Source organism: Heteronotia binoei, chromosome 17 (assembly GCF_032191835.1).
Source record: "Heteronotia binoei isolate CCM8104 ecotype False Entrance Well chromosome 17, APGP_CSIRO_Hbin_v1, whole genome shotgun sequence".
Lineage (NCBI taxonomy): Eukaryota > Metazoa > Chordata > Lepidosauria > Squamata > Gekkonidae > Heteronotia > Heteronotia binoei.
In genome coordinates this window covers 41,612,295-41,673,242 of record NC_083239.1, presented here as the reverse complement: position 1 = coordinate 41,673,242, position 60,948 = coordinate 41,612,295, and the positions used below count along the sequence as shown (strand labels likewise).

The 60,948-nt window shown below is 47.3% G+C and overlaps 1 protein-coding gene across 1 annotated transcript; it reads left to right on the top strand.

Moving 5' to 3' along the window:
* The first annotated feature begins 21,036 nt into the window (after window positions 1-21,036).
* LOC132586087 (phospholipase A2 inhibitor and Ly6/PLAUR domain-containing protein-like) lies at window positions 21,037-47,686 on the top strand. Its single transcript, XM_060258033.1, has 4 exons — window positions 21,037-21,469; window positions 34,666-34,809; window positions 44,736-44,852; window positions 46,744-47,686. Exons 2-4 carry the CDS (start codon window positions 34,761-34,763, stop codon window positions 46,938-46,940), a joined length of 363 nt encoding a protein of 120 aa, XP_060114016.1. The 5' UTR covers window positions 21,037-21,469; window positions 34,666-34,760; the 3' UTR covers window positions 46,941-47,686.
* Window positions 47,687-60,948: the final 13,262 nt, after the last annotated feature.

The following is a 60,948-nucleotide window of genomic DNA, read 5'->3' as shown; positions in this document are numbered from 1 at the left end:
GGGTGGTGTAGTAATCCCACACAGAAATGCAGAGTCTGTTCTTCATTTTAAGGGCCCCCGGGACTAGGGTTGCCAGTTCCAATTCAACAAATATCTGGGGACTTTGGGGGTGGAGCGAGAAGACCTTGGGGTGGAGCCAGGAGCAAATATTTGCTTCTGGGCTCCATCGTTCAAATTCCCTGTGAGAGTTTTGCTGAACTGTTAAGATTTGACAAACTTTCTAATATTTCCCCCCCACAAAAAATGGGGAAATAATCAAAACATAGAAAGCAGACAAATGGAAATCTTCATCATGCCAATATGGCCACATAGGAGAATGTAATTTAAAAAGTATGATGGGAGTAAGGTGGGGTCCTTTTGCAGAAAAGTAGGTGGTGGAGCTCATCAGCATAACTCATTAGCATATGATGCCCCTCCACCAGCCAAAAGCAACCCGATAAAAGACAGGAGGGCCCCAGGTGAGCGAGGCCTGCTTGGGCTGGCTGGATCTCTGGATTGCTCACTTGGGGCTCTCCTTGGCCACCCCCCCTCCCACAGTCAAAAGGCCAGCGAGCCACCTGCTGCCCAAAATCACATAAGAAGCAGAGAAAGGGTGGCGCGGGCTTCTCCAGGGGTTAATGAAGGCTGCTGGGGATGTGGCAAAGCTCCTGTGGCTGGCTGGCTGTCTGCTCTCCTAAGCCAGGAATTGCTGTGCAGCTGTGCCTACTCTTCAGTGGACAAGGTAGGTGGGGAGGAGGAGGGGGAACCCTCAGAAAGGTTCAGGAGCTGTGCTCCTTTGTGCTCCTGCTGAATTCAAGGCTTGGGAGTAAGGTTTTATGATGACAATTATAATTCAAGAAGCATTTTAAGGCAGATGCTGGGCTGATATAGTACACCCTGATGTCAGGGGTGTGTGGCATATGCAAATAAGTCATGCAGATGAGTTGTGCTAATGAGCTCCAGCACCTCTTTTTCTATGGAATAACCCCTGATAAATGGTACCTCACAGTGTGTGTGTGAAGGGGAGTAAAATAGAAATAACAGTTTAAAAACTGACACAAAGCCAGTGTTTGATTTTTTTTTTTTAAAAAAACAACCCTGGTGGACTGTGATGAGATTTTAAAAAATGCATCCTTTGTCAAGCATTGAAATGCTGTGGTATTTGCACAACGATGACAAATAACCTTTTCCTTTTCTTTTAAAGTTCTCAAGAAACATTTGGAAATCCCAAAGACTGCCACTCCCCATCTTTTTTTCTGCTTACCAAATCCTTTTTCAAGATTTCAAAATCTGTTAAGAAGACACTTAAAGAGGAATCTGAAATATAACAAAACAGCACAACAGTACCTGATCCCCTCGTCTGATGAAGTGTGCTTAGAGAGCACACGAAAACTTACGTTCTAAATAAAACTTGGTTTGTCTTCAAGGTGCGAATTGACTCCTGCTTTCTCTCTCTCTCTCTCAGAAACACATTTGTTTTTATATTATAGAAGCGATAAGTAACTGTTTGAACAAAGAATAAACAAAGAATAAACACTTAGGTACCAGTGAGATTTTTCTTTAAAGACAGACTACATGGAAGTCGTGACAGACTTCACATTCCTGGGATCCAAGATCACTGCAGATGGTGACTGTAGCCATGAAATTAAAATACATTTGCTCCTTGGGAGGACAGCTGTGGCAAACCTAAGCAGTATAATAACAAGTAGAGAGACATCACCCTGCCAACAAAAGTCCGTGTAGTCAAAGCGATGGTATTCCCAGTAGTAACGTATGGCTGTGAGAGCTGGACCATAAGGAAGACTGAGCGCAGAAGAATAGATACTTTCGAGCTGTGGTGCTGGAAAAGACTCTTGAGAGTCCTAAGGGAAAATCAACCCAGACTGTTCCCTGGAAGGTCAGATGCTGAAGCTGAAGCTCAAATACTTTGGCCACCAAATGAGAAGGGAGCACTCACTGGAGAAGATCCTGATGCTGGGAAAGACAGAAGGCAAAAGAAGAAGGGGACAGCAGAAGATGCGATGGCTGGACAGTGTTACTGATATAACTAATATGAATTTGAACAGACTTTGGAGGATGGTGGAAGACGGGAGGGCCTGGCATGACTTGGTCCATGGGAACTCAAAGAGTCGGATTCGACTGTGCGACTGAACAACAACAGAGTCTTGGATTGCTGCTAAGCACTGTGGTGAGATGAGAGGCGGGGGGTGGGGGGTGGCAGGAGATACTCTGACTGTTATAGTGATGGATTGGTGGGTAGCCATGTTGGTCTGAAGCAACAGAACAAAGTTTTGAGTCCCATGGCACTAGGGTTGCCAGGTCTGTGTTGGAAAATCTTGGTCTTGGAGAGGGTGGAGTTTAGGGAGGGGAGGGGCCTCGGCATGGTACAGTGACATACAGCTAGGCTTCCCAACCCACCCCCCTGCCCTGGCAGGGGACCCCCGAAATTGCATCCTCCTCCCCCGCTCTCAAAAAATCTGGGGGCGGGGGGGGGGAGAGAACATACCTTTAGGCATCATGTTGTAGAGCTTCTGATCCGTTTTAAAATGTGTCCCTTTAAGGCTGCACAGGAAACAGGAAGGGCTTCATGGGAAAGTAACAGTCTCCATGGAGAACAGCCCCTCCCTTTCTTTTCCTGTGGAGCCTTGCTTTCATTTTCCCAGCAAGCACATTCTGCTGGAAGAAGACCAAGTACGGCAAGTGTTTGTGTGTGTGTGTGAGAGAGGGAGGGGGCAGGGAGGGGGGATTCCCTGGTATGGAGGCCCTCCCCCCCTTTAGAAAGTGTGTGTGGGGGGGAGGGAAATGTCTACTAGGCACTCTATTATTCCCTATGGAGAACGATTCCCAAAGGAATAATAGGGAATTGATCCGTGGGTATTGGGGGCTCTGGGGGGGTATTTTTTGAGGTAGAGGCACCAGATTTTTAGTATAGCATCTAGTGCCTCTCCTCAAAATACCCCCCAAGTTTCAAAACGATTGGACCAGTGGGTCCAATTCTATGAGCCCCAAAAGATGGTGCCCCTATCCTTTATTATTTCCTATGGAAGAAAGGCATTTAAAAAGGTGTGCTGTCCCTTTATATATGATGGCCAGAACTCCCTTGGAGTTCAATTATGCTTGTCACATCCTTGTTCCTGGCTTCACCCCCAAAGTCTCCTGGCTCCGCCCCCAAAGTCCCCAGATTTTTCTTTAATTGGACTTGGCAACCCTACATACAGCCCACCCTTCAAAGCAGCCATTTTCTCCAGAGGAGCTGCTCTCTGCCAGCTAGAGATCAATTGTAAAAGCGGGAGATCTCCAGGCCCCACCTGAAGGCTGGCAACCCTATGTGGCACCTTTAAGACTGCAAAGTTTCAATCTGGGTATAAACAAGAACTGAGTGCCGTATCTCTCTACACATACTGACAGTGACTTAGCATGTGTAGTGAAACCTTATCTCTCCACACATATTGACAGAGTGACTTAGCATATGTCGTGAGAGACCATATCTCACTGCACATACTGATTTACTCAATTCTTCCTTATACACAGCAGGACATTTTTCGCAGCAGGAACTCCTCTGCATATTAGGCCACACACCCTTGATGTAGCCGATCCTCCAAGAGCTTACAGTAGGCCCTGTACGAAGAGCCCTGTAAGCTCTTGAAGGATAGGCTGCATGAGAGGGCTGTGGCCAAATATGAAAAGGAGCTCCTGCTACAAAAAAAGCCCTGATACCCAGAATTAAACTTTGCTCATCTTAAATGTCACTGGACTCAACCTTCGTTCTCACCTTTGATTGTTAACTCTTTTATCATCTGTATGCTAACTTTCTTGCTATTCACAGGTATAACCAACTGCTTTAATCCAATCTTACCTGTACTTATCACACAGTGATTTACGCATCTTTTTTCAAGCTTTTTTTCTGGCAACTAACTCCCCATCCTATAGGTAATGGTTGAGGAAGACTCTTTTCAATGTATCTGAAGAAGTGTGCATGCTCATGAAAACTTATACCCAGAATTAAACTTTGTTGGTCTTAAAGGCGCCATCGGACTCAAACCTTGTTCTGTTCGAGTGATGGAATGCAATCCAGGCATTTCCATGGTTAGGAAGAAAGGGGAAAGATATTCCTTTGTGGACACGTAGGCCAATTTTGCCAACTAGACCTTTAATCCTGGTTCAGCCCTGTCCCCATGTGGACACATAGGCCAACTAGACCTTTAATCCTGGTTCAGCGCTGTCCCCAGACTGACATTCTACACTTGAATCATGGAATCATAGAAACCAACTCTATGAGCTTTATGATTCTAGTGTAGAAAATCAGTTTAGGGACAGGGCTGAACCAGGATTAAAGGCATAGTGCAGAATTGGCCATTGTCTGCGATCACACGCACTAAATAATCCACTTTCAATGCACTTTCCAACTGGATTTTAGTGTGCAAATTGGCACAATCCAGTTGGAAAGTGCATTGAAAATGGATCGAAAGTGCATTATTTAGTGTGTGTGATCGTAGCCAGAGTGTCTTTTCCAGCTGGGAAGGATAGCATGCCAGCCCTCTGATATGTTACCACTTCTTGATTGGAGAGGGCAAGTTTGGCAGGCTGGAGCCCTGATTCTTGGCACCCCGATTGGCTGAAATCTCCAAAGCACACACAGAGCGGGGTCTAAAAAGAGCAGCTGTCCCTTTGTTTGTGGCTCCAGTGCTGGATTAAACCCTGTGGAGGCCCCTAGGCAGTCAAAATCTCAGTGGCTCCCTTGCAATTATCTCCTAATATTTCCTGCAGGCACCTTCTCAAAAGCCCCTTTGACAAAGCTGCAAGGGAGAGACAGAGAGAGGCAAACCAGCCCGGGGACCCTAAAGGTGTAGGGGCCCATAGGTAGGCTTCCCAATCCCCAGGTCCCAGAGGGGGATCTCCCGGTTTTACAGGCTTCCCCCCTCCCCCAGCCAGCTGGCCGGCGGGGGAAGCCCCACCCCCACAGCCATCATGCACCTCCATGAACTATTCCCATAGGGAATGATGGGGAATTCATCCGCGGGTATCAGGGGCTCTGGGGGGGGCTGTTTTTTGAGATAGAGGCACCAAATTTTCAGTATAGCATCTAGTGCCTCTCCCCAAAACACCTCCCAAGTTTCAAAAAGATTGGACCAGGGGGTCCAATTCTATGAACCCCAAAAGAAGGTGCCCCTATCCTTCATTATTTCCTATGGAAGGAAGGCATTTAAAAAGATGTGCAGTCTCTTTAAATGTGATGGCCAGAACTCCCTTGAAGTTCAATTATGCTTGTCACACCCTTGCTTTTGGCTCCTCCCCCAAAGTCTCCTGGCTCCACCCCCAAAGTCCCCAGATATTTCTTGAATTGGGCTTGGCAACCCTACCCATAGGCCGGCCCTGTTTGACTTCTTCTTGGTTCGAGCTCTTAGAGCCAGGGGGAGAATCCCTTGCTGGGAACTCCTTGGAATGGAGGGATGACATGAGGGGAATGATGAGGGATGACAGAGGGGAATGATGAGGGATGACAGAGGGGGATGATGAGGGATGACAGAGGGGAATGATGAGGGATGACAGAGGGGGATGATGAGGGATGACAGAGGGGGATGATGAGGGATGACAGAGGGGGATGATGAGGGATGACAGAGGGGGATGATGAGGGATGACAGAGGGGGATGATGAGGGATGACATGAGGGGGATGATGAGGGATGACAGAGGGGGATGATGAGGGATGACAGAGGGGAATGATGAGGGATGACAGAGGGGGATGATGAGGGATGACAGAGGGGAATGATGAGGGATGACAGAGGGGGATGATGCACACGCACGAGGGACCGGCACTTTCCACATCTACCCCAAATCAGATCTAACAGAGATTGCAAGTACTTCAGTTAGATCCATAGATCCTGTCCTTGTGCCTTGTAGAAATAAAGTCCGATTCCACAGTTGGCGTTTGCCTCCCATTCGCTGTGGGGTTGTTCCCTGCGGGTCTGTTGTTCCGATTCCGCAGTAGAGGATTTCTGCCGGAGCAGCTTTCGATCTGCTCTGCGTCTTCTGACTCCGCTTTCCTGTTTTTCGAGGAGTTTCCCCAACAGTCAGTGCTAGCAGGGCTTTTTTTTTTTTTTTTTTAGCAGGAACGCACAGGAACTCAGTTCCGGCTGGCTTGGTGCCAGGGTGTGTGGCCTAATATGCAAATAAGCTCCTGGTGGACTTTTTCTACCCAAAGTCCTATGCAAATTAGTTCCTGAGTGCTAGTCTCACCTCCCTCCTTTCCCCCCCTTCCCCCCCCATGCATGCGTGTTTGCGTTACAACATGATCAGCAATTTCCGGCACACTCAATGAATATTAATGAATGTGACCACCATTGGTATCACTGCTGCATCTCGATTGGGTACTCGTCCATGCTATGTGCAGGGAACTTTAATGTACCTTGTCCCCCCTCTTTTTTTAAAAAAAAACCCGTGTGCTTGTTCGCGTTATACTGCAATCATTGAAGCCAGGGACCACGGAATCCGGCCCAACTCATTAATGCAAAGGGAGTGGCAGTCACGTGTGTCTCTGTTGACCAGCCATTGGCTGTTTATCCACACACTGGGAATTCAAACTTTCTGGCTGCCATTTGCCTTTCAAGCTTTGCAAACAGCTGTTTGCGTTCATAATGGATAGGGCTGCCAATCCCCAGATGGGGGCAGGGGATCCCTTGGCTTGGAGGCCCTCTCCCTCCTTCAGGGTCATCAGAAAGCAGGGGTGGGGGAGGGAAATGCCTGCTACACACTCCATTATTTGCTATGAAGACCAATTCCCATAGGGAATAATGGAGAATAGATCTGCGAGTATCTGGGGCTCCAGGGGGGCTGCTTTTTGAGGTAGAGGCACCAAATTTGCAGCATAGCATCCTGTGCCTCTCTTCAAAACTTCCTCCAAGTTTCAAGAGGATTGGACCAGGGAATCCAATTCTATGAGCCCCAAAAGGAGGAGAGCCCCTATCCTTCACTATTTCTAATGGAGGGTAGGCATTTAAAAGGTGTGTTGTCCTTTTAAATGTGATGGGCAGAACTCCCTTTGGAGTTCAATTATGCTTGTCACAACCTAGCTCCTGGCTCCACCCCAAAGTTTCCTGGCTCCGCTCGCAAAGTCTCCTGGCGCCACCCCCAAAGTCTCCTGGCTTCACCCCAAAGTCTCCTGACTCCGCCCCCAAAGTCCCCAGATATTTCTTAAATTGGACTTGGCAACCCTAATAATGGATGATTGCTATCCCAAATCAGCACAGTGCTCCGATTGATACTTCTATCCCTGAATTCTGCAACTAGTGCCCTGGCAGCATATTCCACCCGTTCACGAACTAGATGGCTCCATCTCCGCCATCTCTGTCCTTCATCATCATCATCACTCCCTATCACATTTCTTGGCCACCATACAGTCCATTTTAATGGGTGCGCAAGCACATGATCAACAAGAGGCACGTTGATTGTAAAACACACAATTATCCCTTGAAAACAGTATTGAATCACAAACTGCAACAGGAATGCAATTGTTTTGGGGTGGGTGGGGTGGGGTTCAGTTGACGGAGGAGAGGAGACGCTTTTCCCAAGGAACAAAGCAAAACCTAAAAGCCATAAAAGCACGGGGGAATGTACTATCGAAAGCGGTGGTCGGAGAACTGTGAAAAGGACAAAGCCTTGCGTTAGGTTGCTATGTACCGTGTTGCGTTGTAACGCAAATTGGAGTTCCTTTAAAAAAAAAATCATTGCCAGGCGTGATTGCAAAGGGAAGGGGGCAAAAGTGATGCACCAGTGAATGATGCAATAACAGGGCGGAATCGTGGGCATGGAATGATGTGGGTGCGTTCTAATGCTGTGGGAACTTGTCTGCGAATTTGCAAGAGTTCCGCACAGGAATCGAGAACCCCTAGCGCAGGGCAACCAGAAACTTCTGGGGAAAATGAGGATCCCTTTGGTGTGGTGCAAAGGAGGGTGAGAAGCAGGTCGAACTGCTGCACTGGATCAAATAGTGAAGAATCCAGCAGTAGCCCCAGGGAAAATACAGCCACGCTGGGGCAAACGCTACTGCGGAATTGGCCAGTTTTGTTTAATTTTGCTGCCACATGCACATACATATACGCCCAGACACAGGCACATACACCCAGACAACACAATCACTGGATAAAACAACAACAAATGCACTATCACAGGCTCCTTCATATGCTCATCTTCTAATATTGTATGCACCATTCAATGCCAGCAATGTCCTTTGGCTCTCTACATAGGACAAACAGGTCAAACGCGACACAAATCAGACATCAAGAATCACAAGGCTGAGAAACCTGTAGGAGAACACTTTAGCCTTCCAGGACCTTCAGCTGGTGACCTCAAAGTAGTTGTTTGATTGCAAAGGAACTTCAGGAACGGGAAAGGGAAACTGCTGGATCACGAGTTATTACAACACTTTCCCCCCCCTCCCTAGGGTTGCCAAGTCCAATTAAAGAGAAATCTGGGTGCTTTGGGGGTGGAGCCAGGAGACTTTGGGAGTGGAGCCAGGAGACATTGGGGGTGGAGCCAAGAACAAGGATGTGACAAGCATAATTGAACTCCAAGGGAGTTCTGGCCATCACATTTAAAGAGACAGCACATCTTTTAAAATGCCTTTCTTCCATAGGAAATAATTAAGGATAGGGGCATCATATTTTGGGGCTCATAGAATTGGACCTTCTGGTCCAATCATTTTGAAACTTGGGGGGTATTTTGGGGAGAGGCACTAGATGCTATACTAAAAATTTGGTGCATCTACCTCAAAAAATAGCCCCCCCAGAGCCCCCAATACCCACGGATCAATTTCCTATTATTCCCTATGGGAATCGTTCTCCATAGGGAATAATAGAGTGCCTAGTAGACATTTCCCACACCCAACGCTTTCTAAAGGGGGGAGGGCCTCCAAACTAGGGAATCCCATGCCCCCTCCCTCTCTCACACACACACACTTACCAGATCTTCCTCCGGACAACTCTACTTCCTGTGAAAATGAAAGCAAAAGAAAGGGAGGGGCCGTTCTCAGAAGCCCTTTCTGCTTCCTGCTTCCTGCGCAGCCTTAAAGGGGCAGACATTTTGCAAAGGGCTCAGGACAGGAGCTCTACAACATGAAGCCTAAAGGTATGTACTCCCCCCCTCCACCCCCCACCCCCGCTTCCAGAGTTTTGAAGAGCGGGAGATGAGGCTGCGAACCCTGAAGTCTCCCGCCAGAGCGGGAGGGTTGGGAAGCCTACCCCTCCTGCAAAGAAAAATCTAGCCTATTTAAAAGGGTTCCCTGTTCCTCCTTCTCAGTTCCTGCTTCAGCCATTTCTACATCCCAGTTCTTACTTTAACAGGGGCGCCATCCAAGCGCTTACAAATATGCAGGTCCATTTCCCCTGAGCGGTGGGAGCCCCAGCCATTTATGGGAATGTTGTCCCAGGCACACAGAGGAAGCTGGGAATGCACGGAGGCCCCCTTGTCCTATCTCTCGATTTATAAATAAACATGGTGTGTGTGTGTGTGTGTGTGTGGGGTGGGGGGAGCCAGCTAGCCACACAAAAGGTCATGGATTGTCTCCACCTCCCAGCCAAAGCAAGAACAACAAACACCCTGGGACATTTTGCAACTGAGATATTCCCCTGGCTTGTTTCTCCGTCACATGCAAATCTAAAATGCAGCTCTAGTTAGGGTTGCCAATCCCCAGGTGGGGGCAGAGGATCCCCCCGGTTTGGAGGTCCTCCCCCTGCTTCAGGGTCATCAGAAAGCAGGGGGCGGGAGGGAAATGTCTGCTGGGTGCTCCATTATTCCCTATGGAGACCCATCCATAAGGTATAATGGAGACTTGATCTGTGGTTATCTGGGGAGGCTGTTCTTTGAAGTAGAGGCACCAGGTTTTCAGCATAGCATCTGGTGCCTCTCCTCAAAACAACCCTCCCCCCCAGATTTCAAAATGATTGGGCCGGGGGTCCAATTCTATTAGCCCAGAAGAAGGTGCCTCTGTCCTTTATTATTCCAAATGGAGGGAAGGCATTTAAAAGGAGCATGGCCCCTTTAAATGTGATGGCCAGAATTCCCTTTGGAGTGCCATTATGCTTGTCACAACCTTGGCTCCACCCCCAATGTCTCCTGGCTCCACCCCCCAAAAATCTCCTGACTCCACCCCCAAAGTCCCCAAATATTTCTTGTATTGGACTTGGCAACCGTAGCCCTAATCTTTGATGTGTGAAGTGCAGGGCATTTTTTGGGTAGCAAGAACTCCTTTGCATATTAGGCCACGCACTCCTGATGTAGCCAATCCTCCAAGAGCTTACAGGGCTCTTAGTACAGGGCCTACTGTAAGCTCCAGGAGGACTGGCTGCATCAGGAGAGTGTGGCCTAATAGAAAGAGTTCCTGCTACAAAAAAAAAAAAACCCTGGTGAACTGTAAACTTAGCAAGATTGCTCCCATCCCAGGCCTGAGCTCTGAGCTCAGAGCACCCGCCATCCATCAAAAGCAAGACAAGCTGGCACTGATGTTGCTATTCTTCTGCTTTGCGCTGGCATTGGAGAAAGAGAAGGGGCCAAGTCTGTGGCAATTCAGGTGCCACCCCCAGCTGTGACCGGCCGTTCCGGCTCTATAACCATCTCAGCCTCTGCCTAGAGCTGCTAATATTTCTTCCCTTGGGCATCTTTAAGCTGTACGTGCTCAGCAGGTTTCCTGAGAGGAAGAAAGCTCGCAAGAGTTCTGGAAACTCCACGGGGACCTGCTTCGCTTGCCCTGGCTGTCTAGGGCGTCTGTGGAAACCATTAGGGTGGAGGGTTTCCTGTCAATGGTCATTCCAAATCACCTGATACGCTTGAAGTTATATTATATTGAATTAGACCAGGGATGGCCAAACTTGCTGAATGTAGCAGCCGCGTAGAAGAAATGTCAGATGTTTTTGTTTTCAAAAAAACCCCAAGCTTTATTGAGCGTCAGAAGTATTACAGAGTTACATGAAAGACAACATGTATCTTCGTGTCTTGTGAGTGCTAGAAATTACAGAGTCAAAAGCAATCAACTAAAAACCAAATTACCAAATCTTAATAAATCAAAAGTATATCAGTTTATGAGATTGGGGGGTTTCCGGTTCCTGGCGGAGCGACGCGGCAGCGTTTCTGAGGGCTCTCAGAAACAAAGTCGGACAAAGGCTTAACGGGGGGCTTCCAAAGCCTGCATAAGACTCCAGTTGTGGAGCATATGCATAAAAGGTGCACGGGAAGTAACCAACGGCGCGGTTGTTTCTCATACCTTTATCCCAAGGCCAGCGACGTCGATAGACGACTCAGCTCCAGCCTGCCGGACGAAGGGGTTGAATGTGGTTGGCGATTTACAAAGTGTGTCTGAATGAGTTTCCTCCAGTGAGACATTGAACCCAAGGGCTGAAGACTGAGACTGGGAAGGGAAACGCTGAAGAACGGAGACGGTGGAGGGGCGACGCCCTGTTTGTGAAGCGCCGACGATTAGGACTCTGTTCTTCGACACCAGTTAATGAGGTCGCCACAGAAGGCTTTTTTCCTCTCGCTTTGCCTTCCTTCCGTTTGTTGTCTTGTTTATTTTGCTCTCCTGTTTGTTTTCTCTCAGTTGCCTCTCATCGTTACCCTCTGGAGGATGTTGTGTAGTGTTTTGGTTCCTGGTTGTTTTGATAAGATCACGGAGTTAAAGTGAAACTGCCGTCTTGCCTCCCCAACGTTGAAAGAGGCTGCAGAGAGAGGAGACGAGGCGTTGACACTGTGAAGGCCATAAATGGTCTGCATGCCCTTATAAGGGTAAGAGATTGAGACTGAGATTTGCTTTTGTGACTGAATAGCCTGGAACGCCCGGAGCTTTGTTAAAGTGGGACGAGAGAGGAGTGACTTCAGGAGTGAGGGGTGAAGTGACGAGACAACGGAAGGACTCAACAGGAAGACAACGGAGAGAAAACAACAGAGAGAAGAAAAGATAGGAGAGGGGGGAGAGAGGGGGAAGGAGAAGGAGGGGGAAGAAAAGAAAAGAAAAGTAGGAGGGACTAAGAAACATCTTACCTTACTTAAGAGGACTTAAGAGGACTGAGTTATATATCATTTGCTTACTTCAAGGTGGAGGTGGATAAGGATAATATTATTTATTCAGAGCTGATTTAAAATTATGCAAAACAATTTGTAGCGGACGCTTCTGATGCTAGACAAATTAATGTTAAAGTAGACTTCTTTCTTTGCGCACGGTTGTGTGGTATACTAGCAATCTGGTTAGTGTTATTGATAACTCTTAGTGTTTAGTATTAACATTGCTGCTGGGTATTATTAATAGCACTATATTAGTATTGTTATTTCTACTAAGAAAGTAGTTAGTAAGATGTCACAACCTCCTAAAACTAAATTTTCGCCCGGTCAGCCCAAGGCTGTGGGAACGACACTGTCCCAAGACGATATGAAAGAACTAAAGCACTCATTTATGGAAGCATTGGGTCAAGTGCGGAAAACATTGAGTGGGCAAATGGAAGGGATAGCTGATAAGCTGACAGGGTTGGAAACGCAATTTAAGGATACTAAGAATGAAATTATGGAGTTAATCCAAGTCACAAAAGCTATAGAAAGCAATCAGAAGGTAATGGACTCTAGGGTACAGGAGATTGAGATGAAACAGATGGGCCTGGATAAAAAGTTGGCAACATTAGAAATGGAAAAAGCAGAATATATTTTGAGATTTGTGAATATACCCGAGGAAAGAAATGAAAATTTACATGATAGTGTGGCAGAAGCGTTAGCAGATATACTTGATATGAGAAAGGAAGAAGTGGAATCAGAATTGGACTATATACACAGAGTTAATTCACTTTATGCAAAAAAAAATGATTTACCAAGGGAGACACATATTAAATTTGTGAGGAAAAGAATTAAAGAGAAGGTGTGGTTGGCTGCTCGCGATCAGCCAATTATAATCAAAGAAACTAAGATAAAGATTATGCGGGAGGTTCCCTGGGTGATAAGGAATAAAAGAAGAGAGTATAAAAAGCTAGTCACATTCCTGCAAGAAAAGGAGGTAACATACAGATGGCTGAACCCAGAGGGATTACTGTTCAACATCACAAACACAAGATACAAGATAGATTCAATTTTTAAGATGGAAGAGTTTCTTAGAAATCAAAAGATAGATTGTTTGAAGAAATCAGAGCGAAGGAACACTAAGGATAACGGAAATAAAGTAGTTCAGTCAGAAGTTGAGGACAAAGACCGGAATGAGCGAGAGGAGGGGGAATTGTGTTCGGGAAATGGCCAAGGGCCAAGAGAGACTAGACAACAAAAGAAAAAAAGAACACAACAAATAGATACAAAGGATTGGTAAATACAATTATGTCCTCTCAACTAAAAATACTATCGGTAAATGTTAATGGGCTCAACTCCCCACAGAAAAGGAAAAGAGTTTTTTTACAATTAAAAAGAATGAAGGCGGATATTATCTGTCTTCAAGAAACACACATAAAGAAAAAAGATGAAGCTCTGATTTCCAAAGTGGGGCTTGGTAAGGCCATAATCTCATCTGAAAAAGATAAAAAAAAAAGAGGTTTGGTGACATATATAAAGGAAAATATTCAGGCGGAATTAGCTTTTGAAGATGAGGATGCGAGATATCAAGGCATCCAAATTGTAAAAGGGCAAAAGAAATTTTTACTTATTAATATATATGCACCTAATAATAAGCAGGGAAACTTCTATAAAGATTTACAGCGAAGGGTTAACAAGTATACATCAGATAATGTATGTATAATAGGTGATTTTAATGCAGTGACTTGCCCCAAATTAGATAAGGGGTTCGAAAAAGAAAATAAGAAAAATAAACTTGTTAAGTGTAAAATCCTCCCAGATATATTTTTTCACATGGTAAATGAACTTGTCTTAGTGGATGTATGGAGAACTCTAAATCCGGATAAGAAAGACTTTACATTTTACTCCAACAGACATTCCTCGTGGTCTAGAATTGATATGTGTTGGGCGTCAGTCACATTAATGAAAGAGGTTGAAGAGGTGGAAATTCACCCCAGAACAATTGCAGATCATAGCCCACTCATGATAAGTATTAAGGGAGATAGGAGGAGACAGGGTTGGAGAATGAACCCCTCGTTAATGAACAATAAGAAATTTATAAAGTATATAGAAGAAGAAATGAAAGATTTTTTTTATTGGAATACAAGGGGAGACTCGTCAGCCAGGTTGGTCTGGGATACCAGTAAAGCTTTTTTTCGAGGTTTAGTAACAAAATTTAATGTACAAAAGAAAAGGGAAGAAAATAAGAAGTTAAATGAGATAATGGAGGTAATAAGAGATAAAGAAAAACGAATGAAAGAAAATCCCAAGATACAAAACATAAAGGATGAAATTAAAATACTTCAACATAAGATCCACTTACTTTTTCTGGAAGAAATGGAAAAAAAGATACGTTTTGCGAGGCAAAATTTCTTTGAGAATGCCAATAAACCTGGAAGATGGCTCGCATACAAAATTAGGAAAGAACAGAATAATAAAATAATTAAAATGTTGAGAGATAAAGAAGGAAATCCTCAGTACACACAAATGGGAATGAAGGCAATAGTTAAGGATTATTACACACAACTTTATGAAGCAAAAGAGTTGGATAAAACCAAACAAGAAGTTTATTTGACAAATAAATTAATGGCAAAATTAACGCTAGAACAAAAGGAAGGACTGAATAGTCCTATAACAACATATGAAATAGAAGAAGCCTGGAGCCATCTGAAAAAAAATAAAGCCGCAGGACCAGATGGTATACCTGCGGAATACTACATTACGTTTAAAGAAATTTTAGTTAATCATTTTAAAGATGTCTTGGAAGAGGTTTGGTCGAAAGCTGAGATATTGGAGTCATGGAGACAGGCTAATATAGTGCTTATTCCTAAAACAGCCCAAGGGTCAGACGAGATTAGGGATTATAGACCAATCTCGTTACTCAATGTGGACTACAAGATCTATTCAGCCATTATGGCTAACAGACTAAAGAAGGTGCTAAATAAGGTAATTCACACAGATCAGACAGGATTTCTTCCAAAACGGCAAATGAGTTATAACTTAAGAACCATATTAAATGTACTGGAGTATTATGAAATCTCTGGGAAGAAACAGCTGGCTTTATTTTTTATAGACGCGGAGAAGGCATTTGATAATTTAAACTGGAATTTTTTGTTTTGTCAGTTAAAGATGATGGATTTTGGAGAAAATTTTATTCAGAATGTCAAAGCTATCTACAAGGATCAAAGAGCTAGGATAATAGTGAATGGAGAATTAACAGAAGAAATTAATTTAAAGAAAGGCACCAGGCAGGGATGTCCACTTTCTCCTTTATTATTTGTGCTATCCTTAGAAGTTTTTTTGGAATCTTTAAGAAATAATAATGAAATAAAAGGCTTAGAGATTAGGGATGAAATATATAAAGTGCTGGCGTACGCTGACGATATGGTTTTAATTGTACAAGACCCGTTAGAGTCAATTGACGAAATATTGGAAGAATTAAAACAATATGAACAAGTTGCAGGATTAAAGGTGAATTATAAAAAGTCTAAGATTATTACAAAAAATATTTCGAGTCTGGAAGGTAGTGTGATAGAAGAGAGAACAGGTTTTAAAAGAGAAACTAAAGTAAGATACCTAGGAATAATATTAAGTAGTAAATGTAGTAAGATATATGAATATAACTATGAACCCCTTTTAAAGGAATTAGAACTTAAGTTAAAAAAATGGCGTACCCTGCAACTTTCATTTATGGGCAGAATAGCGGTGGTCAAGATGTATGTTTTACCCAAGGTTTTATTTTTGTTCCAAATGGTTAATTTTGCAGCCAAAAAAATCTTTATTACAAAATTGGAGCAGATGATTAGAAATTTTATTTGGTTAGACAGAAAACCGAGAGTTAAATGGAAAATATTAACGGATGCTAAAGAAAATGGAGGGTTAGGTTTGCCCGATTGGGAAAATTATCATGTGGCGTGTGGTGTGAGTTGGTTACGTGACTGGATCAGACTTGAAAACAAGAGAATATTAACGATAGAAGGGTTTGATCTGCAAAAAGGTTGGCATTTTAATCTATGGTACGCAGAGAAAGCACAAAAGTACTTTATTAATCATTTGATTCGTAAAGGAATAAATAATGTCTGGATGAAATTTAAAAAGAAAATATACAATAGAGTACCAAGATGGATATCTCCTAGTGAAGCTTCAATACAACCCCAATTAAGGGATTATTCAAATATAATAAGATATCAAGATCTTTTGGATGAAAAAGACAGACTTAATACTAAAGAGACAATGGAAAGGGAAGACATAAAAATAGACTGGTGGACTATGACTCTGATTTTAACAAAATTTAATAAGGATAAAATGACTGGATTCACAAAACCTAATTTTGATTTTGACAAACTCCTTGTAAACAACGTGGAGAAAACAATAAAAAAAATTTATAATTACATGATGACGATAAAATTAGAAGATGAAGTAGTTAAGGAAGTGATGTTGAAATGGTCCAAAAATTTATCTAAAAATGTAGACTTAGAAACATGGTCAGCATATTGGAAAATGAATTATAAAATTATCAAGCCAATTAACTTTAGAGAAAACTGTTTCAAATTATTCCATAGGTGGCATATCACCCCCATTCAAATAAACAAGATAAATTCGAATGCATCTCTAAAATGTTGGAAATGCGGGACCATGGCAGGTTCCTATTTTCACATGTGGTGGACATGTAAAGTGGCAAAAAGTTTTTGGATTAAAATTCATGAAATGGTGAAAGCAATATTAAAGATAAATTGGCAGTTCAAACCGGAGATTATGTTACTCTCTATGGTAAGGAAGGAAATCCCACAAAAGGATGAATATCTGATAATATATGTTTTGACGGCGGCAAGAATTGTTTATGCAAGTCATTGGAAGGAAAAAAGGTGTCCAGAATTAGGGGAAGTGATTGATAAAATTCTGCAGGCGGCAGAGATGGACATTCTGTCTAAAATGTTAAAAGGAACACCCAAAGAGGAAGCAATGGATAAATGGGGAAAATTCTATAGTTGGTTACAAAAGAAGTAAGGAGGATACTTACACAATGCAATCAATTGGTAATATAAATATGATCCCGGGATAAAAGAAGTTAAGATTATGTATAAGAATACATTCAGCCTCTCCTAGAGAAGTAAGAACAGGAGACAAATATTGACGGGAGAAGAATAGGTTGTACATATATATGTATACGTAAATATATTTGTTTTTTAGGTGTAATGAGTATGTGTTAATAACTTTGTATTTGGAGTGTTTGGATATTGGTTATGGAAAAGTTATGATATGGAAATAAACTCAAGATATTGGGAAAAAAAAAAAAAAAAAAAAAAAGTATATCAGTTTATAATAGGGAGGGTTAGAAGGAACAATATCATTTCCCGTCAAAAAGGTAACTAAAGGAAACCAAATGGATACCACTTTTTTTTTCTCATAACGGTCGGGAGATACCTCATAAGTGTTGAATGCCAGTTTATGTAACAGAAAGAGTTCTCATAGTTTATCAAACCAACGCTATTGAGGGTGGGAGTTTGTTGGTCCACTTAAAGGCAATTGTTAGCCTGGCAGCTGCAACGAGAATGTGCATTAATTCAATTTGACTCTTTCTGAGTGTGGAAACCTTCCAGTTATGGAGGAAGAAAATGTCGGGCTTGAGTGGGAGAGAGATATACTTGTGATTTGCTGGATATATTGTTGCACTGCTTCCCAAAAATGTCAAATGTTTTAAAGCTGCAAGACACGAATGTCAGATGTTTAAAAGAAGGAAGGAAGGAAGGAAGGAAGGAAGGAAGGAAGGAAGGAAGGGAGGGAGGAAGGAAGGAAGGAAGGAAGGAAGGAAGGAAGGAAGGAAGGAAGGAAGGAAGGAAGGAAGGAAGGAAGGAAGGAAGGAAGGAAGGAAGGAAGGAAGGAAGGAAGGAAGGAAGGAAGGAAAATAAATGGGGAGGGGAGGGAGGGAGAGGTGGAAAGAAAGCAACTTGAACTTTAAATGCCACCAGCTGGTTTGGCTTGGAGAAGTGATTTAAAGTGACAAATGCCTTCTTCCAGCTGGCAAACGGCCAATGCTCTCTCTAAGCTGTGGAGTCTTGTGAGCCACTGGCATTAAAGTTTGTGCGCTACTGCATAAATTAGTTTGCTCTGGGGCCATTTCCCCTAAGCTAAGACAAAAATGTGTGAGCCGGAGGCTAAAAAAATTGTGAGCTAACTCACACCAACTCAGCAACTAACTGCTGGCGGAGGCTTTGAGAGCCTCACAATAGGCGTGAAACATGTGGCCACCCCTGAATTCGATCCATGGTCCATCAGGGTCAGTATTGTCCACTCAGATTGGAAGTGACTTTCCAGGGTCTCAGACAGAAGTCTTTCCCCCATCACCTACAATTTGGTCCTTTAACTGGAGATGATGGGAATTGAACCTGGGACCCCTTGCGTTCCAAGCAAAGGCTCTTTCACCGAGCCACGGCCTCTCCTGCTAAAGCAGATTAGTGATTTTATGATTTAGGAGGGAGGCAAATGGGAGGGTCTGCTGGAGGCTTTTAGGAAGGGCGCCCCATGTTTCTGTGGTTTGGCAAAATGTACAAATCAGAATTGTTCAGGAACTCATTCCTGTAGTGGGCGTAGAGCTGTTGGCATAAGAGATTCGGGATCATGTGTTCCCCCGGCATCCCAGTTTTCAGTCCCTGCTCCTCTTCATTATGTTGCTTTACTCTGAATCTTTCCCCAACATGGTTGCATTTTGTAATCCCACGGACTGACTGCTGGGCTCCATTCCACCGAGCGTCTCTGCTGCTCGAATTCAAATGACATTCAAAATGCATCTTGTAATCAGTGTTCCATCTAAGCTGCAGAGTCTTGTGAGCAAAAATTCTACTTTGTGAGCTACTGGCATGAAAGTTGTGAGCTACTGCATCAATTATGGGGGGTCATCCTTCCTGAGCTAAGACAAAAATCTGTGAGCTGGAGGCTAAAAATTTGTGAGCTAGCTCCCCGCCAGTTTCCATGAGGTAGGGTTGGCAACTCCAGGTTGAGAAATTCCTGGAGATTCAAGGGCAGAGGAGGGACCTGGGTAGGGGAGGGACGGTGGCTCAGTGGTAGAGCGTCTGCTTGGTAAGCAGAAGGTCCCAGGTTCAATCCCTGCCATCTCCAAAAAAGGGTCCAGGCAAATAGGTGTAAAAAGACTCAGCTTGAGACCCTGGAGAGCCACTGCCAGTCTGAGTAGACAATACTGACTTTGATGGACCGTGGGTCTGATTCAGTATAAGGCAGCTTCATATGTCCATATGTAGGGTCGAATGCCAAGAGAAAGTGGGAGAAATGTTTCAACTCCATCCATAATAATTAAGCGAGCGATCGATGTTGCCTAGAGATCAGTTGGAACTCTTGGGAGATCTCCGGTCACAAGCTGGAGGTTGGCAGCCCTCCTCTGAAGAACATAAGAGAAGCCATGTTGGATCAGGCCAATGGCCCATCCAGTCCAACACTCTGTGTCACACAGTGGCCAAAACCTCCAGGAGCCAGCAGGAGGTCCATCAGTGGGGCCAGGACACTAGAAGCCCTCCCACTGTGCCCCCCACAAGCACCAAGGATAGAGCATCACTGCCCCAGATGGAGAGTTCCAACAATCTCTCTCTCTCGGCTTGGCTTCGCGAACGAAGATTTAAGAAGGGTGCAATAGTCCACGTTTGCTGCAGGCTCGCTGTGGCTAATAGCCACTGATGGACCTCTGCTCCATATGCTTATCCAATCCCCTCTTGAAGCTGTCTATGCTTGTAGCCACTGCCACCTCCTCCTGTGGCAGTGAATTCCACGTGTTACTCACTCTTTGGGTGAAGTAATTCCTTGGAGATAGGCCACCACCTACCTTTGTCTAGCCCTGGGGCCTCTCCATTCTGGGTGGCTGACCCAAGGAGCCCACCAGTCTGTCTGGCCAGCTCTGCCTACAGCCCAGCCAGAAACCTGCTCCTTGCCTGAGAGAGGGAAGAAAAGGGTGATGAACGGCTGGAAAAAATAGGGGGGAAAGCCAGAGGGCGATTGCAAAGCCAAAAGCATCCCTGCCCCTCTGGCAAGGATCCTTCTCCTCCCCACCCTTCCCAATGGGGCCTGGTAGAAATCCAGTGAGCCTGTTTGGTGTAGTGGTTAAGTGTGCAGACTCTTATCTGGGAGAACCAGATTTGATTCCCCACTTGCAGCTGCTGGAACAGCCCTGGGACAGCCATAGCTCTTGCAGAGTTCTGAGACTGAGAATAGAGGGCAGGATATAAATCTTCTTCTTCTTCTTCTTCTTCTTCTTCTTCTTCTTCTTCTTCTTCTTCTTCTTCTTCTTCTTCTTCTTCTTCTTCTTCTTCTTCTTCTTCTTCTTCTTCTTCTTCTTCTTCTTCTTCTTCTTCTTCTTCTTCTTCTTCTTCTTCTTCTTCTTCTTCTTCTTCTCCTCCTCCTCCTCCTCCTCCTCCTCCTCCTCCTCCTCCTCCTCCGCCCTTTCCCAACTGGGCCTGGCAAAAATCCTGCCCTCTTCCCTCGTTCTTTCCTGCTGCAATAAGAGAGCCAGAGCAGCTCCAGGAATGATTCAGTGCATCGTTTTTTGCAGAGCGGGGGAGGGGTGGGTGGCTGGGGGAAGGCAGCGGTGGCGCCTCTCTCTCTCTCTCTCCTCTTCCCCCTCGATAGATCCCAGTAGGCAGCCGTGTTAGTCTGAAGCAATAGAACAAAGCAGTAGACAAGTGCACCTTGAAGACCAACGGGTCTTAAACGAATGTGTCTTAAACAAATGGGCTTAAACAAATAAGTCTGATGAGGTCTGCTTAAGAGCGTACGAAAGCTTACATTCTGAATAAAACGGGGTCGGTCTTCGAGGCGACACTTGTCTACTGCTTCGTTCCTCTTCTCCCTGTCACTCTCCCTTTTCTGCTTCTGTTTTGGATGCCCGGGGGGGGGGGGGGCTTCTGCGCCGCTGTGGCTTCCTCCCGCAGGTCATCGGCTGCATTGTGCAGGTTGGACTAGATGATCCTCGAGGCGCCTTCTAACTCTCTAATTCTATTATTCTAGAAGGGAAGGCGGTGAAAGCAAGGTCAGATACCCACGGGAAGTCCTCGCTTCACATATCTTATTGGCATACCTCTGCAAGCGCACACACAATCGCACACGCACACAGTAAACGTATGCCCCCCCCCAAAAAAAAAAATCCCCGCGCCTGGGTTTGCCCCCAGCCCCGTTCAGCCTTGAGACCCTCCCCTCGCCCCCGAGGGCGGAGGTGTGGCTGGTGCTGGTGCTGGCAGGGGAGCGCGCTGCTTTTGGTGCCTCCTCCGCTTCTCGCGAAGCCTTCGCTGGCGCCCCTTAGAACACTCCCCGTTTCTCTCCCTCCCCTCCCTTGGCTATATCTACTGCGGCCAGCAGATCCCGCTTCCAGCCTCGCAGGAGTCGTCCAGTGCCCAGCTGAGCCCGCCGGCTGCCTTCCGAAAATAGGTACGTCGAGGGGTCGCAGATGGGTTGTGCAACCAGCGTTCCCCCGAAGCTGAGTCGGTGTGAGCGAGCTCACGGTTGTTTAGCCTCCGGCTCACACGGGTTTTTTTTTGACTTCGCTCGGGGGAAATGGGGAAAAAAATTCGGGCAAACGCATGCATGCAGGAGCTCACACCGTTTCAGCGCCAGGAGCTCACCAAGGCGAATTTTTGCTCACCAGCTTCGGGGGAGTATTGGTTTCTCAGCTGACTTAGCATGAACTAGCTCAGAGTGTTGTTGCTGTTGGGGTTTTTTTTAAGCCTTTGGCTCACACATTTTTTTCCTCTTGTCTCAGCTCAGGAAAAATATATCCAGGGCAAACGAATGCAGGCAGGAGCTCTCAGTTTTAATGCCAGGAGCTCACAAAAATAAAGTTTTGGCTCACAAGACTCCGCAGCTTTTTGGTCGCAAACGGCGTGGCCTCTAAGCTGAGTTAGTGTGAGCTAGCTCACAGTGGGTTTTTTTTAAAGCTTCCGGCTCACACTTTTTTTTTTTTTTGCCTATACTCAGGAAAAAAAATATATCCAGGGCAAACTAATTCATGCAGTAGCTCACAATTTTAATGCCAGGAGCTCACCACGTCGAATTTTTGGTCACAGGACTCCACGGTTGAGAGGGAGTATTGTTGGCAACCGGCATCCCATCTAAGCTGAGTTAGATTGAGCTAGCTCACAGTGGGGTTTTTTTTAGCCTCTGGCTCACACTTTTTTTTTTCTGTCTTTACTCAGGAACAATATATCCAGGGCAAACTGATTTCTGCAGGGGCTCACAATTTACAATTTTAATGCCAGGAGCTCACCACGTAGAATTTTTCCTCACAAGACTCTACAACTTAGAGGCAGTATTGGTTGCAACCGGTGTCCCCTCTAAGCTGAGTTAGTGTGAGCTAGCTCACAATGGGTTTTTTTTTTAGCCTCCGGCTCACACTTTTCTTTGTCTTAGCTCAGGAAGGATGGCCCTAAAGCAAGCGGATGTATGCAGCAGCTCACAATTTTAATGCAAGTAGATTTTTTTTTTTTTTTGCTCATAAGACTCCACACCTTAGAGGGAGCATTGGTTTCAAGAGGTAGTTTTTGTGGTCGTCTTAGTCAATGCAAGTGTAGGATTTTTTTAAAAAGGCTTTCAAACAGTGCAATAGTAAGAAAACTCCCCCTTGAGTAGACTTGGAGTAGGCTTCTGCGTAGACCTCTGAGAATTGCACTGAATTAAATAGATCACTCTGAATTAAGGCAGCGTGGTATAGCCTGGTCGCATGAGGGTGGAGACTTGGATGGGGGAACACCAAGAATGGAAAGGCGGCATGGTATAGCCTGATCACATTTGGCTGAAGACTTGGATGGGGGACCACCAAAGAGAGAAAGGCGGCATGGTATAGGCTGATCACATGTGGCTGAAGACTTGGATGGGGGACCACCAAAGAGAGAAAGGCAGCATGGTATAGCCTGATTGCTTCAGGGTGGACACTTGGATGGGAGAGCACCAGGGAAGGTCATGGTAGACCACCTCTACATCTCATTTGCCTCGAGAGCTTCTTGCTGGGGCTGGCATAAGCTAGTTGCAGTTTGAGGGCACAGTCTGTCCCAGAGGGCTGTGATGTGGATACTCTGGGTTGGATCTAGGGTTCCCAACCTCCAGGTGAGATCTCCCGCTTCTCAATGACTGCGGAGATCTGTTCCCCTGGAGAACATCGGTGTCTTTGTAGGGTGCACTCTGTGCCATTATACCCTGCTGAGGTCTTTCCCTATCCCCAAACTATGTCCTCCTGAGGCTCCTCCCCAAAATCTCCAGATGTTTCCCAACTCAGAGCTGGAAACCCTATCTCTGACCACACCCAAGAAGCTCATGCTGGGGGCTTATGGTACACTTCATGGACAGAAGCCCCTTGGAATGGTAAGAGAAGTAGAAGAAGAAAAGATTGGATTTATACCCCGCCCTTCATGCGGCGTCTCAGAGCGACTTACAGTCTCCTTCCTCTTCCCCTCTCCACACCCTGTGAGGTACGTGGGGCTGAGAGAGCTATGAGAGAAACTGCTCTTGAGAGAAGAGCTCTGACAGAGTTATGACTGGCCCAAAGTCATGCCAGTAGTTGCATGCGGAGAAGTGGGGAATCAACCCTGGTTCTCCCAGAGAAGAGTCCACGCACTTAACCAGTACACCAAACCAGAAGAGAACTAAAACAGAGGGAAGAAAAGCTGGCTTGGATTTCTCTGTGTGACACCAGGAGAAGAAGAAGAAGATATTGGATTTATATCCCACCCTATACTCTGAATCTCAGAGTTGTCACAATCTCCTTTTACCTTCCCCCCCACCCCGCACCACAACAGACACCTTGTGAGGTGGGTGGGGCCGAGAGAACTCTTGCATCACTTGCCCTTTCAAAGACAACTCCTACCAGAACTATGGCTGACCCAAGGCTTTTCCAGCAGGTGCAAGTGGACGAGTGGGGAATCAAACCCAGTTCTCCCAGAGAAGAGTCCGCACACTTAACCATTACGCCAAACTGGCCAAACTGGGTGGGGTATAAAGCCAATCTCTCCTCCTGCTCCTCTTACTATTCCAAAGGAGGCGATGACCAATTTTGCACTTGCCTTCCTCCGCCCTCACGTCTGTCTTCTCCGCTTGGCGTCCTCCCGGTTTCCCACTATTTGCGTCGGGGGTGCAGCAAACATCGCGATTTTCGCACAGCGAATGGAAACTGGTTTTTAGCTGCAGCCCCGGTGCAAATAGTAGGAAATGGGGAGGACACCGCGCAGAGAAGATGGACATTAGGGCGGAGTAAGGTGAGTGCGAAATCGGGCTATATCTCTGAACTCCAGTCTATCTGATGCTTTTTGTGACTGGTGGTCACTAGCTATTGGACACTTCTAACGGGGGGGGTGTCATTTTGTAGAAAAATAGGTAGTGGAGCTCATTAGCATAACTCATTAGCATATGCTGCTCCCCCCCAGCCCAAAGCAACCCAACGCAAGAAAGGAGAGCCCTGGGTGAGCGAGGCCTGCTTGGGCTGGCTAGAGATCCAGCAGCCCAAGCAGGCCTCGTTCTCGTGGGCTGCCCCCCCAGTCCAAAGGCCAGCAAGCCCCCCGTCCCTCAAAACCACATAAGAAGTGGAGAAAGGGTGGCGTGGGCTTCTCCAGCGGTTAATGAGGGCTGCTGGGGATGTGGCCAAGTCCCTGGTGACTGGCTGGCTGCCCGCTCTCCTAATGCAGAGATTCTTAAGCAGCTGCACCTACCGTTCAATGGACAAGGTAGATGGGGAGGAGGGCGAACCGTCAGAAAGGTTCAGGAGCTGTGCTCCTGTGAGCCGCCGAATCTGAGGCCTGCTTCCAATTTGCTTGGGTGGGGCTGGAGAGAAACAGCTTCAGCAGCAGTGAAAGAAGGTGGGAAGGGGGCAGGTATGTGGAGGGGTCATGCCTTCTGCTTTGGAGGGCATGATGCAACTTTGGGCAGGCGGGATTAACAGAGACCCTCTGCGGCCTTTGTCCCATCCCTAATTGCACTGTTTCTGTTTACACGTCGAGTGATGTAAGAAAAACCTGGTACGTTCCCAGACCTGAAGCAACGGGTTGAAATTAAATCAAAAAGAGTTTCGTTTGTTTGTTTTGCTAAACGTTGCTAGGAACTTCCTGACAGAGCGGTTCCTCAGTGGAACAGACTTCCTCAGGAGATGGTGGGCTCTCCTTCCTTGGAGGTTTTGAGGCGGAGGCTAGATGGCCATCTGCCCGCAATGTGGATCCTTGTGAACTTAGGCAGACCCTGAGAGGGAGGGCAGGAAGGGCTACGTCAGTGCTGAGTTGTTGTCGCTGTTTCTCGCACGTCCAGGAAATGCCGATCCGCCACTCGGAGGTCAGGTCAGCAATTTTTCTCCAGGTCTTTGGCCAGGGATCCTGGAGGGGTTTTTACCATCTTCTAGACATGGAGCAGGGGTCATTGAGTCTGTGTGCGGGGGACGTGTTTGTGAATGTCCTGCCTTGTGCAGGGGGTTGGACTAGATGACCCTGGAGGTCCCTTCCAACCAATAACCCCTCTAAGCCAGGGGTGTCAAACATGTGGCCCGGGGGCCAAATGAGGCTCCCGAGCAAATGGCTGCAGTCTGCTTCCTTCTCCCTCTCTCTTGCTTCCTTCTGCATCTCAGCTTGCTTTGTGAGGCTTGCTCAGTCGCACAGGAGCTATAGAGCAAAACCTCTATTTTCTTCATTGGTTGAGGTTCCTCCCCCTCCTGGTCCCCTGGGGAGGGAGGGAAAGAGCCAGAGCTTCCTTTGCCCAGTTCCCTGGATCCCGTGGGAGAAATACAAAAAAAGCACCTTTAAGACCAACAATTGGATCTGGCAGCCCTAATTGGCTGTGCTGGGGGTGAGGCTGAGAAAGGGCTTCTAATTCAAGTGTCCTCAACGTTGCAGCACACATTTTGACTGCTCTGCTGCGCTCAGGGTTGCCAAGTCCAACTCAAGAAATATCTGAGGACTTTGGGGTGGAGCGAGGAGACTTTGGGGGTGGAGCCAGGAGCAAGGGTATGATAAGCATGACTGAACTACAAAGGGAGTTCTGGCCATCACATTTAAAGGGATTGCACACCTTTCAAATGCCTTCCCTCCATTTGGAAATAATGAAGGATAGGGGCACCTTCTTTTGGAGCTCATAGAATTGGACCCCCTGGTCCAGTCGTTTTGAAATCTGGGGGGTGTTTTGAGGAGAAGTACCAGATGCTATGCTGAAAATTTGGTGCCTCTACCTTAAAAAACAGTTCCCCAGAGCCCCTGATACCTGTGGATCAATTCTCCATTTGGCAGGGTTGGCCAAACTGTGACTTGGAAGCCACATGTGGTTCTTTCACACATCTTGTGTGGCTCTTGCAGCACCCCACCCACACCCCATCAGCCAGCTTGGAGAAGGCATTTGTTTCTTAAAATGTCTTCGCCAAGCCAGCCAATGGCTCAGAGAATTCATTTAAAGTTGCTTTATTTCCACCTCTCCTTTCCTCTCCCCATCTTCCTTCCTTCCTTCCTTCCTTCCTTCCTTCCTTCCTTCCTTCCTTCCTTCCTTCCTTCCTTCCTTCCTTCCTTCCTTCCTTCCTTCCTTCCTGTCTTGTGGCTCTGAAACATCTGACGTTTCTTCTATGTGGCTCTTATGTTAAGCGAGTTCGGCCACCCTGCCCTATGAAAATCGGTCTCCATAGGGTATAATGGAATGCCCAGCAGACATTTCCCTCGCCCCCCGCTTTCTGACAACCCTGACGTGGGGAGAGGACCTCCAAACCAGGGGATCCCCTGCCAACCCTAGCTGCACATTGCACTGAGGTCTTTCCCACCGTTGCTGAAACAAGTTGCTTGCAGCGAGGGACAAAGGGAATGTGGGTCTTATCTTAGGTGCATCACAGGATGAAAGGGAAGAGACAATTGACATGCCCTGGGCTGTCCTGCTTCATTTTAAGTCCCCTCTCCATGAGAAAGAACCATGTCACCTTAGGAAAGAAACTTGCTGCAGGGAGACAGGCTGGAACACAGATCTCTTCCTGATGGAAACGGTGATTGAAGAGATAAATAGCAGTCCCTGTATGTGGCCGAGGGAAAGATCCAGGGCAGGAGGGACAGAAATCGATGGATCTGGAGCAGAGGAGGAAAATTCATGCATACTGATAAAATATGACTGTGGGCTGTTGCCTAAGCACAGGTTCTGGAATGTAAAAATAGCGGCCAGAGGAAGTATAAAGGAAACACGAACTTGAACCTAGGACTCATGTTGCTGCTACTATACCTGTTGAATTACTCCTCAAAGAGGAACAGGCGAGCGATCTGCGTCTCTCAACAGAAAGACAAGAAGACAGCAGATTTTCATACCTGGCAACATTTAAAGTTTGAGTTTCTACTAAGAACTGTGTATTTGCTTTGAAGGACATTTGAGAATTACAGTGATTAAAGTGGTTGAGTAAAAAAGTGTTTTGCACTTATATTGCAACATTTGGTGCGTGGTGTTTTTCTTGCTTTGCCTTATCCCCAGGTGGGGCAGGGGATCCCCTGGTTTGGAGGCCCTTTCCCCACATCAGGGTCATCAGAAAGCGGGGGGGGGGGAGGGAAATGTCTGCTGGGCACTGAGACCAATTCCCATAGAGTATAAAGGTGAATTGATCCATGGGTATCTTGGGCTCTGGGCTCCTTCCCTAATGTCTGTTGGCTCCACCCCCAAAGTCTCCAGATATTTCTTGAATTGGACATGGCAACCCTAAGGAGAATCCCGAAAGCCAAAGAGAGAGACAGATGGAAACAGTGGGTGTCGCCTAACAGAATCTGGCAATTGGAGAAAAAGAAGACTTTAGATTTATACCCTGCCGTTCTCTCTGAATCAGTCTCAGAGTGGCTTACAATCTCCTTTATCTTCTTCTCCCACAACACAAACCCTGTGAGGTAGGTGGGGCTGAGAGAGCTCTCCCAGAATCTGCCCTTTCAAGGACAACTCTGTGAGAGCCAGGGCTGACCCAAGACCATTCCAGCAGCTGCGAATGGAGTAGTGGGGAATCAAACCTGGTTCTCCCAGATAAAAGTCCACACACTCAACCATTACGCCAAACTGGCCAGAACTGAAAACCGTATTGGTAGGGTTGCAGATTTTGGGTTGGGGAATTACTGGACATCTTGGGGTGAAGTCTGGGGGATGTGAGGTTTGGGGAGGAAAGGAGCCACCGCAGGGATCTGATGCCTTAGAGCAGGGGTGGCCGAACTGTGGCTGGGGAGCCACATGTGGCTCTTTCACACATATTGCGTGGCTCTTGAAGCCCCCCCCCCCATTGGCCAGCTTGGAGAAGGCATTTCTGTCTTACAGTCATTCTCCAAGCAAAGCCAACTGGCAGCTTGGAGAATGCATTTAAAGTTGCTTTCTTTGCACCTCTCTTCTCCCTGCCCCATCTATTTTCCTCCCTTCCTTCCTTCCTTGGCTCAAACGTTTGATGTTCATGTCTTGCAGCTCTCAAACATCTGATGTTTATTCTTTGTAGCTCATGACATCGAGTAAGTTTGGCCACCCCCCGCCTTAGAGTGAAGCGCTGGTTTGAGATTATTTTGGAGACTTTTTTCGTCCCATTTATCCATTGGAAATTCTGAAGGGAAATGGAAGCATTGTTGCAGAGCCATTTAGACCATTGTGCCTTGTGAGGTGTTGCAGAATTCTTCAGAGCATTGTACCTTGTGTAAGAATGTGATTTATGGAGCACCCAGTGCTAGAAGAGAAATCGGAGCAGGAGTAACCAAGTCGACTCCCTGCACGTCGGGACTCCTTTGTTGGAATTGTATTGCTTGGGAATTGTATGTTTAAGTTTCCTATGGATTGTATTCAATGAATATACATAGTTATTTGGTCACTATAACCATTTTGGTTGTTTTGTCTGTATCCTTAAAGTGACCTCTCTCTGGACACTATCCCATCTGGAGACTGGCAACCCCAGTTCCTAGTTTCTCTGCCTTCTCTAATCTTGATGTCCGTGGCATGTTAGAAAACAGCACTGACGCAGAGCTGACTCAAAGGCTGGCTGATTGGTGGCCCTACAGTCCGTTGAGCTAGTTTCTGGTGGGCAAAGAGAGATTTCCGTAGATGGCGTTTAACATTTCAGAGAGGGAATTGTGCCAGCCTATCACAGGAAGAACAGCAACGTAGCCCAGTGATATCCTTAAAGAGTTGCAGATTTGTTGCAGTTTAGTAGCAGAGCGAATGGGGGACTGTGTTGTCCTGAATTAATGCAGTTCTGGACGGTTGTTGAGCTCGTCTGGCATCCTTCTGAACTTTGCCGGGAAATGTCTGTCTCTTGCGTTTCACAGACGGGAAACGCTGTCTGTTGTGCGCGCACTTATATTTATCTGCCTGCAAAGAAGTCACTCAGTACATCTGGGCTCTAGGCCAAGAAAGTGTATAGTCACAGTCACAGTATAGTCACAGTATCTTTAATGTCCTCAAGGGACCTATGGGGCTCCAGTTCTGTTGACTTGGCATGCAAGGATGTGTTGATGAGACCGCATGCAAACCATGGGCGGCTCCTTGTGCTGCTTGAGGGAGAAGAGAATCCCATGGTTACCTCGAAGGCCAAGTGAGACATGATTCCAGAGAGAGGCGGGGTTGCCAACTCCAGGTTGGAAAATTCCTGGAGATTTGAGGATGGAGTTTGAGGAGGTGTAGGGTTTAAGGATGGGAGGGACCTCAGTAGGGCATGATGGGAGGGACCTCAGAAGGGGAACCATTTCTGCTCCCCGCACCCTGGGAAACTAGGGTTGCCAATCCCCAGGTGGGGGAGGGACAAGCAGGTTAACAAACCTCCGCGTAAACCAGCCTCAGTAATTATACAAACTTGAGTTTACTAAACAACATCTAAAATGAATATTCCATATTGAACGATGTCGTTCCATAGAACAAGTGCATAAGGAACATCACCCTCCTGCCCAGAGTCACTTCAAAGGCAATTAATGTTCAAATTCTTTAGAAGGTGGGTGCAGGCCGTAATTCCACAGGTAGAGTTTTGCACAGAGACCAGCGCCCCTGATGATCTCTTCTGTGCAGCAAGGCCGAAAAAATGAAATGTGGCATGGCTGTATTTATTCCATGTTTTGCGATTGCTTCTACGAGCTTCCAAAGCTATTCAACATATTTCAAGTGCTGATCCTTACAATCATTTCCATTTAGTATGGTCAATTTCCCAAAAAATACGTTGAATAGTTTTGGAAGCTCGTAGAAGCAATCGCGAAACGTGGAATAAGTACAGCCACATCGGGTTCCATTTTTTATGCCTTGCTGTACAGAAGAGATCATCAGGGACGCTGGTCTCCGTGGAAAACTCTACCTGTGGAATTACTGCCTGCACCCACTTTCTAAAGAATTTGGACATCAATTGCCTTTGAAGTGACTCTGTCCGAGAGGTTGATGTTCCTTATGCACTTTTTCTATGAAATGACATTGTTCAATATGGAATATTAGTTTTAGATATTGCTTAGTAAATTCAAGTTTGTATGATTTCTGAGGCTGGTTTACGCGGAGGTTTGTTAACCTGCTTGTCCTGCTCCATTAACCGTGTTGCTCTTTGTTGGTTGCACAAATCCCCAGAGGGGGGCAGGGGATCCCCTAGTTTGGAGGCCCCTTCCCCCACTTCAGGGTCATCAGAAAGCGGGGGGGGGGAGGGAATGTCTGTGGGGATGAAAACTTTGCCCCACCCACTTATCTTTATATGCTGGAATACCCTAAACCAGGAGTGGCCAAACTTGCTTAATTTAAGAGCCACATAGAATAAAGGTCAAATGTTTGAGAGTCTCAAGATAGGAAGGAAGGAAGGAAGGAAGGAAGGAAGGAAGGAAGGAAGGAAGGAAGGAAGGAAGGAAGGAAGGAAGGAAGGAAGGAAGGAAGGAAGGAAGGAAAGCAAATAAATGGGGGAGGGAGAGAGAGGTGGAAAGAAGGCAACTATAACTTTAAGTGTATTCTCCAAGTCACTGGCTGTCTTGGCTTGGAGAAGGGATTTAAAGAGACAAATGCCTTATCTAAGCCAGCTGCTGAGTCGATGGGGTCTTTGAGACCCACCCAGCTGCAGTTTAGCTACCCCTGCAGTCAACATTGCAAAGTTTGCTGCCCAATTGAATGTCCTTTCATCTGCACTTCTTAAAGCCGTTAGGGGAGGGCAGGATATAAATCTGATAAAATAGAAAAAAGGGAGATTTGCACAAATTCTGTACGAGAAGCATCTCTGCCCATGCCACTCAGATATGGCTGAGACAATCAAGCATGTTTTATTATGCTGTCGATTTTACCAGAATATTCGAAATATTTATATTACTTCAATGTTATCAGATTCCCCAGGTAGAAGCAATCAGTGTTATATTTTCCTCTGTCTCTTAAAGAGATTGTTGTAATGGAACGACCCTTGAAGGAGCTAGATTTTGTGCTCAGACATGTTTAATTTGAAGAGCCCCGTGGCGCAGAGTGGTAAAGCTGCAGTATTGCAGTCCTAAGCTCTGCTCACGACCTGAGTTTGATCCCGGCGGAAGCTGGGTTCAGGTAGCCAGCGCCAGGTTGACTCAGCCTTCCATCCTTCCGAGGTCAGTAAAATGAGCACCCAGCTTGCTGGGGGGAAAGTGTAGATGACTGGGGAAGGCAATGGCAGACCACCCCGTAAAAAGTCTGCCTTGAAAACACTGTGAAAGCAACGCCACCCTAGAGTTGGAAATGACTGGTGCTTGCACAGGGGACTACCTTTACCTTTTTATGTTATTTTAAACAAAAACATATAACCCAGTCTTGATATTTTAACCCAGTATTGCATTTTATGTGTCATGTCTCTAGTGTAGTTAAGATATGAAGCCAATGTAAATGTTTGCTGTCAACTTTGTTTCTGAATTCTGGTCTTGGATTGTAATCAACTTGACTTGATAGCAAACCCCAGGGCTTTTTTTGAGCAGGAACACACAGGAACGCAGTTCCGGATGGCTTGTTGTCAAGGGGTGTGTGGCCTAATATGCAAATGAGTTCCTGCAGAGCTTTCTCCACAAAAAGCCCTGTGTGGAAAATGGTGGTGTCAGGGTGTGGCCTAATTTGCAAATGAGTTCCTGCTGGACTTCAAGAAAAGCCCTGGCAAACCCTCTGTTTTCAGTTGGATGCCCATCCACTCCCTTTTTACTTTCCACCATGCCAAGGGTGCAGCCTCACACCAGCCACACCCTGTGGTCTCTGAAATGAGCAAAACACCCTGAAATGCTGAGGAAGTGGCTTTTGTGGCTTGAAGATCCTCTTTCTTTTGGTTTTTCAACATCTAGTATGGAGGAGATTTGGGGGACTTGGAAAGCACACACACTGCACTGCCTTATTTTGGACGGGCTTAATCAAAACTATAGAGAGCTTTTGCTTTAAGATCTCCTGGGTGTTCTTTTCTTTTTTTTTAGGCATTCACTGTACAGGTGGAGCTCTGGGAAGTGTTCCTTGAAGAAAGGGGGAATCTGGGGGCAGGGGATCCCCTGGTTTGGAGGCACCCGCCCCCTGCTTCAGGGTCATCAGAAAGTGGGGGGAGGGAAATGTCTGTTGGGTGCTCCATTATTCCCTATGAAGATTGATTCCCATAGGGTATAATGGAGAATTGATCTGCGGGTATCTGGGGAGGCTGGTTTTTTTAGATAGAGGCACCAAATTTGCAGCATAGCATCCAGTGCCTCTCCTCAAAATATCTGCCAAGTTTCAAAAAGATTGGATAAGGGGGTACAATTCTATGAGCCGCAGAAGAAGGTGCCCCTATCCTTCATTATTTCCAATGGAGGGAAGGCATTTAAAAGGTGTGCAGTCCCTTTGAATGTGATGGCCAGAACTCCCTTTGGAGTTCAGTTGTGCTTGTCACACCCTTGCTCCTGGCCCCACCCCAATGTCTCCTGGCTCCACCCTCAAAGTCTCCTGACTCCACCCCCCAAATCCCCAGATATTTCTTGAATTGAACTTGGCCACTCCGTGTTGATGGCCCAGTGCCCCAAAGATGCCATTAGCTGCCCAATTGGGGGAAAGATAGGCATCTTTGTATGCTGCCTGTTTGTGGCTTGTTAAATCTTTGCTATATTTTTGAACATACATTTTAATAATTTTCCATATAGATTGAATGGCCACTGGGCACTCCATTGTACCCTATGGAGACTGGTCCCCATAGGGTGTAATGGAGAATTGATCTGTGGGTATCTGGGACTCTGGAGGGCTGTTGTTTTCTCTTTTTTTAAGGTAGAGGCACCAAACATTCAGCGTCGCATCCGATGCCTCTTCTATTAAAACAAAAAGTTTCAAAAAATTGGACCAAGGGGTCCAATTCTATGAGCCTCAAAAGAAGGTGACCCTATATTCCATAATTTCCAATGAAAGGAAGGCATTTAAAAGGTGTGTGGTCCCTTTAAATGTGATGGCCAGAACTCCCTTTGGAGTTCAATCATGCTTGTCACAAGCTTGCTCCTGGCTCCACCCCCAATGTCCCCAGATATTTCCAGAGTTGGATCTGGCAAACCTATGCTGGGCTCTTGTCCATCTGGGATTTGGGCTCATCCATATTGCTAACTTGATTAGCATTATCAGGTCACTACAGCTTCCCTGCCTGCGTGCATGAACCAGAGAAGGTGGTCTTCAGGGCTTTTATTGAGCCGGAACGCACAGAAACACAGTTCTGCCTGGCTTGCTGACAGAAGGTGTGGCCTAATATGCAAATGAGTTCCTGCTGGACTTTTTGCACAAAAAAGCCGTGCGAGAAACAGTGGTGATGCCTGGGGGTGTGGCTTAATATGCAAATGAGTTCCTGCTGGGCTTTTTCTACAAAAATAAAAAAAGCCCTGGTGGTCTTGAGGGGGCAGATCTTTCAAGGAGAGGAAGGGCTTCCAAATATTAAAATTTCTAGATAAACAATTATTATTATTATTTGTTTATTTATATTCCGACCATTCCCCCATAGGGGCTCAGAGCAGAGTAAAACATAAATAATAAAATCACAACAACATAATAATAAAACCCAATTACAATATTCAGTACACAAAATAGTCCGGTAGGACAACATAATAAGGTAGTGTAGCAGGACAGTACAGCAAATCAGTGCAGTTGGGTAGTACAATAGTGCAGTAGGGAAGGTCAGTTTGTCATTTTTAATCGTTTTAAATTTTGTTGTGATCTGCGCTGAGCCTGCTTGCAGGAAAGGGCAGAATACAAATTAACAATAAATAAATAAATAAAATTTGCCAACAGATCAGTGCGAGATACAGAAATGAACATAACTGGATGTCAGTTTGGCGTAGTGGTTAAGTGCGCGGACTCTTATCTGGGAGAACCGGGTTTGATTCCCCACTCCTCACTTCCTTGCAGCTGCTGGAATGGCCTTGGGTCAGCCATAGCTCTGGCAGAGGTTGTCCTTGAAAAGGCAGCTGCTGTGAGAGCCCTCTCAACCCCACCCACTTCACAGGGTGTCTGTTGTGGGGGGAGAAGATATAGGAGATTGTGAGCCGCTCTGAGTCTCTGATTCAGAGAGAGGGGCAGGGTATAAATCTGCAGTCTTCTTCTTCTATTGAAAATGGGGGCTTTATTTTCCATACAGAACAGTCTGTTTGCAGAGAAATCGTTTTTAACAATGGTGTATGTTGGGAGAAATGAAGTTGCCTGTCACATTTTGATTTTTTTTTTGCTTCCTGTTCTAGGGTTCCATATTAGAGTGAAGAGCCTACAGAAAGCAAGAAACAGGGAAAGAGACAGAATCGTCCCTCAGCTCTTGTAGTCTATCACTCTGGGCACCATGAAGGCTCTCCTAGGACTCCTCCTGCTCTCAGTGCTTCTGACTTCAGGTATGGAGCTGGTGTGAGGCATTTGTCTCTTTAAATCACTTCTCCAAGCCAAGCCAGGCAGCAGCTTAGAGAGTGCATTTAAAGTTAAAGTTGCTTTCTCTCCACCTCTCCCTCCTTCCTCATTTCTCCCTCTTCCTTCCTTCCTTCTGGCTCTCAAAATCTGACATTCTTGTCTTGAGGCTCTCCAACATCTAACATTTCCCTGCTCTGGAAACTCCAGCAGGTGCAGAACACAGCAGCCCTGTTGTTGGCATTGAGGCCTACGTGGATGCGGATGCATCTGGTGCTGAGCGAACTGCACTGGCTACCTCTTGAGTACCGGATCCAGTTCAAAGTGCTGGTCCTTACTTTTAAGGCCCTTTACGGCCAGTGGCCTGGATATCTTTGGGACCGCCTCTCCCCATATGAACTGCACCCCGCACCCCAGTAGGCTTCCCAACTCTCCCGCTCTGGCGGGAGACCCCTGGGTTCGCAGCCTCATCTCCCGCTCTTCAAAAATCGGGAAGCGGGGGGTGGGGGGGAGGGGGGGGGAGAACATACCTGTAGGCTTCATGTTATTATAGAGCTCCTGAGCCGTTTGTAAAATGTATGCCCCTTTAAGCCTGGGCAGGAAGCAGGAAGGGCTTGGGAGAACGGCCCCTCCCTTTCTTTTGCTTTCGTTTTCACAGCAAGAGTTCTCCGGAAGAAGATCTGGTAAGTATTTGTGTGTGAGAGAGAGGGAGGGGGCAGGGGATTCCCTAGTTTGGAGGCCCTCCCCCCCTTTAGAAAGCGTGGGGGGGGAGGGAAATGTCTACTGGGCACTCTATTATTCCCTATGGAGAACGATTCCCATAGGGAATAATAGGGAATTCATCCGTGGGTATTGGGGGCTCTGGGGGGATCTATTTTTTGAGGTAGAGGCACCAAATTTTTTAGTATAGCATCTAGTGCCTCTCCCCAAAATACCCCCCAAGTTTCAAAATGATTGGACCAGAGGGTCCAATTCTATGAGCCCCAAAAGATAGTGCCCCTATCCTTCATTATTTCCTATGGAAGAAAGGCATTTTAAAAGGTGTGCTGTCCCTTTAAATGTGATGGCCAGAACTCCCTTGGAGTTCAATTATGCTTGTCACATCCTTGTTCTTGGCTCCACCCCCAATGTCTCCTGGCTCCGCCCTCAAAGTCCCCAGATTTTTCTTTAATTGGACTTGGCAACCCTACACCCCGGGCTCTGAGGTCTTCTGCTCAACATCTTTTCGTAGTCCCTGGTCCTAAGGATGCCCGTCTGGCTTCAACGAGGGCCAGGGTCTTTTCGGTCCGGGCCCCTACCTGGTGGAATGAACTCCCGCTGGAGATCCGGGCCCTGTGGGACTTATCAAGGTTTCGCAGGGCCTGTAAGACAGAGCTCTTCCACCAGGCTTTTAATGAATCCAAGGGGCGTCCTCTGAAAGTCATCACTTCCCCCAGCATTTCACCATTATGGTGTGTTGTATTATGCTACTAGCCATCAGCCGCATGCTGTGAACTGCCTATGTCTGTAAGACTGTTTACTGTGCTGCTCCAGTTCTGAAATGTCTGTTCTTATGGCATTGTTTTAACTCTGCTGTTTTATTGTTGTGAGCCGCCCTGAGCCCACTTGAGGGATAGGGCGGAGTATAAATTAAATTATGTGGCTCTTCTGTTAAGCAAGTTTGGCCACCCCTACTCTAGTTCCAGCTGGCCGGGAGGAAAAGCAAAGCTGTGCGGTTGGGAAGGATAAGCCTCCAGCATGGCCTTCCTTTCGATCATGAACCGGTGCTATTCCATAAAACCCAATCACTGCCTCTTTATATCAGACTAGGCTAGTACAAGGCTTGCCTAGCTGCCTTCCTGCTTGTGAGGCCATTGACTTCTTCAGTCGACTAGTTATAGAAGAAGCAGAGAATTCAAAAGGAGGGGTGGGGGAGACAAAAAAAACAACAATACTCCGAAATGTGCTTGTGAGTCAAAGCCTCGCAACCTTTGACATGCTTCAAAGTGTGGCGCTGAAAATACATGGGAGATTGTAGCAGGAACTCCTTTGCATATTAGGCCACACCCCCTGATGTAGTAGCCAATCCTCCAAGAGCTTACAAGGCTCTTCTTGCCGGGCCTACTGTAAGCTCTTGGAGGATTGGCTACATCGGGTGTGTGGCCTAATATGCAGAGGAGTTCCTGCTACAAAGCCTCGTGACTTTTGACTTGCTTCAGAGTGTGGCGCTGAAAATACATGGGGAATTATGGCCAGCAGGGCTTTTTTTTTGTAGCAGGAACTCCTTTGCATATTAGGCCACATACCCCTGATGTAGCTAATCTTCCAAGAGCTTACAGTAAGCCCTGTAAGGAGAGCCCTGCAAGCTCTTGGAGGATTGGCTACATCAGGGGTGTGTGGCCCAGGGATGGAATTCTAGCAGGGACTCCTTTGCATATTAGGCCACACACCCCTGATGGAGCCAATCCTCCTGGAGCTTGCAGAAGAGCCTGATAGAATAAATATAAGATTCATTAATTCAATAAAGAAGGAGATATAAAGCCTAAAGAAGCCCCACCCTTCCCCATTTTTTAGCAGTTGAAGCTGTGTGTGTTTTTTTTTCTTTGTTACTGATTTCCTGCCTCCTTCAGCATGGTTTTGGTGGTTAGCCTATTTCCTATTGAAGCTTCTCAAAAGCTTGCTAGTATTGCCACTCCCCCTCCCTGCTAGTTTTCCTATACATCAGCCTCTTAAGCCTGCAAAAATAAAATGCTTCTTTCTTTTTATATATGCTAACAAGACAACTGTTATAAGTATAGTGATTTATAATATTCAGCATAAATAGTGAGTAGAGTGCACAACAAAGAATTAATCAATCATTAGGGCAAAATCGGTTTTAGAGCTGTATATTCAGTTGAGTCATGTGCACTGTCCTTGCATAGATGAGAGGTGTCAGAACTGGAAATTTCAAAGGGCCATCTGCAGATGTTTGTGAGTGGTTATCTGTCACCTTTCAGTGGTTAGTGGTTGTTTGAAATGCAGAATCACAGGGTTAATGAAGTTCACAAATATGGCGTCTGTTGTGCTAACTAACTACCATTATAGCTAAGCATATAGATAAAGAAGTTACAAGTTCTGACAAGAGGAAGTGTTGCTGGGCGGAGATATTTGTAACTTTTACCTTATAAGGCTAAAGCCCTCAAGCCTAAATCGGCCGGTCAAGGTAGACTGTGAGCTCTGACCAATGGCAAACAGCCACAGGGCAAGAGAGGGATGTGACTTCGGGGACCTATAAAAGGCGACGGCTTGGCCAAAATTAGCCAGAGAAACACAACCTTGCTACCTTGTTGTTTCTCTCCACTTTCTGCAGAAGTGAAAATAAAATGGTTTTCTCTGAACAACATGTCTCTGCCTGTAATTGGTATCTGGAAGAAGGGGCATTGCCCCAAAAACCGGTTGACAAGCCCTGTAAGAAGAGCCCTGTAAGCTCTAGGAGGATTGGCTCCATCAGGGGTGTGTGGCCTAATATGCAAAGGAGTTCCTGCTACAAAAAAAGCCCTGGCTGCCATTCTAGATCATTCTGACCGCAGTGGAAGCGATTGTGCCCCCATTCCAGTCCCCCCTGTTCCATTTTCACAGGTCTAGATATGTCAGCAAGTCTGGCAACAAATGTAAATGTAATATCTGCAGTAACTTAAATCTGCTTTATTCTGGAGCAGTCCCAATGGGAGTTTCTCCAGGCTAAGTGGTTGGAAGATTACGGCCATAGAAGTGCCAGAACTTCCATTCCCTCAATAACATTAAAAATTTAAAAGATCACAATTTGAAACTTGGATGTGAAGCTCTAGAACTCAACCTTGTCAGAAATAAACATGTTTTTTTTTTTTTTTAAAGAGGAAAACTAAGGGTTGCAATATGACATGTTCGCAGGGCTTTTTTGGTTGAGAAAAACCCCCCAGCAGGAACTCATTTGCATATTAGGCCACACCCCTTGGCATCACCATTATTTCACACAGGGTTTTTTGTCAAAAAAAGCTCAGCAGAAACTCATTTGCATATTAGGCCACACCCCCTGACGCCAAGCCAGCCGGAACTGCGTTCTTGTGTGTTCCTGCTAAAAAACCCAACAACCCTGCATGTTCCTCTGTTGATCATTGTTTCGACAGCAGTGCCTCCTGAAAACGTGCACGCTGCAAGAGCAATGACGACTGTACATGCAGCAGCACAGAGCCCTCAGAATCGCATAATGCAAAACCTGCCTCCCTGTTTCTTCCTGTGCTAAACTGGGTCCAGACCGGAACTTTAAGCCGACACAGAAATGGCGCCCAGACTAGGTTTCCCAATCCCCAGGTCCCAACGGGGAATTCCCCGGTTTTACAGGCTTCCCCAGCCAGCTGGCCGGCGGGGGAAGCTCCTCCCCCACAGCCACCCTGTACCTCTAGATCTTGGGGAGGACCTGCAAACAGGTCCAGTTTTAAAATGTGTGTGTGCCTTTAAATTGGAGCAGGAAGTACTTCATGGGGAAGGGTTAGCAACAGCAGACCTTGTGAGAGTGCAGCCCCTCTCTTTGTTTTGCTTCCCTTTCGGACAAGTGTAAAAGAGCAGCGTAGCCCCTGTACTTTCCAGACCTGGTTGTGGAGGCACCAGAGACTCCTGCTTTGTTCTACTGCTTCAGACCAACAGGCTGCCCACTTGCCCCAGAGACAGTTAAGCGTGTGAGTGAATGAGTGAGAGAAAACAGGGGAAGGGGAGGGAACTCTATTATTCCCTATGGAGACTTATTCTCATAGGAAATAATGGAGAATTGATCCGTGGGTATCTGGGGCTCTGGGGGGGGGGCTGTTTTTTGAGGTTGAGGCACCAGATTTGCAGCATAGCATCCAGTACCTCTCCGCAAAATACCCCTCAGGTTTCAAAAAGATTGGACCAGGGGGTCCAATTCTATGAGCCCCCAAAGAAGGTGCCTCTATCCTTCATTATTTCCTATGGAGGGAAGGGATTTAAAAGATGTGTGCTGTCCCTTTAAATGTGATGGTCAGAACTCCCTTGAAGTTCAATTATGCTTGTCACACCCTTGCTCCTGGCTCCGCCCCAATGTCTCCTGGCTCCACCCCCAAAGTCCCCAGATATCTCTTGAATTGGACTTGGCAACCCTATCCCAGACGGATCAAAAAATCAAGTCCAAACTAGCACATCTGCCTCCCGTCCTGCTCCCTTCCTCACCCCGTCCTTAGGCATCTCTGATATGGCTCAAAAGGCTACCATTTCAGAAGTGGTAGCAAATTTTTGTGCCGCATGCCATCCACCTTTCCAGCATTTGAACGCTGGAGTTTGGGTGGATTGGTGGTGTTCACTTACTAGGGCGCCCCAAGCCATGCACATACACGCATGACCACTGAAATAAATGGGGGGGGGGGAAGAAACCCAAACCGAGCTGAGGGGATGGTGCGCTACAGCCGTCTGACCATGCCTAAGTGCCTCCCACGTGGAATATAGATACTTTGCAAGGGAGCACGGACGGGCTTCTGCTGCTCCATTTTGAGCCGGTCCGATTTGGGATGCCTCCCATGTGCCCCAAGCTGCCAGTCTGGACCCAGCCCTAGAAGGTCAAATTAGGAGGTGGGATTTTATTTATTTATTACTTTAAATTTCTATCCCACCCTCTCCGCAAGCGGTTCGGGGCGGCTAACCATCAATTCCATAAAACAGTTTAAAAACCAATAAAATACAATTTAAAACGTTCTATGGTGCTAGATAAAACTTCAGTATGGCGGGATCTTCTTTTTCTGTTTCTGTTCGCGATCCTATAGTGTTTATAGCTTCTCAGCGGTGTGAGGTGGCAGTTCCCTCCTGGTGAGATGTTGAAGGCCTGTCGGAATAATTCAGTTTTGCAGGCCTTATGGAATTGCGAAAGATCCCGCAGGGCCCTTATAACCTCCGGGAGGGCATTCCACATTTCTGGTGCTGCCACCGAGAAAGCCCTAGCCCATGTAGAGCACAGCCTGGCTTCCTTTGGTCCGGAGATGGACTAGGGTTGCCAAGTCCAATTCAAGAAATATCTGGGGACTTTGGGGGTGGAGCCAGGAGACTTTGGGGGTGGAGCCAGGAGACATTGGGGGCAGAGCCAGGAACAAGGGTGTGACAAACATAACTGAACTCCAATGGAGTCATCACATTTAAAGGGACAACACACCTTTTTAAATGTCTTCCTTTCATAGGAAATAATGAAGGATAGGGGCACCATCTTTTGGGGCTCATAGAATTGGACCCCCTGGTCCAATCGTTTTGAAACTTGGGGGGTACTTTGGGGAGAGGCACTAGATACTATACTATACAGTGCCTCTACCTCAAGTAACAGCTCCCCCAGAGCCCCCAAAACCTCCAGATCAATTCCCCATTATACACTATGAGCATCGATCTCCACATAGGGAATAATGAAGTGCTCAGCAGACGTTTCCCCCCCACCCCCGCTGTTTCTGGCGACTCTGAAGCAAGGGAGTGGCCTCTCTACTCACAAGTTGCTGCCAACTTCTTCCAAGTAACACAGACACCCCATCCCAAGAGGAAGCCTTTCAATCGGAGACTGAAGCCTCCGGAGGTGGAAAGGCACATGGTCCTCTGGGGGAGGGGCCAGCTGACTGGGGGCGGGAAGGAGCCTGGGAAAGTGGAAGAACTCCCGCTGGGACCTGGGGATTGGCAAGCCTAGGATGGACAGTAGATTTTGTGTCCCTGAATGCAGTGCGCTCTGGGGAACATGCAGAGAAAGGCAGGTCCCGTAGATAGGCAGGCCCCCCGACCATAAAGGGCTTTAAAGGTCAAGACCAACACCTTGAAGCGAACTCAGAACACAATAGGCAGCCAGTGCAGCTCTTTCAGCACTGGCTGAATATTCTCCCAACTAGGGAACCCCTATATTTTGTTGCCTTGCAAAGATAATGCCTTTTTTTATCACCCCAAAAAGGGAAGAGGATGAAACTTGCTTTTAAAATTGAGAGTTGACAATTCAGAGAACCTGCTACTCCTGTTGTATAGTGATATTCCAGTGCTGCTTTTTTTTATTTTTTTAAATAAACAATAAAAAAAGTCTCTAAACAGCAAGGAGAGGAAATGACTGACATGGGGGCAGGGTTAAGGAAAATGCATGTCTGGCGATGAACTCCCTTAGCTCCCTACAACGAAAGGAATTCTAGGAATGCTTAGCTAATGATGGATAATATAATATAAACAGCACTCCTCCTAAGCTGTGGAGTCTTGCGAGCTAAAATTCTACTTCATGAGCGACTGGCGTTAAAGTCAGGAGCCGCTGCATCGATTGGTTTGCTCTGCGGGCCATCTTTCCTGAGCGGAGTCAAAAATGTGTGAGCCAGAGGCTAAAAAACTGTAAGCTAGCTCACCCTAACTCAGCTTAGAGGAAACTAGGGTTGCCAATCCCCAGGTGGGGGCAGGGGATCCCCCGGTTTGGAGGCCCTCCCCCCACTTCAGGGTCATCAGAAAGCGGGGGGAGGGGAGGGAAATGTCTGCTGGGAACTCTGGTATTCCCTATGGAGATTTATTCCTATAGAAAATCATGGAGAATTGATCTGCGGGTATCTGGGGCTCTGGGGGGGCTGTTTTTTTTTGGGTAGAGGCACCAAATTTTCAGTATAGCATCTAGTGCCTCTCCACAAAACACCCCCCAAGTTTCAAAAAGATTGGACCAGGGGGTCCAATTCAATGAGCCCCCAAAGAAGGTGCCTCTATCCTTCATTATTTCCTATGGAAGGATGGAATTGAAAAGGTGTGCCGTCCTTTTAAATGTGAGGGCCAGAACTCCCTTTGGAGTTCAATTATGCTTGTCCCAGCCTTGATCTTGGCTCCACCCCTCATGTCTCCTGGCTCCACCCCCAAAGTCTCCTGGCTCCACCTCCAAAGTCCCCAGATATTTCTTGAATTGGACTTGGCAATTCTAGAGGAAACCCTGTTGACTACTACTACTACTACTACTAGACCTGAAGGTCAACCTGGATTGTTAGCCCCACTGGACAGAGAGATCTCCTTGAGCTTGGGAGAAAGCAAACAAAGCAAAATGGCGGGGATAGAGGTGTAATGCCGGACTTACATATCCAATAGGGGCTACTAGTGAAAACAGAGCCAAGTGCAGGAGAGCAGGGGTCCCCAACCATTGGTCTGCGAACCGAGACCACTCTGTGGCCTGCTAGCAACCAGGCCGTGGGGCGAGGCGGAATCGATGCACCACCCCTGCCTGCCCACGACCTGGGCAGATGAAAGAGGCAGCGCAGCCTTGCTCCGAGGCAGGGAGGCAGCCTCAGAGTGAGGCAGAGCAGCCCCACTGCCCCTTCCACCCACCCAGGACCTGATCAGCTGAGGAGTTGGGGGTCTTTTAATGGGAGGGGGAGGAAGGTTGGCCTTCTGTCACCTGGCTGCCTAGCAGGGAGGCGGGAGAAACCACCTCTGTCCCCATTTAAAGACCTCCATGGGGGCATGGGTGGGGCACGGGCCGAGGGGGCAGCCTGGGGTGGCAAAAAGACTCAGTGCCTCTCTCCCACACACTGGTCCATGGAAAAGTTGTCTTCCACGAAGCCGATCCCTGGTGCCAAAAAGATTGGGAGCCACTGCAGTAGAGGGAAATCAGATGAAGTGTGCTGGGTTTAGCCCTCCTTCCCAGTGGATAAAATGTAGATATTTTTCTTTAATAATATTTTTATTAATTTTTGATATAAACAACTAAATATCAATATTAATATGTGTATACAATTAGTTAATTTTATAAAAACAAGTTTTAAACTAGCACAAATACTTAAATACATATAAGAAAATATCGAGAAAGGATATTAAGTTACAGAGATGTAACTAGACATGCTAACCGTTCTCTATTCAGGATGAGAGGTCAAGATTAATACAAAATTAGAGTTGAGGCAATAAATCCTGTAACAAGACACAATCAATCCAAAAACATTTATATTATTATGTTAAAAATGTTAATAAGGCATAGATATAAATTCCTAACTGCCTAACTATATTTTATACATACTATGCACGTTAAACCAAAAATTACTATTAGGTAATTACTATTAAATGTAATTACTCTTGAGAGTCCCTTGGACTGCAAGAAGATCAAATCAGTCAGTCCTAAGGGAAATCAACCCAGACTGTTCACTGGAAGGTCAGATGCTGAACCTCAAATCCTTTGGCCACCCAATGAGAAGGGAGCACTCCCTGGAGAAGATCCTGATGCTAGGAAAGACAGACGGCAAAGGAAGAAGGGGGCGGCAAAAGATGAGATGGCTGGAGAGTGTCACTGATGTAACTAACACGAATTTGAGCAGACCTCGGACGATGGTGGAAGACAGGAGGGCCTGGCGTGACTTTGTCCATGGGGTCGCAAAGAGTCGGACTCGACTGTGCGACTGAACAACAACAACAATTACTATTAAAAACAGCCCCGTGGCACAGAGTAGTAAAGCTACAGTACTGCAGTCGGAGCCCTCTGCTCACTACCTGACTTCGATCCCAGCGGAAGCTGGTTCAGGTAGCCGGCTCAGGTTGACTTAGCCTTCCATCCTCCCGAGGTCAGTAAAACGAGTCCCCAGCTTGCTGGGGGGAAAGTGTAGATGACTGGGGAAGGCAAGGGCAAACCACCCCATAAAAAGTCTGCCGTGAAAACGTGAAAGCAGCGTCACCCTAGAGTCGAAAACGACTGGTGCTTGCACAGGGGACTACCTTGACCTTTTTAATTACTATTAGGTGTGAACCACGACTAGCACAGTAAGATAAAGTGAAGGTAAGAAAAGAAATAAAAGAGAGAGAGAAAATAATAATTTAAAAAAATAGTAATAGTTTATAAATAGAGAAGATCAAGAAATTCTGCTTTGTGTGGTTGAATGTCGTTTGCTGTTATGAATTCACTATTTTTCCATCCGATATCCTTGACAAGACCCTCTTTCTCTTCCCTCTCCAGGTTACTCTTTGGAGTGTGAAACGTGTATGGCTCAAGCGGAGACCTGCAGTGGGAAGAAACAGACCTGCTCTTCTGGCCAAGATGCATGCCTCAGTGCTGTGACTGAGATCTCAGTAGGTGAGTCAGGGGGAACCAAAAGCCAGGCCGGGCCAAGGAACCGGTGGCAGCAGGATCACTCGAGCTAGACTGAAGCGCAACAAGGAGCTTTATACCAAATTGAGCCATTAGGCTGCTGAGCCCAGTAGGCTCTTTTTCTAGCAGAAGCTCCTCTGCATATTAGACCACGCCCCCCTGATGTAGCCAATCCTCCGAGAGCTTAGAGGGCTCTTAGTAAAGGGCCTACTGTAAGCTCCAAGAGGATTGGCTACATCGGGGGCGGGGGCATGGCCTAACGGTATTATCTGTGTAGGCTGGAAAACAGCTCTCCAGGGTCTCAAGCAGAGACCCTTCTCATGGCCAACCTACATGGGACATTTTCCTTGAGTCTTCTCCACATCCAGGGATGGAATTCTAGCAGAAGCTCCATTGCATTTAAGGCCACACACCCCTGATGTAGCCAATCCTCCAAGAGCTTACAAGGCTCTTTTTTGTAAACTTAGAGGATTGGCTACATCAAGGGGTTGTGGCCTAATATGCAAAGGAGCCGTGCTAGAATTCCATCCCTATCCAGGTCCAATTAGGGTTGCCAAGCTGCAGACAGCAACCCCTGGGAGAAATTGGGAGCAAGGCCTGGAGAGACGGCATGCTGATGTGACTTCTGGTAAAAATCAGAAGTGATGTCATTAAACACGCTGCAATTTGCAAAAACAGGATGGTCTTAGGACAGGGGTGGCCAACGGTAGCTCTCCAGATATTTTTTTGCCTACAACTCCCATCAGCCCCAGCCATTGGCCATGCTGGCTGGGGCTGATGGGAGTTGTAGGCAAAAAAAAACATCTGGAGAGCTACTGTTGGCCACCGCTGTCTTAGCATAAGAGTTTTTATAATTCACACAAACTGAGGTAGGGTCACCAGGTTAACTTACCTGGCCAGCGGGGAGGAGGGGGGGGTCTCTTAACATCCTTTCAGGAGACCCGAAGTGATTTTGGGTGCTTTTGGGCCTGCTTTCAGCTTTGAGCCTACTTCTGGTTGAGGGGTAACACTGCTTTTTTGGGGAAACTCTGTGGTAAATTTGGCTTCAAACCAAGTCAGAAGTCCTGCGAAGCAGGAGCCCTCTACCTGACCCCGCCTACTTTCAAAACACTTGGCAGCTGTGCACCGTGGTGCCCATGAGCATCCTGTTGGGGGCACCGTGGGTAGCTCTGTCTTGGGAATGGAGACCACCCACCCTTTGCCTTTTAAAGCCCTGTCTATTGAAGCCAATGCATTGTGCTTCTGCAGTCATAGATAACTATGGAAGGGACCTTCAGGGTCATCTAGTCCAACCCCCAACATTCAGTCTTCGTTAGGTTTAAGCATTAATATATGCATGGATCTATTTAGATAGCAATAGCCAGTCCCTTGGACTGCAAGGAGATCAAATCAGTCAGTCCTAAGGGAAATCATCCCCGACTGTTCCTCGGAGGGTCAGATGCTGAAGCTGAAGCTCAGATACTTTGGCCACCCAATGAGAAGGGAGCACTCCCTGGAGAAGACCCTGATGCTGGGAAAGACAGAGGGCAAAAGAAGAAGGGGACGGCAAAAGACGAGATGGCTGGACAGTGTTACTGATGTACCTAACATGAATTTGAGCAGACTTCAGAGGATGGCGGAAGACAGGAGGGCCTGGCGTAACTCGGTCCATGGGGTCGCAAAGACTCGGACTGGACTGTGCAACTGAACAACAACAAAAATGATTTTTATTGTCCGCATTCTAGTTATGACTTTTCGTTTTTATGTTACCGCTAATTCAATATGTTTTCCCTTTCTGTAATAAGTCATAGGTAGTTAATAGGTTTTAAAGTTAGGGTATTAGCATCCTTGCATTTGATTGAGTGATGTTCCCTCACCTCTCTTCTTTGATTTTCAGGTGTGGCAAAAGTGACCAGTGCCTTCAAGTCCTGCTTTGCAAAGGCGAGCTGTAAGGACTTAAAAATTGGGAGCTCAGCGAGCTTCGGAGGAGCAGAGAGCATCATTAAAAAAGTCGAATGCAGCAGAGCCCCCGTGTCGTCTGGCTCCTTCTTCCTGGCTCTCTCTAGCCTTCTGTTTTTGAAGCTGCTCTTGTAGAAAGGTCGGTCTGCCAGCGACCCAGCCCTGAAAAATGCTTCCTCCTCTCTTCTATGCAACCTTCCTTAGTACCTCCAAGTCCCCTGTGGCCTCTGTGGTGAACATAGAGTTTTCCTTCCAAATGGCTAGAGCATCCGGGAAAACCATAGAGTTTTCCCGGACCATCCTAGAGTGGCCAGTGCATGACATTGCCGATGCGATCACTTCCGAGTGATGTCATTGTGCCGGCGACGTCGGGGGAGGATTCTCCAGGAGAATCCCTGCCAAGCCCGGGAACTTGGCAGCCCTACCCCCAGGGCTTTTTTGTAGCAGGAGCTCCTCTGCATATTAGGCCACACACCCCTGCTGTAGCCAATCCCCCAAGGGCTTATAGGGCGTACTGTAAGCTCTTGGAGGATTGGCTACATCAAGTGGTTGGGGCCTAATATGCAAAGGGCTCCTGCTCCAAAACAAGCCCTGAGTACCTCGTTATCCAATGCTCCACAGCGATTTGTGTCTTCTTTAATCCCCTCCCCTTACTTTTTATATGCAAATTGTATAACACAAAGCTCTCTTCTGTATGCACAGTATAAGGTCAATTCAACACAGTCTCAAGTTAAATAGAGGTTTACATTAAAAAAAAACAATGGAAAGAAAGAAAACAAGAAGCATAAAACCTTAAATATGGAAGTATAAAAACAATTGTAACCATGAATGTCAACATTATATCTGTTTCCAGAGATCAATAAACAGTATGGAAAATTCCACCATTATGTTGTCTTTCGAAGTCACTGTATCGTTTAACTTGTGATCGACTGTGTTTTTTCAATCGATTCCTAAACTCTGTGAATGTAGAGCTGTACAATTGTTTGTTTGCAGTGATCAGTTTTGATGAAGGGAGGCTGTGTGTCTGCAAGAAAAAACAAACATAAACAATATATATATATATATATATATATATTATATATATAAAATGTTCATTTTTAAAAAGACATCTGGTTAAACTAGAGTGGCCAGCTCTGGATTGGGAAATACCTAGAGATTTGGGGGTTGGAGCCCGGAGAGGTTAGGTTTGGGGTGAGGAGGGACTTCAGTGGGGTATAATGCTGTAGAGTCCACCTTCCAAAGCAGCCATTTTCTGCTGGTCATCTGATGTTTGCCATCCGGAGATCAGTTGTAATAGCTGGAGATCTCCAGCCACTACCTGGAGGTTGGCAACCCTGGGTTTAAGCACTGCTTCTGCCTCAAATGTTGAAAACTTACTCTTCGTTAAATCCATAACCTCTTTCAATGACATTTTGTGGTTGGTTTGATTCCATGTCCTGCAGCAGCCATTTTCTGGCTGGTTCCACCTCCTGTGGCAGCCATTTTGTAGCTGTGCAGACCATCTTATGTCAGAATTCCAACAGTCATAGTGAAAAAAATGTCGGGGGATTAGTGTGTTCCCAGGGGGAAGATTTACATCACTGACTCAAATCAAAGGTAGATTTTTTCAAAATAATAGCACAAATTAGTTTGCTGTCACTACCATGAACACATGTTGATTTAAACAGATTTTTAATATAACCTCACAGAGAACATACTTTTTTATAAATTGTGTTAATATTATCCTTCTGGAAAACGATATGCAATATATGTCTTGCCTGATGGATGTACAGTTTGATACTGATGAGTATTCTAAGAAAAGTTTAAAGCTGATGCTGGAATATATTTGGTTAATCTTCAGGGTGTCCCCAGACTCCTGGTTCATGCAACACAGGGATCAGTAATGTGGTGGGAGATGACTGTTGTACCCAGGGCCGGCTCTAGGCTGTCTGGCACCCTAGGCAAAGCTAACTTCTGCCACTCCCCACCTGCACTGATAACGTCACCGAGTCACATGGGGGGCACCCGATTTGGCACCCCCAAAAGGCCAGCGCCCTAGGCAATCGCCTAGTTTGCCTAGTGCAGGGCAGGATCTACATATTTTTGAGGTGGGGGGCAAGAGTAAATAATGTGCCCCCACTCAAAAAATGGTGTGTGGTGGGGCAGCATCAGCGTAAGGATGCTGCCTCCCCCACCCTGGGGGAAGGAAAAACTCGGGGCTGCTTTTCCACCCTTGCGGAGAGCGGGGGGGGGGGGGTGAAAGGATCCGATCTGCCTCCCTCCCCATTTAAAGACCCTTCTGGCCAGCTGGCCATGGGGTCTTTAAATGGGGAGGGAGGCAGATGAGGGGGCGCAGGGGTGCTTTCGCTGCCTCTCCGCCTTGCAGAGAGGGGGTGAAATTAGCTGATCTGCCTCCCCATTTAAATGGGAGGGGAGGCAGATCCAGGCATGGCGCTGTTTAAAGGCATTTCAAGGCTGCCGTGAAAATGTTGTGAAAACCTCACCGCAGAGTCAAAAATGACTGGTGCTTGCACAGGGGACTACCTTTACCTTTAAAGCCAGCTGGCCATGGGGGTCTTTAAATGGGGAGGGAGGCAGATGGGGGGTGCCGGGCTGCTTTTGGCGCCTCTCCACAAGAGAGGGAGATGGGGAAAGCAGCCAATCTGCTGGGCTGCTGGCTTGCTTCTCTCACCTGCCCCCTGGGGAGAGCCCAATTCAGCACCCCCCAGGCACCGCCGGAGGCAAGATACCCCCAAACCCCCCCCCCCAATCTCCCCCCTCCCTGGTTGTAGCATGTGTTGTTTCAACAATTCCCAGGATTCCTCCTGTTGTGCATCCCAGAGCTGTTTGTTTTCATTAGCGAGCATAATTTGCTGAGGCGGTGTTTTGGGGACAAATTGGAGAGCTGTTTCCCAAGATACTGCACCACTGCCCATCCTTTTTGGATGCTGAATGTGACATCGTTTCTTTTTCTTTTTTGCTGAACAGCAGAAGCACGTAGCCTCCTTGACAGATGTCAAAATCTTTAGCACCAACACACAATTCGAGGATGCAGCTGCTATAACATCCTCTGCTTCCGCTCGAGCCCGCGTCGTGTCAACCGTGGGAGCGTCCCTCTCACAGACGCGATTGCCTCGGAGTAGTTGTGAGACCAAACAGAAGGGAAGGCGGCATGGCTTAGCCCAAGCTCGTCATATCTCAGAAGCTAAGCAGGGTTGGTTCCTGGAAGGGAGACCACCGAGGAAGGCTCTGCAGAGGAAGGCCATGGCCAACCACCTCTGCTTCTCGCTTTCTTTGAAAATCCAGAAGTCTCCAGAAGCTGGCTGCAACTTGATGACACTTTATACACACATAATAGTAGGGCTTTCTTTGCAGCAGGAACTCCTTTGCGTATTAGGCCACACATCCCTGATGTAGCCCAGTGGCTCCCAACCTGTTTATCACCAGGGGCCAGTTTCATGGAAGGCAGTTTTTCCACGGACCGGTGTGTGTGTGGGGGGGCAGCGCTGGGGTTTTGCCACCCCAGGCCTCCCCCAACCTGCGCTCTGTCCCTGCCCCCCATGGGAGGGTCTTTAAATGGGGGGGGGGAGACTGGGGCTGTTTCTGCCAACTCCCCACTAGGTGGCCAGGTGGCAGAAGGCCAATCTGCCTCCCCCTCCCATTTAAAGACCCCTGCTGATTGGCGGGAGTCTATAAATGAGAGAGAGGCTAAGGTCGCAGCAGTGCTGCCCCTTCTGCTGGCCTGGGACCCGGGTGGACAAACAGGCCCATAGCTACAGGGGAGCCTGGGAAGGGCCAGGCCCATCCTTTCAACCTCCCCCTCCATTGGAGGGTCCCAAATCTGTCCCTTTTGCTCACTGCCACTCTGAACAAGTAGTATCATTGCTGCTGGTCTTTCCGCTTTTTTCTCTCCCCTTCCCTAACACGATGTGCAGAGCAAGGGTGGGGGGGAGAGTCAAGAGGTCTCTGTCTCTTTCTGAGAGAGGGGCACATAAAAAGGGGTGAGGGAGTAGAGCTGCTGTTACTGCCCAGGCGAAGGGGGTTAGCTTGTGGAACTCAAGGCAGCTTACAGTGCTAAGAGCCCAGGGCCACCAAACTAGGTGGCTCCCCACCCCCACCCCCCACCAACAAATCCTGCTGTGGGCCCCACCAAACATGAAATCCTGGCTACGGCTCTGTGGACAAAAGAGTTGGTGTGGCCTTGCTCCAAGGCTGCCTCCCTGCCTCAGAGTGAGGCTGCACTGCCTCTTTTGTCCATCCGGGTCACAAGTAGGCGGAGCCAGTGCAGCGCCTCTGCCTCGCTCCACGGCCTGGTTGCTAGCAGGCCACAGCCCTGTACTGGTCTACGGCCTGGTGGTTGGGGACCCCTGATGTAACCAATCCTCCTGGAGCTAAAAGCCCTGTAAGCTCTTGGATTGGCTATATCAGGCAGGTGTGGCCTAATATGCAAAGGAGTTCCTGCTACAAAAAAGCCCTGAGGTAAACAGCAAAGAAATACATTATGTCCTAACTTGACACATTTTAAGCGCCCTCTTGTAAATAACTACCGGAAGCCAGAAGAAGCTTCTTTAGCTATCTGAAACATTCCTTGTTTGATTATTTTGTTGCACTCTTTCAGAGTCAAGCGTCTACAACACTGGCTGTTATGTTTCCTCTGTAAATCATTTTGCACAATAGTATCCTCAAATCATTCAGTTGGTATTTATTTGCTTTGTTTATACTCTCCTTTCTTGCCGATCTACCGACACTGTCCTACCTCCTTAATTTTATGTAATGTCCCTTGTAGCGAAAGACTCTATAACTAACCTCAGATACACTCCCTTATCCCTTCCAACCTCGGCCTGGGGTGCTGAGCTGGCCAGCATTTTCATGCCCTTCCAGCTCGTTTGCATGAAAAGCCAGAGATCCGGCTGAGGCAGGGCCGGATCTTGGGAGGGCAGAGGGGGGTGCTTGCCCCAGGCGCTGTTGGAGGGGCGGGGGCGGCAAATTTGGTATAGAGTCCATTCTGTTCTATGGGCCTATAAGATAAAATGTGCCCATAAAGGGGCGCCATTTTTTAATTTTGTCCCCCCTCAAAAAACATGTAGATCCGGTCCTGGGCTGAGGTGACTAACATATTCCTCAGGGACTTCCGCATTTTACCTCAGGCAGCCCCTGAAACCCCAAGAGAGAACAGATGGCCTCAGAAATCAGCCTGGTTAATGTTTTTAGCTAGTGCTTGCTTGTTTGCTTGCCCAAGTGTCACCTCAACATCCCTCCAGTTTCTTTTGGATTGTCAGTTTGAAATATTTGTACCAGTGCCTCAAAATGGCTGACTTTTGATCAGAACGTGTGTCTCACGGTGCAGCTGACTCCCTCAGTGATGCCAGCCTCCAGGTGGGACCTGGGGATCCCCTAGATTTACAGCTCATCTCCACAGACTACAGAGGTCAGTTCCCCTGGAGAAAATGGATACTTTGGAGGGTGAACTCTGTGGCATTGTACCCCATTGTGGCTTCTGTCCTCCCTAGGCTCCATCCCCAAATCTCCAGGAGTTTCCCAATCTGGATCTGACTACCCAACCCTCCATCCTCTGCCAGTGGCCAGGAAGGGCCTTCTGCTACAATCAGGGCTGCCAAATCCTCTTCGTCCCGGAGTGGGGGACTTTCTAGGCATTTCCGAAACTCTACGGGTTTGGTGTAGTGGTTAAGTTCCTCTTCTCTTATCTGGGAGAACCGGGTTTGATTCCCCACTCTTCCACTTGCACCTGCTGGAATGGCCTTGGGTCAGCCATGGCTCTCATGAAAGGGCAGCTGCTGTGAGAGCTCTCTCAGCCCCACCCACCTCACAGAGTGTCTGTTGTCGGAGGAGAAGATATAGGAATTGTAAGCCGCTCTGAGTCTCTGATTCAGAGAGAAGGGCAGGGTATAAATCTTCTTCCTGGACGCTCTAGCCATTTGGGAGGTGGAAAACACTATGGTACCTATTGTACTATAGAGTTTTCCTTCCCAAATGGCTAGAGCATCTGGGAAAACTGTTGCCAGGGTGATGACGTCACTTCTGGGTGATGTCATCGTGCCGGCAATGTAGGGGGAGGTTCCCCCCACCAGCCCAATGTGGGCCGGCGGGTTGGGAACCTTCCAGGGGGGGAACCCCTGCCCGGACTGAGGGCTTGACAGCCCTAGCCACAACTCATCCTCTTTCCACCACCCTGTAACACATGTCAACCAAGTGCATCAGATTAGAGATGCCAGCCTCCAGGTAGGACCTGGGCCCTGCCCTCCAGTATTACAGCTCCTCTTCAGACGACAGAGATCATTTGCCCTGGAGAAAATGGATGCTTTGGAAGGTGGAATCCATGGCATTGTACCCCCCTGAGGTCTGTCTTTCCCAGGCTCCATCCCCAAATCTCCAAGAGTTTCCCAACCCCTGCTGCTGACTGGGGATAGGGGGGGGGGCGGAAAGGGGGACCTGGCAACCCTAACTTCAGAGGAACAAGGTGGTAGAAGATACCATTAAGTCACAACCAGTTTATGGTTGTCAGGAGATGTTCAGAGGTGATTTGCCACTGCCTGCCTCTGCATACCAATCTGTTTTTTTCCCTCTTTTTGTTCAAAATGATTTTATTTCAGAAATCATACACAACAGGGGTGGCCCACGGTAGCTCTCCAGATGTGTTTTGCCTACAACTCCCATCAGCCCCAGCCAGCATGACTGATGGCTGGGACTGATGTAAGCAAAAAACATCTGGAGAGCTACCGTTGGCCACCCCTGATATACAAGATAACAAACATACAAAGCCAAAAGTGACAGTTTACAAATGGATTGCTACATGTCAATATATGATATAAAAATAATTGGTACTTATTAATGCCAAACCAATCAACTAGAATCAGACTCACCCTGTCCAAAATACCACAAGCAAAATAATCTAGAAAAAGGGACCACTTAAGAAGAAGGTTAGACCTGAGACCTGGTCATCCTACCACCCAGATTGTGAGCAATTTTATCCAAAATAAAATATTCCCAGCAGTTACTCAGCCAGACAACCAACGAGGGAGGCGAATTTAACCAATCCTGCTTAATTAGTAGCCATGTTGGATCAGGCCAGTGGCCCATCCAGTCCAACACTCTTCTGGCTGTGATCACACACACTAAATAAGGCACTTTCAATCCACTTTCAATGCACTTTCCAACTGGATTTTACTGTGTGAATGGACAAAATCCAGGTGGAAAGTGCATTGAAAGTGGATTGACAGTGCATTATTTAGCATGTGTGATCACAGTTTCTGTGTCACACAGTGGTCAAAAACAAGGGGCCACCAGCAGATTCACCACAACTCCAGAAGCCCTGCAACTGATTTGCCTCACCAATTCTGGTCACCACACCTCAAAAAAGATATTATAGCTTTGGAAACATTCAGAAAAGGGCAGCTAGAATGATTAAAGGGTTGGAACACTTTCCCTATGAAGAAAGGTTAAAACCCTTGAGGCTCTTTAGCTTGGAGAAATGTCGACTGAGGTGTGACATGATAGAGGCTTACAAGATTGTGCGTGGGATGGAGAAGGAAGAGAAAGAAGTACTTGTCTCCCTTTCTCACAATATGAGAACTCGTGGACATTCAATGAAATTGCTGAGCAGTCAGGTAGGTTAGAACAGATAAAAGGAAGGACTTCTTCACTCAAAGGGTGATTAATACAAGGAATTCTCACTCTCACATGAGGTGGCGATGGCTGCCAGCATAGACAACTTCAAGAGGGGATTGGAGGAGGAGGAGAAGAAGAAGAATTGCAGAAGAAGAAGAAGAATTGCAGATTTATACCCCGCCCTCTCTGAATCAGAGACTCAGAGCGGCTTACAATCTCCTTTATCTTATCCCCCCACAACAGACACCCTGTTCATGGGGTGGAGCTGAGAGGGCTCTCACAGCAGCTGCCCATTCAAGGACAACCTCTGCCAGCAGAAACAGCTTCAAGAGGCCCTTGGATAAACATATAGGGCAGGGAGGTCCATCAGTGGCTATTAGCCACGGCGTATCCTTGGAACTCTCTGTCTGGGGCAATGATGCTCTGTATTCTTGGTGCTTGCGGGAGCACAGTGGGAGAGCTTCTAGTGTCCTGGCCCTACTGATGGACCTCCTGATGACGCCTGGCTTTTTGGCCACTGTGTGACACAGAGTGTTGGACTGGATGGGCCATTGGCCTGATCCAACATGGCTTCTCTTATGTTCTTATATTTGATGAGATTGGGCTAGCCTCGGTCACAGCTGTCCTTTTTTTTTTTTTTTAAAAAGTGATTTCTCTGTCTTGCCTCAATGAGCAGGATCCTCATGCATATTTGGCCACACACGCTGCACCCTTAACCACATTTCTACCAGTAAAGGGCTCTCCCCCCTCCCAGGCTGATTTTACAATTACTGCCAGAGCATTTAAAATTTGCATGTAAATGAGTGCTTTCTTTACCACCTTTGACGAGGTTATTTCCCTGTTAGGAGGGAGCACCGGCAAATGTGTGCCTATACCTTCTGTCGCACGTGTGGATTTTGCATTCTGCATCTTGAGTGGTGGAGGAAGGAGAAGACAGACAGCTGGGTGGATGGTGCTGCTCTGCAAAATGGCATCTCCAGTCACCATGAAGCATCTCCTGGGACTCTTCTTTTTCTTTGCTCTGCTTTTAATGGAAGGTAAGGGAGGGAAGGCATGGGGGGGGGGGAGGGGAGAAGGTGGCAGGGTGTAACCTGATCTCAGCAGATCTTGGAAGCTAAGCAGGGTTAGTCTTTGAAGGAGAGGCCACCAAGGAAGGCTCTACAGAGAAAGGCAATGGCAAACCACCTCTGCTTCTCGTTGACCTTGAAAACCCCCTGCTAGGTTCACCATCGGAAGCTAAGCAGGGTCAGTCCTTGGAGGAGACACCACCAAGAAAGGCTCTGCAGAGGAAGGCAGTAGCAAACCACCTCTGCTTCGCACTGGCCTTGAAAGCCCCTGGCTGGGTTCACCATAAGTCCATGGTCTAGCCCGATCTCATCAGATCTTGGAATCTAAGCAAGTGCTGGTTATAACCTTTAAAGCCCTATATGACCTGGGACCTGTCTACCTTCGGGACTGCTGTTTCCCCATACGTACCCCAGAGAGCACTACGTTCAGGGTCTCAAAATCTCCTTAAGATCCCTGGACCGAAAGAAACTCGATTGACCAGCACTCGAGCCAGAGCGTTCTCGGTAACAGCCCCCACTTTGTGGAATGCCCTCCCTGAACACATCAGGGCCCTGAGGGCCCTGCCACAGTTCCGCAGGGCCTGTAAGACCAAACTTTTCAAACTCGCCTTCAATGGTTAGGGGGAGGTGGCTATTACTTTCAGCATCGACAATCTCACTGAACTAATATAATGGAAAACAGAAGCTGGCCATCTTGGATTTTTAATACATATGGAAATGTTTTTATAGATCTAATTTTAATATGTTTGCAAACTGCTAATGTTTTTAAACTGTTGTTAGCCGCCCTGAGCCTGTCGGGGGAGGGAGGGATATAAATCTGATAAACAGACAAACAAATATATAAGCAGGGTCAGTCCTTGGAGGAGACACCACCAAGGAAGGCTCTGCAGAGGAAGGCAGTAGCAAACCATCTCTGCTTCTCACTGGCCTTGAAAGCCCCTTGCTGGGTTCACCATAAATCCATGGTCTAGCCCGATTTCATCAGATCTCGGAAGTAGGCTTCCCAACCCTCCCACCCTGGTGGGGGACCCCAGGATTTCCAGCCTCTTCTCCCACTCCCCAAAAAAACGGAAGCGGGGGGAGGCGGCCGCTGGCCGCCGGCTCACCGTGGCTGCTCCTCTGAGATGGGCTCAGGCTGGGCCCATCTCTGAGGAGCGGCTGGGGTGGGGCGGGGGGCAGCGGCGGCGCGGCAGCGTTGCCCGCTCTGCCTCTGGGGTGGGGTGGGGGTGGGCCGGGTGTGTGGCGGGCTGCGAGTCTGGGTCCTTCCAGGGCCTGGACTTGTGGCTCGCCGCGCTCCTGGCCTGCCTCTGCCCTCCCCTTCCCTGGTTTTGCCTGGGGGCGGGGCGGGTGGCGCCGCTGCGCGGCTGTGCTTAGCTGTGGCTGCTCCTCCGGGATGGGCTCAGCCTGGGCCCGTCTCGGAGGAGCGACTGCGGTGGGGGGGGGGGGCGGTCTCTGTCTCCTTCCTAATGCATTGCAATAGCAAACGTCCAGCCTGTTTTTCATGAATCTGTGTTATTCTCCTCCCCAATATTGGCGTATTTCGCAGCCAAGAGAGAAGCAAAACACCACAACAGAGGGGGAATCGGCTTAGCCCCTCTATCCGCACGGCGTGCGCCACTTCTCCTGCCCAGTTCTGCTTCTCCATCTGTCCCCCCCTCTTCCCCTCCCCCGCTGGCCCACGGTTGCCAAAGTCCGTCCATCGGCCCAGTCGGCCTGTCTGTTCCCATCCGCGGAGAGCAGGGGTGGGGTGTGTGTGTGTGGGGGGGGGTAGCGAAAACCGCTATTGAGATGCGCCAAACGCAGCTGTTAGCTGCGCTTTGTTGGGAACCAAACACGGTAACTGTTTAACGATTTAACTGCACTAATGAATATTGGGCCAGATATTTTCAAGGCCTGTTCAGACTGATTACTTGGAGAGCTGAGTATGTCTACCAATTACCCAGGCAATTAGGCAACTAATTAAACATTTACCCTAAGCTTCATAAACAGGAGAGAGAGAAAAGCAGAGGGAGAGAGGCTGGCATGTTCTCGGTGAAATATTAGCTGTCAGGAAGGTCTGTTCGCACAGCAAATGATAGGTAGGAGTAGACAGACGAACAGACGAGAGATGCGAGGTACAATCCTGTGATTTTCCAAGTTTCCCATCCTCTGTTCTAGGGTTGTTATTCCATGGTCGAGGGCCTGTCTATCTATGGGACCGTCTTTCTTAGGGTTGCCAATCCCCAGGTGGGGGCAGGGGATCCCCCGGTTTGGGGGGGGCTGTTTTTTGGGGTAGAGGCACCAAATTTTCAGTATAGCATCTAGTGCCTCTCCCCAAAATACCCCCCCAAGTTTCAAAAAGATTGGACCAGGGGGTCCCATTCTATGAGCCTCAAAAGAAGGTGCCCCTATCCTTTATTATTTCCTATGGAAGGAGGGAATTAAAAATGTGTGCCATCCCTTTAAATGTGATGGCCAGAACTCCCTTTGGAGTTCAATTATGCTTGTCACAGCCTTGATCTTGGCTCCACCTCTAATGTCTCCTGGCTCCACCCCCAAAGTCTCCTGGCTCCACCCCCAAAGTCCCCAGATATTTTTTGAATTGGACTTGGCAACCCTACTCGGAAGCTAAGCAGGGTCAGTCCTTGGAGGAGAGACTACCAAGGAAGGCTCTACAGAGGAAGGCAATGGCAAACCACATCTGCTTCTCACTTGCCTTGAAAGCCCCTTACTGGGGTTGACATAAATCAGTTGCAGACTGATGGCAGTTAGGTTCATAAGGGATTTTATTTATTAGTTTATTGAAAACATTTCTTAGCCACCTTTCTTCCTTACAGAGCTACAAGCAGCTTACAAAGGTAGATAAAACACACAGAGAATAAAATACCTTAAAAGCAAAAAAATCGAAATTTAAAATCACTGCTCAGGGTGGCTTGTAAACTGAACCGAATGCAGTCCTGATCTCCAACTGCTTCTTGAAGACTAAAAGAGGGGGGGGCATGCACACCTCCTCGAGGAGGTTGTTCCATGATTGTGGGGCTGCCACTGAAAAGGCCCCATCTTCTGTACTCATCAAACGAGCTTCTTTGAGACAGTCAGGAGGGCCTCTCCCTGTGATCTTAATGCTAGACAGAACTCCCTTGGAGTTCAATCATGCTTGTCACACCCTTGCTCCTGGCTCCACCCTCAAAGTCTTCTAGCTCCACCTCCAAAGTCCCCAGATATTTCTTGAATTGGACCTGGTAACCCTAGGAATAGTTCCATGGGTGGGGCAGTGGTGGAGGTACATGAGAACAACCAAGATGAGCTCTGAATGATTGGTGCCAACAATAGCTTCTTAGAAGGTTACTTTCCTTCAGGCAGATATTAAACCATGTCCAGACCTTCTTTTGGACTCTCTTATCTGACTTTCACTTAGCTCCCGTTTCAAACTCCAAACATCACTGTGTTGATCATTAAGGCTTCCTTGTGGAGAGGAACAAAATCTTTCTCACAAAGGGGATTTTTAATCTTATTGTTTCTATTTATAGAGATGCTTTTCCCTGTGGAACTTTCCCTTGGATTAAGATCTGCCTAAAATGGCAAGATTTCCTAATTTCGCTGAACTCTCTACGGTTCAAGGAAAGTCAACATGTTCCCCCCTCTTGGGGATTTGAATTCTAAGTCCAACTTTGGCCTTGCTGGTTATTATCCAGCTCTACTTCTCAAAAATCTATCTGGGTCAGGAAAAACTCTAAGTAATTAGGTTGTTACATTGGCCAGTATGAGATCCTTCTTCCATCTTTTCTTGTCCATTTCATTAGAACTCAGCTCTTATTAGGGTCTTAAGGTATATTAAAAGTACGCAAGTAAAGCATTTATTCTCGTCTCAGTTTCACTCCCCTGTCAGCCATTGCCTTTTTCTGGCAGCAGCTTCCCTTTTCCTGTTCTGTTTACTGTAGCTTTGCTGTGCGTTTGGCAAAAAACCTTGGCCTCTGTGCCCCCGAGGCCTCGTCGGTGTCTGAAGTCCCTGCCAATGTGTTTCATCAGGAAAATTTCTCATCTTTTTTTCCAGGCCTGTTTCTGATCAGTCTTGTTGGTGGTAAAAGGGCTTCTCTTTGGTTTAGGCCTCCCCTCAGTCTCATAACTCTTGCCCCCTTTCATACAAGATAAACTTGTTCTTTTATCAAGTATGATTACATCCAAATCACAAGATGTCCTAGTCCTGATGTACACTGCATTGGTCAGGCCTAGGTTTGCCAAGTCCCCAGCATTGTACCATGGAATTTCCCCTCCCAAATGGCTAGAGTGTTCAGGAAAACCATAGAGTTTTCCCAGAAACGCCTAGAGCAGCTGCGAGCGAAATCACCGACGTGATGACATAACTTTTGGGTGACGTCATCACACCAACAATGGCAGGGGAGGTTCCCCCCGCCAGCTGAATGTGGGCCAGCGGGTTGGAAACCTCCTGGATGGGGTAGCCCCCACCCAGACCGGGGCTTGGCAGCCTTGTCAGGCCGCACCTGGAGTACTGTGTGCTGTTCTGGAGGCCTCATTTCAGAAAAGATGTGGACAGAATGGAGCGGGTGCAGAGGAGAGTGACGAGGATGATCAGGGGCTTGGAGACAAAGCCCTGTGAGGAAAGGCTGAGGGACTTAGGAATGTCCAGTCTGGAGAAGAGGAGGTTTTGGGAGGACATGATGGCTCTCTTGAAGTATCTGAAGGGCTATCACTTAAAGGAGTGTGGGGAGCTGCTCCTGTTGGCAGCAATGGAGGGGACTCACAATAATGGGTTCAAATTAAGGGTGAGAAGGTACCAGCTGGATAGTAGGAGTATCTCGTGATGCCCTTCAGCTTGACCAATCCCCCACCGTCTTCCAAAGGCTGATAAATGACATCTGCTCGACGACTTTGTGTTCATTTATTTAGATGACATTATAATTTATTCTCAAAGCCCCACCCAGCGCACAGGGCACGTCCGCCAGGTCCTGCAACGCCTGCGTGTGCTTTGTCTCTACACCAAGCTAGAGAAGTGTGCCTTTGACTTAACAGCAGTCGAGTTCCTTGGCCACATCGTCTCACTCCATGGGACTCAGATGGAACCAAAAAAAGTCAAGGCAGTCCTGACCTGGCAGATGCCGTGAACCATAAGGACGTACGGCGGTTCCTTGGCTTTTCCAGTTATTACTGCCAGTTCATCCCTGCCTATGCTGACGTAACCACGCCTCTGACCCAGCTCCTCTGGCCCAAAGAGCCATCTCACTGGACTCCAGAGGCAGACCAGCCACCCTGAGCCCGCTTCGGTGGGGTAGGGCGGGATATAAATAGAAATAAATAAATAAATAAATAAATAAATACCATGCCTTCACCACCCTGAAAACCTGCTTCACCACCGAGCCGCTCCTGTGATACCCAGACCCGCAGCTGCCATTCACAGTAGAGACTGACGGCTCCAGGGTGGCCCTCGGCATAGTGCTATCCCAGTGGGAGGACCCCTCCCAGCCTACAACCCT

Bases quoted from the DNA above. Each gene is read 5' to 3' on its own strand.
- LOC132586087 (XM_060258033.1), top strand. From the start codon at position 34,761: ATGAAGGCTCTCCTAGGACTCCTCCTGCTCTCAGTGCTTCTGACTTCA. The intron at 34,810-44,735 runs GTATGGAGCTGG...TTCCCTCTCCAG, and splicing joins CTCAGTGCTTCTGACTTCAG to GTTACTCTTTGGAGTGTGAA. The intron at 44,853-46,743 runs GTGAGTCAGGGG...TTTGATTTTCAG, and splicing joins TGTGACTGAGATCTCAGTAG to GTGTGGCAAAAGTGACCAGT.